Source organism: Rhea pennata, chromosome 4 (genome assembly GCF_028389875.1).
Source record: "Rhea pennata isolate bPtePen1 chromosome 4, bPtePen1.pri, whole genome shotgun sequence".
Lineage (NCBI taxonomy): Eukaryota > Metazoa > Chordata > Aves > Rheiformes > Rheidae > Rhea > Rhea pennata.
This window is the reverse complement of record NC_084666.1, coordinates 26,304,833-26,376,921: the sequence shown is the minus strand read 5'-3', so window position 1 is coordinate 26,376,921 and position 72,089 is coordinate 26,304,833. Positions and strand designations below refer to the sequence as shown.

The following is a 72,089-nucleotide window of genomic DNA, read 5'->3' as shown; positions in this document are numbered from 1 at the left end:
TCATGACATCACTGGAGGGATGGTTTCACAGGAAAAATGGGTTCTGAGCTTGCAGGTGCTACCAAGGTACAAAAAATTTGCCCTTCCGTAATCCACTGTTTGCAGAAATTGTGTTGTTCCCTACAAAACCAGCACCAAACAGTTTAATAAGCTGAGGGATGAGAAAGTAGTTTTATTTCTGCACCAATTCTAAGAAAACACATGTAGTTTCCGGGGGCTCTCAACAGCATAGCCTACCTTCTAGGGGAATAATCTTTCTTTACCAGACTGTGAGTAAGTACCCAAAGAGTTAAATCAGCATTTGACTTCAGAAGAATCCCAGCTGGGAAGTAACTGGCTGCAGCTGAACATATTTAAGCTCAAAATCTTTTTAAATAATAGCTTGGGATACCTATTCAAAAGAAAAAGAAAAGAAGAGGGGAGGAAAATGGATTAGAGCATCAGATAGGATCTGTTAGGGCACAGGAGCAATTTATTGTGCTTTTGGCTCTGTAGATGAGCTATTTTTCAATGGTGTTCAAGCTATATGTAGATTACCATGGTCTGACTGGTTTTCTCATGTTTTTGCCCATCTATTTAAGTAGAATCAGCTTTTAGTCAGGTAAAAATAAACCTGTCCAAGCAGAGTGGTCTAGCTGTTTTGTAGTTTACCCTGAGCTTTTTTTTATGCTTCTCTGTTTCAGATATTTATCACCTAATCACTGCCTAGCGTTTGTTTAGTCTTTATGCTCTTGAAGGCTTTTATGTAATCAGTAGACCTTCTGCAGTAACAATATCCAAACATGTATAAACATATATGTATAGCCTATTAAGAAAGGACAGACAAGCCCTAGTTTGTGGCAGTAGGGACAGATAGTATCTCTCTGCTTTCCAAAGCTGACAAAAATTATGACTAAGAGGAAAAAGTAAGAATTCTGCAGGGGAAGAAATGGAGACTTTTTTTCCAAGAAAGTTGCTAAATATATATATATATATATGAGTCTGTTCCAATAATTACATTTTCAGTACAGGAATTTTACTAATCTAGCAAATGCACATGGACAGGTGGAATAAAAATGCAATCAATGTAGCTTATGAGCAATCAATTTTATGTGACTGAATAAGCAAAGCTAAAGATCTCAAGGAGAAAATCTATCCCTATCCCTAAGTGAACCAAGAAATATAAGAAAAGATTTAAAACTATGCTAGGAATAAAAGAAATTCTAGAACAATAGTTCATAAACTAGTGAAAAAAAGAATACAGCCAATCAGCATGTAGAAAGTGCAACATGTTCAGAGAAACTCCTTTCTGTGTCTTTAATTTTTAATATTTTTTCCAAGATAGTATTTTGTGCATCACAGAGTACTCCTTTGTCTGTTAGCAATTAGAGACAGTGTTAAAAATATTAGTCCACAGTGAATATAATAGAATAGATCAGGACAGGGACAGAAAGAGTTGAATAGTTTAGTAAGATGAGTTCACACAAATAAAACATCTTACCGTAAACATAAGCAAGGCTATAACATTACAGGCCAAGAATACGGGGCTTAAAGGGATAAAGGACTAGGGATCATATTCACAATAAAAAGCAATTCCACATGAGCTCCCATATGATGCAGCAGCAAAGAGAGCTAACAGTGAAAAGATGTTTAAAGTAATAATTTGGATATGGGAAATTAATTTACTTGTAGCTATGCCAAAACTGACATTAAAGTTATGAAACCTTACGTAGTTTAAATCTCTACATATCAAAATGGTAGCCAGGAATTCTCTAGATGAGAGCCACATACGCAGTGTGTTCAACACAAAAAGATGGGCTCAAGAGGTGATTGAATCAATGCTTGCAAGTGACTTCACAACAATAAACGGGATGTTTAATATAATAGAGTCATAATAATAACATATGGACAGAAAGTAATGCCAGACATTTCTGGCACATTTTTCCAACAAAACTGATTAATCATTATGAGGAACTCCTGGTGGAAATGGTGAATTTGTAGTTGTTTTGTGTCCTTATACCAAGATTAGATGTCTCTCTTGGAGTTACACGTTTGTAAAGTGCAACCTGTTTGGCATTAATTAGATAAAATAAAATGATTCCAGATCCCTTAATGTCCATAAATCCCGCAGACCTCTACAGCAGGACAAGACCTGTGCAATGTTTCTCATGTATAGAAGAGTCCTTCATGCATAAGAAGTCATTGTTTTCTCCTCTGACCTATTAACCTAAGTGGGAGTGCTCATACACTCTTACTTCTTTGAGGATTACTGGAAACACCTGCCAGTGCTAACATTTCACATAACTAGACAATACCAAGGTCAGAATTAATTTTAGAATGAAGCTCCTTCTTCCATTCGTAAGCCATCAACTCTAACTGCTTATCATAATAGAATATTTTTATAAGTTAATATATAACAAACTTTCAATTTGGAGTTTTAGTAAGCCTTGAATCTTGACAGATAGACATGGATCATAAAAATGAAACATCCTCCTTAGGGTTTATCTGAATTTTTACAGAGAGTTAGCAAAGTTGACTCAACCATTGGCTTTTATTATTATGTGTAAAAGTTTCTTGTCTGTGTATTAACTTTTGTTTCACAATGGAGCTTTGTTCTAGGATTGCTGGAAGACCCATAATCATTCTGCCCTCTTGAGACCTCCAGCGTTTGTTCTGCAAAGGGTTAGGCTGAAAATTGGCAATAAGAGGAAGAATCTAAATCTACCATCAATCTAGTCCTTCAATATGCACACATTTCTATCAAAGCGGAAGAAGTAGGCCTGCCTAGGGCAGAGCACTTCTGGTGCCTTCATAGAACCCTCTTAAGAATTAAAAGGATGTTGTGTATGTGGAGATGACTGTAGTACAGTTGGTTTTGGCAGATTTGAGAGGAATAGGGGAATCCAAGGCAGAAAAGTAAACAGAATCACCTAGATGAGAGGTCTAAGGTCCTGAAATGAGAGGTCATAGAGCTGTATAGCTAAAGAAATAGTGTGTTGCGGAAATGGCTTGTGGGGCTTGAGTCATGTGATAATAAAGCTATGTACTACCCAGTAAAAGGGAGGAAAAGTCCTGGGTGTGTCATTTTGGAATTAAAGCATCAGAATGCACCAGAGTTGAAACACACTGGGGTGTACAGAATAGCCTCCTTCTAAAGCCTGACTACCAAAAGTGCTCGCGCTCTGATTCGGTTAATTGAGAAAGACAACTTTTTTTTTCCTCTCTTGCATGCAGAAAACAATAAAGTAGTTACCCAAGGGAAAACAAGTGCATTCCTTGTTCTGATTACTGCAAACAAAGCTTAGTTTCTTAATTGGACTTCTGAGAATTTGAAACACATCAGCAGGAAATTACACTGTGACGGTCACGTTGTAGGAGCACAGCCAGAGCTGCAACATCTGTCCTTTCCCCAATTTTGCCAAAGCCAATTAAAATCCCTCAAAACCACCTGTGTCCACACACTGACTCCATCAGCGAACACTAAGCCTTCCCTACTAGAGCAAGGCAGAGCATCGGTTCCTACCTCTCATGCACAACTCGCACATCACAGCCTCAGTCCCCCTCCCAGGGGCTTCCATCACCAAACTGCTGTTGCTTAGAGGTAGGGTCTGAAAGAGGCCAAAGTCCTTCCAGAGTGCCTAAATGTTAGGCTCTAAGTGCTTTCCTCATGTTCAGAGCCTGCAAAGCCTTACTCTCTAACGTAGTCCTTGGTGTACGAACAAATACTCCTGCTGAGCAGAGCAAGGTCGGGAATGCCAGCGCGACCCCCGGCCAAACAACCCATTTCACTGCAGGGCCCTTCCAAGACATTAGTGTAGCTTTCTGCTGCCCTTTGGCTTGCTGTCTTTTAATAGGCACATCAAAATCACTGCAGAAGTGTTGTCCGTCGTTTCATTTCCTAGCAGACGTATTTATTGAGAATAGAGGGCAAAATAATACAGTATCATGCTTCTATTGTCTTTCTGCTCCTACATATTAATCAATTAAGTTCACGCAGTAAAGAAAGTTTTATAGTACAGTAATTTTCGTGAAAGTCATTGTCTTACATTGATGAGGCTGTTGACAGAAAAGTAAATGAGTTATAGCCTGGCAAGGAATGAAGCTATTAAAGGCAAAATGTCCTCCAAGTCATCCCTAAAGGATCAGCAGTTTTATATCTGACAGCTTTTCTTTACTTAATGGTGTTTCAACGGGAATTACAGGAGCACAGTTTGCTTTACTTTTTTTTTTTTTTCTTACATTTGAAATGCTTTGCCTAGTCAGTGCTGGGTTAGAGAATGGAGGGAGGAAAGAAAAGGAACATGAGAAATGAGGTGGTCTTGAAACTGGAGGCTGAAAATGCTTTTTCTTGCAGCCTACTATCTCTACCTACTCTGAGCTGAGCGATTACTATTAAAATGTTTATCCAAATCAAATATATCATCATTTACAAACAAAAATATACTAGTAGGATTTGTTGTTGTAGAGGAAAAATTTAAATTACTGTAAAATATTTTTTGGTTTAATACAAACACATTTTATTTTATCATTTCATCAGCAGTTCACAATATCATCACTGATATCACATATTTTAAGAGCTTCTCCGTGTAACTAGAATTATTTTTGTTTTGTACAGACAGCTGTAACTCACTGACTTCCTAAACGAACTCATCAGCATTTTTATAGTTTGCCACCTCTTCCAGAACACAGAAATGGCCTATAAAGATACTATTTTACTTTGATTCTATTTCAGAGCCAAGTCCAGAGGTAATATAATCTCTTATTAAATCATAATCAGTCTTTTTTCTTAAACACTGAGAGGTGCTAGAAGACTTCAGAAAAATAAAATGTTTGTATAAAAATAGTGTTATTTGTAAATATTCATGTTATTTATTACATTTTAACATAATAAATATATTTCACAGAATGTATAAGGGATGAATCAATGTCCTGCAAATCATGTACTCTAAATACTAGCATGATGCTAGTTGATAAGTTGATGCTAGTTGATAATGCGTATCAAAGAATACACATTATAACAGACTATGTGTATCAAAGAATACACATATTACAGAATATACTCTAAATAGTAGCTAGATGCTAGCTGATAATGCATATCAAAGAATAAAAGAGAGAACATAAATAGGACCACATACTTGTTCATTGTACCAATGTTTTTGGTTTATCTACATGCACACATGTGGGAATATATATATTTTATTATTATAATATAATATAACATAATATAAACATTAATACATATATATACACAATACCTACATTGTGTGTATATATATATAGAATTGTATACATACATACATTCTATAATACAATATATAGTTATATATTATGTTATGTTGTATTAATAAAATATATATATTCCCACATGTGTGCACATATGTACTTATGTGTATGTAAAATTGACATGCCTGTTACCTATCTAAGATATTCTGAGGCATGGTTTCATTCCTGAAGAGTTTATCTGCATGTTTTTACAGTTCTCCAAACAATATGGATTTTTTCCTACCCTCTATATCATTCAAACAACCATAAGCTTCTACTATTTGCATGTATCAATAAAGAAAACGAACGGGTAGTTATAGAAAACTCTGTTGGTTGTTTTCTGTGGGCTGGAAAAAAACTGACTTCCCTGAAGAGGACTTCCTTGAAGATGCTTTTAACATATGCTTAAGAGACCGTAGTGCAACACGAATGGCTCCAGTCCATGTTTGGTCGCAACTGGCCCCTCAAACCGAGGCGTGGGACGCGCTGGTGGCGCAGCACCGACCGCCTCTCTCCTTCCGCCAATTAACACCAACAAGGGCGCCGGTTCCTGCCGGGGCTCACCAGCCCTCTCCTCGTCCCCTGCGAGTACGTGTTGGATTGTCTCTGTGCCACGTGCTTCCTACCGGTAGTAGCAACCACAGGCAATCAGGGTGGGTTTTTTTTTTTTTTTTTTTTTTGACAGCGTAGTTCCATTGCTCCCTCGCTGGAACTTTGTCCTGGATTTTTAACCTTACACCTTTCTGAAGCATTTCAGAAGCTACAGTGATTCTGTTTCTTATCCAAACAGAAATGTTTTCCCTCACGTTACTGAGCCTTGTTCTTATGATCCATTTTTGATCAAAGTAAGACAAGTCTTCTGAGCAGCAGAACAGGGAAAATGGGAATTTTGCTGCCAGCAGATATGTAATTAGGCAAATACACAGACCTTTTCTTCTTATATAGTAGTATATAGTGTCAGCTTTGAGCCCTCAAGGAGCAAAAGCAGCTCTTGGAGGAGCAATGGCACTTTCACCATCGTGACAGCAGAGGTCTACAACAGTAGCTGTATTGCCTAGGGTGTAACAACAGTGACTGCTGAAAACACTCCCAAACAGCCAGGAAGTTCAACCAGCATCTTCAACTGTTTTTAAAATCAAAAAAAGGCTATAACATAACAAAAACATATTTTAACACAGATTAATGGCATGCCCACTGTTTCGTGAGTTGTCTCAGTGTGACTACAAATTTTACCCAACATGTGCACAATATGGCCATTAAGGAACTTTCCAACCACTTTGAATTACTCCTGGTGTCTTGTAAAACTGCTGACAATAACATGGTTCCAGTACAAAAATTTACTGCTAATATGCAGCATACCCCACATGGATTTCTCTCTATTCTGCCAGGTATGTTTACAACGATATCAGGAAGAACATTTTTCTCTATTTTGCTCTAGATGCTGTTCCTGTGTTTTCATCAACATTTTCTACTACTATTTTCTAGTATTCCACTCTGTTTGGTGGTATTTCTTCTAATCTTTAGAGTTCATTGCCAAAACTGCAAATAAGGTATTTCATACTTCCAGAAATAGCTGTCATCTTGATGTGAAATTCCAGAGCTCAGATAATATATAGTAAGTTTTGGTTGGAATTCCATATACTATTTTCTCAATCAGAAAACGCCACACATTTAGTCACTCATAAGGAATAGCTCAGATGTTAAGGAGACATCATGGTCGATTCTGCCAGACTGGTTCTGTCACATTTTTTCCAACTTAATCAGGTTTCAGTATAGTGCTAGGGAAAAAAAAGGAAAGCATTTGAGTTCACTTACTTCCTCCCTTAGGACCTTTTCTGGGAGCATCTGACCCCTCTCAGTTTTTGAGAGGTGCTCAAGCAAAAGGCACTCAGCAGCTTTGACTGCAAGCCCCCAATTTGTCAGATAAAACCAGAGAAATGAGAAGGAAATAGCAGTCTGACACTCTTAGCACATTTAGCCCGGGGGAAGTTGGGATTTCTTAGGTAGATTTGTTTTTCACTTTCTTCAAGCTTGTTATCTTATACAAAAGATCATTTTTAATTCCAAAATGAAATTTGGCCTTTTACAATTAGTGGTGGAACAGCTATGCCCTCCTTCCTATGGAGCAAACTTGAAATTCATTTCACAATACCGGGGCAGGACCGCTCTTCTTTTTCAGTCAGAGTGCTGATCCTGCTAAAATACTTGGTTTGCTTGGTGTTGGACTAAAATACTTTTATAATATGAAAAGATTCAAAGTTCACGACAATTTTGGTATAAATCTGAGTGTTTGTTCTGTTCTTGTGAGACATGGATTAGTTTCTAAAACGATAATCTGACTTCCTAAAAGGTAATGAGTACCACATACCCCAAAAAAATTTTTTTTAATGAATTAAACATCTCCCATCCAGACCTGACAAGCAAAAGCCTAACCTGGACAATCCAGCTCACGGCCGGGCATGCAAACTGCTGCAGGAGCCTGAGCACGAGCACTCTTTCATGCCACCTCAGTTGCAGAGGGGTGATCTTCCTCAATGGCAGATAGGCAGGAAATTGTAAGATCCAAAGGCTGTCTGCCAGATCTTCATTAGATCACCTGGATTTTTGTTTCCCCTTGAATTCTGCTGCTGCAGGTTAATTCTCCATATTAATTCTGTTCTTCTGCATTTTGCTGGCATCTGCCTGTGTGTGGAGTGGAAAGTGCTAGTGAATCCTCAGAAAATCTGAAATATTATGAATTCTGAACAATTATTAATGTTCTTCTACTTCTAAACCATAAACTGTATTAAAGCCAATGAATTTGAGTTGTGATTTCTCCAGAGATAAATATTGTCAGCTCAGTACATGAAAGAAAGAGAACTGTGGAAGAGAAAACTTCCAGTCTGAGAACCGGAATGAGATGGCTGCCATTTTATTTTGTTTTTGTTTTTTTAAGGATCTTTGTTTGCAACAGCTGAAAGATTTGGTAAGTTTTTGCAGAGACTATTTTATAAGCGGAGGATACTATGTGGAAGAAAGAGAAAGAACACTTTCATACAGCACAGAGTAGCATCAGGCATATTTTATTTCTATCTAAGAAAGAAGTGTTTGTGATCTTGATCTTGCACCTGTGAAAAAGTATCAGAATGGCTACTCTCATTAAGAGAGTAAGAGGGTAATATTTAGCTTACCCAGGATTTAGCTGGTGATTAAATGATGGCCTTCCAAGCTTTTAGATAAATCCTGCTTCAGGTATGGATAAGCCAACAAGGATCTTAGCATTATGGAGCGGAAAATTTGTGAAAGCTTCTAGTTTATGAATAGACTCTTAAGCAAAATCTCCCTGAAACTCATCAGGGAGAAAACCACTGCAAAGTGCATATAAGCATCAGTACAGCACCTCAGTGGCCAGACAGTACTGGTGTCATGTCAGAGCTCTTATCCTGTCTCTGGGATGGAGGTGGGATACCTCTATACTACCTTCAGTATGACGCCTGGAGGCAGCTCTTTTCCTCACCTGACCTAAGACTGTAGGAAGATTTTAAAGAAAGAACCAACCTTTTGTACTGCCCTGCTAATAAAACCCCACCTGTTTGTTATCCTTCTTCAGACCTAGAAGGGAAGAAGTGGACTTTATCTTTACTTTGAAAGCCTACTTTTACAATTTTTAAAGGCTGTATCAACAGACAAATAAATTAGCTCCATCGCCTGATTGTTACCACGTTATCTCTGAGGATGGAGAACAAGCCAAGTCTCCAATATATTCTAAAATGTCCTTGCTCACTTCCACCTCTGTAATAAACGGGTGCCAAAGTTTTCAAGGTAACTTCCAAGCAATTTGAGACAAGTACCAGCATTTTTTTTGACAGTCATTATTTTATTTACTTTCCACAGATACCTTGAGTTGCTGAGCTAATGGTTCCAATGTATGCCGTATTGCAGAGGGTACATAGTTCCCTTGTGTCAAATTTCAGATTGATGCACTGGGTAACGTAATAGCCCAGAGCCTGTTGTCAGTGTGATACTGTGTCTGCAGTGTGACACTATGATATTCGGTGTGAAAGATACCAGAAGACAGTATTTTCTTCCAAGAATCAGATATGGACTTAGGGCCAAATGATGTTAACTAATATTTGTGTAACTTTAGGATCTGCACTATTGCACTGGGATCACCAGCAATCTTCACAAAGGTGATTTCCTCCATCACACCATTAAAATCTAGCCAACTCAACTAACTGATATGTGATATGCACTGAAGTCATGGGCTTAGAGCAGCGTAAAGTTAAAGAGAGCAAAGGCCCCAGAGTGAGAAGGACATTAACAACCGCCATGAAGTTTTTGGCAGGAACTTAACATCCACAGGAAGTCAATGTCTCTTTCAGAACAATAAAGGTTTCACCGCCTGTTCACCATAGTTCTTGTTTACACATTACTTAGATCATGAATTAAATGAACTTGCATCGGATGAATCATTACACAGTGATGCAGATTACACAGAGAAGCAGTGATATTTCTTGGCTTGCCTTGTGTCTCAAAAGCTATCTATCTACCTTCCTTAGAATTAAATAACACTTCTGCCACTCTACTAGCAATTTCTTTAAGATTGTTTCAAAAGTCTTTTGCTGTTCCATAATTTCTGTTGCATTCGGTCAGGAAGACATGTTCCCTTTGCATGATCAGTTTGGGCAGTCTGCTGTCTTCCAGCAATAGTTTTCAGGATTCCCTGACCTTTCCCAGTGAAGTAAAAATAGAACCACAGGTGACTCTCTCAGGATCAAATAACTTTAAACATATCAAGGCAACATTTCTGCCCAACCTCTATCTTATCCGCAAGTACTGCTGCGTGCAGTGGCAAAACCTTCTTTTCTTAAAGAAATCAGAACTGCCAGAAATCTAAATGCTAAAAAATGCATTTAAGAGTTTAATTACTGTAGAAAATATCTCTCTGTAATTCAAAGAAGAGTTTCAGCATAAGGCACAGTGCTAAAAATCCTAAACTTGCTAGAAGGTCCTTATAAGGCCATGTGGTATAAATAAAATAACTACTAGTATTATGCATCACTATTTTTTCCCCTACAGTTTTCATAGTCTACTCTGCCAAGCGGACTGCTTCAACGAGATGAGTCAGGGCTATTCTCCTGCTCGGAGACTCTTGCTCCCCAGAAATGAAATTCTTGACTAAATTATTTGATATTGAGGAGAAAGAACATGGCTTTCAGTCTAGCTATTATGAATTTCTTTGTACCGGATGGTCATTTGTTCCAATATCATAGGATATTAAAAAATTAAGAAAACAAGAACATAATTTCAGAGCAAGGACATTTGCACTTAATGGTAAAAATCCAAGTCAACTCATTCTTTCTTTATTACAGGAAATATGAGATCATGGTATCATCCTAGATCTGACTTCTTTAGTGAAGCTACACATCAGCACTAGTTAAATATCATTTTTAATATTGCTATTAGTTTCGATATGCCTTTTATAAGGTGATTGGCAAATTTCCATTTGTTGTAAGACTCTGATAGGTTTAATCAGGTTAATTTTCCCTATTAAAAAACAATTAATTCTGTAAGAAATAGAAAAGTTCCCTTCTCACTTACACTAGAATACTCTGATTCTAGTAACTCTTTGTACCAAAATATCTTTTTCACTACTCTAATCATTAGGAGATTTATAACTTTTATACAGGACACACTTTTTTTTTTTAATTGATCACAGGTGCATTTCTGACACAGTAAAAATTGGAGAGGAATTAATCATTCATAGAATTAACTGGACAAGAAGTCAAAGGATAAGATTTAATTCAAATAACATACACCAAAGGAAAATTGTTTGTGATAGCAAGAGGAATAGTTGCTTGTCCAGTGAACAACAAATTTGACATGATTTCAAAACTTAAGATTTTATATTGAAGAGTAACATCTGTGTGAAGATAGTCTCTCCTGGCTCAAACTAGGAATGTAGCTCTCTCTTATTTTATTGTGATGTGAGAAAAGACCAGATCTCTTTTGCTGGTATTTCATAGAATCATAAACTCGAGGTTTTTTGCTATACTAGAATGCAAATGACTGGAGAGTTTCTCTAGTAGAGATAAAATCTGAAAAGTTAGAAGCTACAGCAAAACGTAGAGAAGAGACAAAGATCTTGCCTTTCCGAGCTGCACAGAGAAACCTGTGGGGTCTGTGTGGGATGCTCTTATATTACGGTTCTAAGAATACACCAGTGGAGAAAAGAATTTGCAGATTCCCACTGCCTCTGGGAAGAGATAAATATAGGCAGCAGAGAAGAAAACTGGTGAAGAGTCTGTTCTGCACCCAGTAGGCTGGAATGAATCCAGCTAAATGTATTGGAAGCATTTTAAACGGCATGATTTGGGACAATAATTTATGGGTTCTCAAACTTATTCTGTCTGTAGCCAAAAACATTAAAATTAAATGATTGAGGCTAAACTATAATACTGTTGTGAAGTGATTTACTTGTAGTTATTTTAAAGACATTCTGTTTGTTATGGGCAAGCACTGGTTCCTGTTAAAAATTTACTTAACGTACTAAATTTCTCTAATCTCTGTGCTGAATAGATATTGTTTTTTCTTCACTGCAAGAGCTGGCATTAGGGTAGTTATTAGGCAGGGAGCTGTTAGAGAGCACCACGGGTGAGTAGATGGCTGAATGCTGGTCCACATGAGAAGGATTGTCCTGCAGCCTCTATGAATGTGAGCTCCAGGATAAATCACCCTGACCACGCTTGCTGAATGCAAGCATGAGTTTTCCAGGCCACCTCACTGCTCTTAAAGACAAAATGAGAAGCTAATCAATTCAGTTTCAGTGGAGACTGAATTGTATCCTGATCCATAAGAAAAATCTGTAAAACACCTTACAAAGATGAATTTATAATCTAATGTCCATAACACTACTGAGTGACAAAAACTGTCTTGTCAAAAGAGATACTGTTTTTATGGCACACTATATTACCTCTTACTCTACCTCCCCATGCCCACAGCAGACTACTACTTGTCTCTACCCCCTAAGGATATTCCAAGTCCTTCTCCTCCAGTATACCCTCCTCTCCTGAGAAACTAGGTATCTTCTCTTTCAGAGATAGTCTAACTGATATATCTAACTAAGCCTGGATCATTTGGTTTCAACTCATATTTAGCTCTGAAACCTGTTGCTTTCCTTTCAGACCTAAAGAAGGCATCACATGTTGAAAACCTGCTTCTTCTTAAATGATAAAAGTTAGTCTGCCAAAAGGTATCAGCTCTTCCTACAGTCTAATCTAGTGTCCTTAGACCATTTGGCAAAATACCACTACCTACATTCATTACACCAAGGGCAAACCAACAACAAGCTTATGCTACAGAGCGGTCTCCACTCCTGTGCCGTAGAGATATGAATACTGTATACTATATATTATACTATATGGCATAAGTTAATAGAATTTATACACATCTGCTATTGTTCATTTATGTATTAGAACATACTGTGTTTGCTTTAGCTTTTATATTTCACACTAAAACATGCCAGCAGAGTACCCTTTTCTCTCCAGCATATGATTTCATTTTTAGATCTCTCAATTACAAAATATATGTACTGATGCTGATTAAAAGTAAATGTTAAATAGACAACAATATATTTGGTTATTTTTTCTGAAACGTAGGTGTTGTTATAAAGTGTAACTGAAGATACTGTAAACAGAATCCCTTAGATGATAGCTTTTAAATTTCCTTTATGTCTTTAAGTAAAATAAAAATGTTCATACCCCATCTAAAATATCTCATATTAACAATAGGTCCAAACACATTCACAATTAAGGATTCTTAAGCTTAAAACAGATCATAAGAAGTAATATGCTAGAAGAAGTTACTTCACACAAATCATTGTTATCACATTTGGGTTTCCTAACACAAAAGATGATTACATTCATTTTATGAAATACAGAAATGTTATCTAAAATCTGACATATTTTTGTTAGTTATGATATAGATTTTTGTCTATTCATGAAGGAACATTACAAGTGGCAGTAATAGATGCTGTCAAATTCAATATTCCATGTCATTAGGCAAGCAGGCTGAAGACAACATGTTGTCTGTGTAACATAATGCGATACCCACAGCCTCTACTGAAGCTCTGCAGTCTTTCATTGTGCCTCATGCAGGACTGAAAGTGCTAATGAATAAAGTTAGCAGATGTCTGGTAAAAATTAGAGAAAGTCATTTAAGGATTGTACTACAAAATGGGTCTTCAAAATACGACTTCAGACCTGTCTCTGAGCATTTTGCAGTTAAAAAGAACGCCACCTGCACAATGAGATCAGCAATGCAAACTCCTAAGGTCACCGGAATACAGGTTTGCATTATTTGCTTCAGAAACAATGAAAGGAAATGGGGGCTTTATTATTCTGAGCTTCATTTTTTAGTGACGGTTTTCTTCAGTCAATCAATGATGTCACTTATGGTAAATGACTCTTCTATTTTAAATAGTCTTCTTTCAAATGAAAGAAAACATTTGGGACAGATTGCATGCATATCGAGTGCTGGAACAAAAGTGCATAAGAGTAGGAAGACAAGTTAAATCTAGTCAATAATCTTAATTTGGTTGATTTAATTTAACATCTAACTGTACAAACTATTTCATACACGAAGGGTGGTTGTTATTTTTTTCTTCAGCCATCTGAAGAATCCAGCTAGTGCATGTGTCATCACCAAGCTCTTTCTCTTCCAATTAAGGTAACAGTTGTCCCTCATGGATAAGACATTTTCCAGTATTTTATCAATAGCAATAGTACTTACTAATTCTTATATCTCTGTAGTGAAATGACAAACTATTTGCACCTAGTTTTGATTGCAGCTTGCAGAAAAAGCGTCACTAAACACATACTCTGAAATGAAAAAATAATACAGGATTTTCAAAGCTTGTGGTGATTTCTCTTATTATCAATCATGAATCCTTGCTTCTGCAGAGATGCTATTACATGCAAGAACCTCAGAGTTTAATGACCGCTGAAAATATAAATAGAAAAGATAAAGATAAGAAAAAGATAAGAAAATATAACCAGACTAGCTACCGTTGAGGACTAATGACACTGATAACATGATGAATCTCCCACTCAGTGTTAGAGAGCAAGCTTACAAAACAAAATTTGTATTTTCTATTTATTTTACAATACATTTCATTTTTATACATGACTAGATTTTAAAAGTTGGAACAGCCTTGCTACAGGTATATGGAACAATTTAGTTACTTCCAGGCATCTAGTAGCATCAACTGAGGAAGAAAGAAAGATCAGAAACTGCTTGTCTCTCAGATATAAGGTTCTTGAAAAACTTTATGCTTAAAAAAGCGTAAAGAACTTCGAAGTTTTGTTGGGCAGAATACTCAGTGAGTTCCTCCTCTGCCTTGAAACTTCTCTGTGAACCTGGAATTCAGCAAAGAAAAAATTCTGTCTGGAGATTCAGGTTAATTTTCATTCCCTCACTGCCTCAGTCTTTAAAACAGAGATATCAAATCTGATTTACCATTTAGACTGCTGTGACAATCTTCACTGTTTATGAAACACTTTGAAATTCACAGCCAAGAAATACTTTATTCATTTGTAATTATTACTATTATTATCAATATGAAATGACATGTTGGGAAAAGAGTACTTCAGAGATTTAGTAAAACTCTTGAAATCAAAGCTCACTATGAAGTTAAGGCAAAAAAGGTTAGTACCACCACTCAAGGTGGTAAGCATAAAGTGAGATGTGGACAGATTTTATGTTGTCGGGAACAGGGGAAGACAGAGGCTGACCCCAGCTGAGCATTTAGTAGAACAGAGTGGAATATATCTCTATTAAACAGAAAGGATAAACTCTCTGAGGGAGAGAAGACGAAAAAAGTGATTCTGTGATGAAATTCTAAAACTGTTATTGTTTAGCAGAGCATTCCAGACCATAATTTCAGTAAGGACAGATGGTAGGAAAGCTCCAAGACAAAAAAAATAGGATTGGTGGTAGGCCCCGAGGCTGTAAATCACAGAATGAGTACATATACCAAGCTGGCCAAAGGTAAGTGTAAACTGCGACGTGACATATTTGGCAGTATTGAGCGTTAGATGCGCTGCAAGAGGTATTGGCTGCAATAGGAAAGATTTATTACCATCATAGACCAGATAAAGCAGTGGATAGTAAGTGTGCAAAAATATAGGGTTTTTCAACACATACTGCTCATGAAATGTGTGCTGGAAGAGCGGATAGCGTGCCTTTAAAAGAAGTAAGGATTTTATTGTTAACTTCGACATTTGGTTGTGAAAGTGAGAAGAGACTGACAAATATGCGATGATTAGGTCCCGAATTGAAAAAGAACATGAGACATGAAGAAAGGAAACTTAACATCAGCTGTCTGTGCATACAGGAAACTCAGGTGGAATAGCACAAGAGGACTTCATCAAATAGTAAAGAGCCCTATTATGAAAAAGTCTTAATGGGTATATCCAAACCACTGAGTAATAAGACTACAGTCTAAACTTTTTGTTCTATTTCTCTGTGTTAATCTTGCTTTCCCCCCCCCCCCTTTTTTTTTTTTTTTTTTTTGCTTTCATTTATTTTTGTGCCTCCTCAGATCTCAACTGATGGATGGAATAATAACAGTCTACTTTTAAATACAGTCCTATCATTTAACAATATCCTAGTAAATTTTACTTTGTGATTACAATGAAAGGTAAAATTGCGCAAAATTACCATCGAGCTGTAATGAGAGGCAATGATTATAATATCTCAAATATATGAATAATGATGATGACAGTTTAGTTTTTTTATGCTTTTATTTGATACAAAAACAAGAATGACAGTTTCTACTGAGTCCTTTAATTATGCAGGCTGAGCTATTGATCTTGCGTCCTCGCTACCTGGTTAGACATAACTACCACGTTCCAGGGTTCTGGAGGCTTTCTGTTGTTGGAGCACAACATCTCCATGCTACTGTTATGCTGCTCTCACTTGGAATGGGAATATATTTATGCATAACTGAACTGTGAGGGTAAGACAGAGCCCAGCCTTTCTTCGGCATGCTGGATTTTGGCCCAAGCCAGGGACAGTACCCCAAAGAGGAATAGCAATATAAAGAGAGTACCGGGAATTAGAACACTGAATACTCAAATTTAGTGATGCCTGGAAAGTGTGTCATGCTCACTCATTTATAATTTAACTAACTTAAAAATCAGAAGGAAATTTCTCCTGCATCTGGCAGACAAGGGAGCGCCCAGATTCAATACTGTAAACCAAAAAAACCAACTTTTAAATGATCATTTTATGAATGTTCACAATTAAATAATGACTTCTGACAATTTTCTATGGATCATTATTTGTCTATTATGAGCAGATCATGCATGATCAATAATAAAAACAACAACTGCAGCCAACCCTTCTGCCTGCGCATACCACCTTTCCCTCTTTTGAGAAGTTATAGGAGGTTTTTTTATCCAGACCAAAATATAACTGTCAGCTGCCAGAGAGCATTACTTTGCAGTATATTTCTTTGATATGCTTTCAAATTTCATGTCAATAAAATACAATGATTTTTCATATATGTAATACTTAATCACCTTTTTTTAAAAAAAAATAAATCTTTATTTTCAACAAGGCCTTCCATTAAAGGAAAATAAATATGAGACCTCAAAGAGAGGAACAAGGCAGGCAGTATACATCTCACTGAAGTGTAGCTTTCCTTGAGCAGAGAACTTATTGGATTTCATGATTCTTTTAATTTATTCAAAAGCAATTTTCAAAGTAGCACTCATAAGCCAGAAGAAGCTTAAACTGTAGGTTTTGTTCAGAGCCCTTTCCTTCTAAGGCAATTATTTTGTGATTCATCACCCTAAGTAAATTAGTGTAATAAGAGATTAAACAAAAAGATTTATTTCTAATACTTTTTACTTTTCAAATTTTTGTTATATTACAATACCCTTTACTATCAATTCTAAATTATTTAAAGCAAGCTGAGCAATCTAAATTATTCTACTTCCTAAATTATTTAGGACTTAAATGTTTCCCATTGAATGCTTTTGTGGTCAAATTATGTATTTCAGTCTAAGTGAATAAAGTTAACTTTAATGCTATAATGCAAATGCAATAGCTAGAAAAAAAAAATATCTGTAGTGCCTGACATTATATTTTTTCCTCATGAAAAATTCAATAACAAAATTCATTTCATTTTTGTTAATAAAATTCAAAACTCTCATGAATTGATTGTTATTTTTTCCACATGAAATCAAAAATAGTAAGTTTTCTTCCAATGTACATTTACTTACAGCAGAGCCACACGTGATTCAAAACATGTCAGATTCGCTTCCTCCATAATAATGGCTAATTTTCAATCACAAGTGACTCTGTGGCTAGCTGCTGTCCTTATTGCTGTTGACAAGTCTCGAGTGCTGTTAGAGCAGATCTTGGCACCAGCACATTGGTGGAGGCCCCCCAGGCCACGAGGACCTCGTTCCATGCCAAGAGGGAAGAGCAACGTCGCATCAACACCATGTGGCATCGGAGGTCAGGCCCATTTCACACGAAGCTGCGTGCAAGGGGAGTACCCACTGCTCCACACCACCACATCCATGCACATCAGCAGCCTGGGAAACTGCATCTCCTTTTATTCCTACCCCACCTGGAACACGTTGCAGGCTGTGACCCCTCCGTCTCGGTTTAATGTGGAGCCTCTGTGCATCAAGGACAGCACAAATGTTCCCCAGGTGTGAACGCACCCTCTCTCAATACCTGTGATTATGAGTTCCTGGGTGGGAGAAACGTGCTCATAAACTCACCAAACATCTTGGAGGGATTAAAAGCATGAAACATTCTTATTTGCAAAAGGCATTTATAGCATACATTAGAGGATAGAGTTAATTGGGCAGCTCCACATTTCACAGTGCTTTAGAATTACTTTGGACTTTAGAATTAGGAACTGGAGGTCAGTAAGCTTTACATCTGTTATCTTTATAGGGATGTATTAAAAAGCCAAGCTTGTCTATGCAAGACTGTCTGCAGAGACTCTCCTCATTCCAAATAAATATAAAATATTTTATTATTGTAGGCTGCTGACAGGTAAGACATTCTATCTGTTTTTATATATCTTCAGAAATAATACACCAAGGAAATAACCCGAAACTGAATGGAAATCCGCTCCCAGAGGCACTATTTCTTATTAAAAAAAAGGCTGGATTTCACCTACAGCAAAAGAATACCCACTGGTATGTTAAAGAAGCAAGCTACTCCCCAAGATAGTGAAACCAAAAAAGTTCGTTAAATAATACAATCAGAACTTGTGGAGGAAAACCTGCTACGGCAGCCTTGAGGACAAACCTCAGGCCAATAGGGAGAAAAGAAAGCTCAAAAGTTGTTCCTAATCATCTTCCAGGCACTGAACATTTGCATGCGCGACTTTGTAGACTACACGTTTATCTCAGACGAGTCTGTTCTCACTGGAGTGAGTGTGTGTAGATGGTGAACAGGCAAAGGACTTCCACAGAGATTTCATACCTGGAATGAATTCAGTTGTTAGTTCTCACAATATTAGTGTTTGATTTTGCTTTATAAAATAGTCTTTGTATACTTCTTTCTTTGCCATACAGTTGGGCAGTTTTTCCCTTTGTGGAAATTAGTCAGCAGAGGTTATCCATACCATACAGCATCCAGTATTTTCTGTTTTCTTCTCTTTTTACCTCCCCTCTCTGTTCTAAACAACCTTTTTATTTCTCTCTTGATTTTGTTAGTCAGGCAGAGTTAGTTCATGAGCTTTTTTCCTTTCAAAGGTGTCAGGAAGTCAGTAAAGAATGTGTATTCTGCATGTCAGTTATATACTGCAGCATCATGTCTGTCTGTAATATATATAGACTGTAGAGCAGTTGTCACTGGGTCTTCATTGCTTATACCTGAAATTATAGTTTTAATTGTGAGTGAGTGAGGGTCTTTGCCACAGGGTGCCTGATTTTACCTATGAAGTTCCAAATTGTATTAGCGTGTTTGAGTGTGCTAAACCTCTCACAGACTCGATGTGGAAGCCAAAGTTCGCTACATTTTTCAGGTCCTGCTTTTTTGTTCTTCTTTATGCAAATAACCACTAGGGAAAAAAAAAAAAAAAAAAAAAAAAGACAACTAGGGAGTTGCTGCCTCATCCCCTTGTAGGAGGCAAGTGCCTCCATTAGAAGGATAGTGCTGAGGTTAGGATGGTCATCTAGGTTTTCTGAATGGTCACTAGGGATTATTCAGGGAAGCAACTTTACTTAAGGTCTCTGTATCATTCTAAGGGGAAGCCTATTTTTCCTCATCAACCTTATAACAACCTTCCAACCTAAAACTTCTTAGATTTGTAAACTAATTGTTCAACGTTAGCCTCTGTGAATATTCTGTTTAGTGAAAATCGACCGATGGACAACAAAAAACCGAAAGGGTGTTAGTGAGCTGCACGATGGGCACAGTTCGGCAGAAATGAGAGAGGAGATAACTAGGTAGATTGCCTGGGGTGTCGGAAAAACAGCTTCAAATACTTGATCTATGAGGGCTTTCAGTTTCTCTGAGAGAGTTTAATATATTTTGGGTGGTTTTAATAATTTGGCCACATGGTGCTTCTGTACAAGAATGGTGATAATGACCATATCATCATGCAAAATGTCTTCTCAGGGATGAAGACTGTGGGACTGCAGTAGCATAGATAAATTAGCATTTTCTTCAATAGTAATTTCCCTTAAGGGTGAGTTTGTTTAGGCAACATTACATGGACCATTCACTACTGTGAAAGTGCTCACACCTGGATCCATTGCTTATTAAGAACTCAAAAAAAGTAAGTTTTCATGCATTAGAGACACTCAGTTTCTAAGCATCAGTATTTTCCTTTAGGCTACATTTCATTCCCTGTCACATCAATCTGGATATAAATATTGGCCAGTAATGGAGGTTATGTCTCCGTGGTGGTGTTAAATATAGGAAGGGTACTGTATTTTCTTTTGCTTGTTTAGTAAAATATTAAGCACATACGCAATTCACAGTATAGTAGCCGGGGTGCGACTAAGCGTTGCAGCTAGCCTCTGTAGAAAATGTGCCCTCTCTTGTTATGTGAAAAGCCCAAGCGCTCCCTCTGAGCCTCAAGCGCTGTAGGAGCTGTAGGAGCTTACAGCACATCCCAGGCTGTCAGACCCCCCAGGTAACTCATTGAATATGCATGAATCCTTTAGATTCAAATGTTCAAAAGGATCGGTGAGCCCAATTTCTCCAATCCTTCAGCACCAGCTAGCACTTCTGTATACAACAAGTGGAGTATGGGGGGGGGGGGGGAAGGTTGTTTTATTTTGCTTTATATTGATTCAAGAGAAGAAATAAAGCATTAAGAGATATAAATGTTATTGGAAAGGGCTTCTTTTCCAAGCATACTTTGTGCATCTGTATATATTCTTTATACCACAGCTACACTATGCCCAAAACATTGCTGAGGAATGTTGAGTTTCTCATTTCAGACAAATCAGGCAAGCTGGGATGGGGAAGAGGGAAGGGAAATGAGGTCTCCCACCAGAGTAAATATCCTCTAATACTGCAGACCACCCTAATCCAACCCCCAACAGCACAGCTTTATAGCAAGTTAAACAGGAGATGAGGCAAAGAGCAAGAAGTGACATGGCTTAAGGTTTGCTAAACTAGTTCAAGCTGAATGAAAAGCCTACCATGAAAGCCTTTTCTAGCCAACACTAATTACAACACAGTGCTAGACCACTGTATTGATTGTGCCAGGACAGACAGAAAGCAGCAGAAGGAACAAGACAAAGAAATGCAGTGCTAATGTAAGAAGATGGCAAGTAGCACCCCGTTAAAACGGTACTCTGTGGAAGTGCGTGCACTTCCAAACTAGAATGTATCCCACATGGAGAGCCCAAACCAGTGGGGTTTCAGACTAACCACGGGCTAGACTAACTGCCTCTTCTTATGTTGGTGAGACCCACCAAAAATTACTAATTGTTGGAGATGGGCATAGACCAGCAGCTTCCTGGAAAGAACAAGTTCTCTGAAACACTTGTGCCAGGCTAGCCCTTGAACCACTAGAGTTACTAAACTGAAAAAGCTGAACGACTTTCTCTGCAACTTATAAACCTATCTTGTGATCTCACCTGATCATTGTAGTATGCAGTGTAATATGTAGGAACATACAGCTCTGTATGTATTGTTCATAACAATGATTATGAACATCTACAATGTTAAATATTCATGTAATTTTGCCTAATGACATTTAGTATGGAAAGCAAAGCAGTAGTGAAAGTGAAAGCTGATTCATGAGGTTTTTTAGAAATATTTCTGTTCATCTGTTGCCACTTAAAATTCAGGCCATGGTAGTTATGATCATAGTTTAGCTTTCAGAGGCTTTTCAGTCAAAGGCTAAATGGAATGGCTTTAGGCTAGCCCATACCATAAAATTTTTATTCTCACTGGTCTGGCAACCAATAACTACTCAATAGACCTGAAGATTTGGCTTCATTCTGCTGTAATCTTGAGGGCATGACTCAGGACTCTGGGAGCAGAAACACATACTATTGCTGATGATCCTCTGTAGAAAAAAGGAAGACTTCACATACAAAGAACTAATAAAGGTTACCCCTATAAACAACAAATCTTCTTTATAAAGAACGTAGAAACATATTTTTCAGAGTTCATAACATGGTCAGTGGTCTAAGTTTAAATGTCTCCAATGATCAAACCAGTAGAAGTTTACTATAAACGGATTTTTATTGATTGAACTGGATAAACAGATTAATTTTTAAAAAATCGTATTACAAACTGCTGCAGTACCATAAAATGAGGCTGCACATGTGGACACACCGTTCTTAGCCTGCACAGCTCCTGCAGCGCTGTAAGCCGTTCTCATTGCAAGCGGTACACTTGAGAGCCTTGAATGAGTCTGTAAAACAGTTCCGAAACACGGACATCTTGCTCCCATGGCACACTGAGCACGGAAGGAAACCAAAGCCCCCACAAGAGGGGCACTCGTGGGGATGCTGGACTTTCTGCTCGAAAAAGAAAGTGAGAAAAACAAATATGTTACTTCATCAACTACCATAAGCTCCAGGAGAATGAGGGCTCCAGGACAACTGAGCAGACACATTCTGGTACCCTTTTTGAGAAATATCCACCACCTCTTCCCAAGGTCTAGCACCATGCAACACCAATAAATTTGCCTTTTCAGACACATATGTAGTGGTCAGATAGGCTTATTGCTGGTTCATTCATCTAGCACAATATATCTTAGTAGCCTGAGTTCACACTTTCCAAAATAACTATCTAAGTAATAGCCTGTGTACATTACTCTAATGTCATGTTAGGTCTAGATCAACTCGATCAGGTATTTTTAATCAGTTCTAAACTCCAGGCAGTTTATGTTGACATTATATTGTATCTCGTATATGTTGAAATATAATGGCTTTTATAATTTGCATGCTTATGCTGAATTACTATTATTCCTATTAGAGCTGATCAAAAGAGCGATTCATAGCTTCTGACAAGGGGTGCTTGAGGAAAAAAGGGTGTATTCAAATTTGTGCATGTAGAACAGTTAAGCTTTAAACTATAAAAGAGAAAGATCATCATTCTCAACCATTATTCTAGGAGAAAAATGCTGCAAGTAAGGTTTGGGCTTCTTTAATTGTCCTAATTTCTGAGTAAAACAATAATTTTAATTTATTTTGTATTAGATTATAATAATGGAGAATAAAGGAAGAGATTTCAAAGACATTTTAATTTTTTCCCACTGAAAATGTTGCTAGTTTATTTAATGATTGCCTTAAAGTTCTGTATCAGAGAAATTAAAGATACAACATATTGGGTACTTACCACAGCACAGATATGTGGCTTTATTGTTGAGTAAAGACTTAGATTTATTTAAAAAGGAAGAAAAGTAATTCATACAATCCCTGCTAGTGTTTTTTTGAGGAATTATGCATCATTAAAAAATTATTTGTAAAGTATTACTACTAGATAATACTAAAACATGTTCAGAAAACATAGCCTTTTCTGTAGCTTTATCAGAAAAATTGAAAAGAGTGTGACAAAACTGCTAAAAACTGTTAAACTATTAACAACTCAGATCAATATGCAAACCTACTAAAAAAAAGACATGGTAGAATATGAGGAAGGGAAGATTCTTAGCTGAAGTCAGGCACTTTGGCTTCCTGGAGGTCCATATCAGCTTGATATAGTAGAAAATCTGTCTCATGGAGCTTTAATCTACAAATATTTATTTTCAAATGTGTGTGACATATAGTACAATGCAGATTTCTCCAAAATATAAAGTGTGCTCCAGAAGGACTAGTGAGTTGTTGCAGTGCCCAGTAGGGACAGTCCAGGGCATCGTTACGAGTGCTGATGAACGGGAAAAAGGCTGAAGCACCTCTTGTGTTAGGCGATGCAGGAGTCTTATTGCTGCTGCCATCCTGGAGAATCCTTCTGCTCTGAATCTTTGCTGTCTAGTAGAAGTATCTTCCTACTGTTTCACTTGTCTGTACTACTCATACAGCATTATTTGGGCTGATGCACAGCAGTAGCAATATGAATTTCTCTAAGATGGCAAATTTTGGTCTTATTAACTCTGTGAAACATTTGCACAAACTTTTCTGCCATCAGATACAAAGGATCTGCTTTGTATTTGATGGGTCCATTAGTTTATCCTTATGCATAAGCATAAAAGATAGTATGACTAATAAACCATTCAATATATACCTTTATCAAAAAAAATCAAAATCATGTGGGAATCCTTTTATGTGGGACAAGCAAGCTAGAAATGCAGTAGCATGTTAGTATCAGAAAATCCTTTTTCTTTTGTAATTAATCTCAAAATGTTAAGAGAATAATATTTTTAATTATTAAATTCATTATTGCTTAGGTTTGTAAATAACTACCTCTACGTGCAGTTAAAAGAGCTAACAAAAAACAAATACAAAGTTATTTTAGCTTAGTTCCTTGAAAAATGACTATTTCCTTCTTGAAGAAATGACATTTTGTGTAACCATGCTCTATCTTCAATGATGAAGAAACATGGCTGTCCCTTGCAGCTGTAGTAAAGGCATTTTTTAATAAAAAAACAACAAGCAATAACATGTGTTTGAAGTAGTGATGGTAGTCAGTTAGCAGTTATCATAGTCTGCTGTAGCCTGGCCTTGTCTGTTTTTTAGAAGTATTTTCTGTCCCAAGATTAGGACAGACATTGGGCTAAGTACTGGCATTATAGGACTCCTCAAAGTTAGAATTTGGGGATAATTCATTCCAAAGCAATGAAAAATATTAAGGAAGTTTATTACCCATCCTGTCTGGTCTCAGTCAGGCAACAATAATGCTGCATACATTAATCTTATGTATAAGTTTGTTTAACTGTGTCTGGTTATACATTAAATGGAAGACTCAGCATGTTTTTCTGTAATTATACAGAAATATATGCACTGAGACAAAGGAGAATTTGCTGAGTTAAGGAACATAAGGGACAAATGCAGAAGGTAGAACCTGTTCTGCAAGGGACATTTATATCTCCAAAAAAGATGATGCAGTCCATAGTTTACTGTGTGGTGTTAAACCTACCTGCTGAATAAGACAGAGGTGAATAACCCTTGGCCTCAAGCCGACTGGAACTTTAGGAGCTCTCCAGGAAAGAGAATGGCTATAAGAAACCAATACGCTTCACAGAAAGAGTGAATCTTTGATGGATGTGATGTAAAATGTATGGTATACAAAGGGTTACTGAAAGCATCTTACGAAAACATCTGCTGCAGGCTGGCTAAATGCAGGGAAAGAAAGCTTTTATATTTAATCTTAGGGCTAAATTGACTAGATGTAGCTTTCTTTTACTCCTTCATCACTGTCTTTCACAAATATCATCTCCATGTTATCTATTTTTAATGTTGAAGTTACATACTTCTTATGTTTGTATGCTATCTTAATTTGGTTAGGGATGATTTCAAGATAAACAGATAATAGCACAACACTCCTTTTCTAAGGACACAGCTATCCACGTAACACAGATGTTATGATGCACATCCTCCCAAAATGTTCTTTGTTGCAGGATATCCAAAGGAAAACACAAAATGCTTTGGGCAGCCAATATCACAAGATCAGCGGAAAAATGATGACCAGTAAGCTTATGGCAAAGGATAGTAAACCTGCACTTAGGTGTCCCCAGGAAGAGTGCATCAACTGTTCATAACAAAAGATAAACCTGCCTCAGAAAATTTGAAATGGTAAGATGAACTATGAGTCAGAGAAAGGCATAATTTGCACCCTGTGATTTGAAATTTGTGTAATTTGACACTTTTAGCATCTGCTTATATTTTCTAGGTGTCAGGCTTTAGGTCTAGCCAGAATATAGGAGATTAGCAAGTTCCAGGCACAGTCACTGCAGTACACAGAGTAGTGGTGGAGCATCCACAGAGCAGGCCTGACTTTTCCACAGCATAGTGAGGAATAAATCCTAAAGATGAAGTCAAAAATTATGAAAAAGAGAAAACTACTTGCCTTTCCTACTGTGGCAAAATCAAGAGAAAACAGAGACGCATGTTTGGTTTTGATGTTATGGCCACCCACGTCTCCTAAAACTTAATGGGCTGTGATAGTATCTTATCACTCATTCAAAGAGCAAAACCAAAATGGCATTTCAGATCATCAGTTTGCATCAGAGGGAAAGAAACTGGTTAAAATAAAGTTCTCCATTGCACATATTCAAAATATTTTCCTTATGTTTGCAGAAATACAATTACCTCAATTTTGGTTAAGAGATCCTGCAGTTCCCCAGATTCATTCATTAGCAAAATTTTCTCAGCACCCTATTAGTAAGAAGAAGAAAAAGGTCAACCAGCTTAGCATGAAAAAACAGAGATGATTAGAAGATTTGGTCTGAAAATCTAAGCAGTCTGAGACAAATTTGATTCAAATTAAGTATTTTGCAATTAGGTCAACCTTAGGAAAGCTAGAAGGGGAGAAGAATCTAAACCTAGTTCTGACAGAATTGTCCAAGGTTAGTTATCGAGAGTCATATTGCATTTGTAACAGGTGACAGCTTAGGAATTGTGATTTCATTCATTTTATTTTACAGGGTACGTTTTCTGACAAAATAAAAAATATGTTTAGTTACCATGTAAAACGTTACTATTATATAAATATACAACACATCAGAGAATGCAGCAAAATGAGAGGAGGAAATTGTATTTCAAATATTCTGACAATTCAGGATAGAATTAAGATATGATATGCCTAATGTATAAGAGAAAGAGAATAAGGGCAATGAAAATGCTGTAACAACATTAAAGTCAGACACAACAGTGAATAATAATAATTTAGTCTGAGTACATTAGGCCTCTGAGGGGTTCTGTGATCTGAACCAAGACAGTTTTGAAGTAGTTTTTCTTTTCTTCCTTCTGAAAGTAAACGTTCAGAGATTATTGCAGACAAAATGAAATTGTCAAAGATGATATAAAACTTTTTTTCTCTTTTCTTCTAATTGCTGAGGGCCAATCTTATGCTTCAGTTATGTAACCATATGTATCAAATACAAAATATTACTTACAAGCACTTTTGATCAGTGGATCTCAAGAAACCTGCAGCAGGCAAGGAGACTGAGGTGCGCGCAGGGCGAGAGCACTGCTCTCCCCGTTAACATGAGGTCCAGGCCGCTGAGGAGCATGTGGATCACACACAGCTCAGCAGTGCTTATTACTTGTGTTGGACTGTTCATGGTGCCTTGCTGGCTGCAGCGTGGTTCCCAGCCTGAGCCATTGTGCCTCCAATTTTCCTTTTCGAGTTTGGAAAGCCACGGCCACAAAAGCAGTCCCACTTCTTTGCTGAGAAGGAAATGAGGCCACAAGCAGGCAAAGAGCTGCAAGAGCAGGCAAAGAGCAGGCAAAGAGCTGCAAGCAGGCAAGCTGCACACACCACTGACTAGTTATTAGGAGGCTGCTGAGTGAGGCCCAGAGCAGGCGCAGTGGCTATACCAAAGCATGAACACAGTGTGCCCAAGAGCCACTCCTGTGTCTAGCCTGAAAGTTGACAAAGAGCAGCAGAAGCACTGCAAAGGATTTCATGTGACACTCTAGCAAGATTAGTTTCCCTGCACAAAGTCTTTTTACTCTGGCTTTGTACAAAGAAAAGCGCTTTTGACTCAGTGTTCAAAGATACACTAAATAGCTCCTTTGCTGACTGCTTTACCATGTTCATTGTCTCTTATTCACAGGCAGTTTATAATTACAGTATTACATCTCATTTAAAAAGTAAAGTATTAATATTTCAGGGGATGTGAGTGGCACTTTTGCAGTGACTGCTACTCTATTATGTCACATTCAAAGAGATTTAAAAAGAGAAGAATCTACAAAATAATTAGTAGTGGTTAATTAGTCACAGAAGAAGATGAGAGACTTAGATCTGCTAGCCTTGCTTGTGCTGAGTCCTCCTCTATCAAAGGCTATTATAGAGGGCAGACACAGAACATACCAGCTTCTACATATGCATTATGGCCCTCTGTGCCCCAGCAGAGTAGTATTTAGCAGTCTAGCAGTCTCTTCACGCTTGCCCTCTAATCCCTCTTTGCTTTCACTCAGAACGGGCAAGAGGAGTGATTGGCACAATAAAGGAAGGGTTGGCCAAAAAGGACCACAGAGCATTAGCTCAGGGCTTGTATGCACTACAGTGGCTTGAGACAAAGCTTGCCCTGCTCGTGCAATGCAGAGACGTTAAGGATTTGCAGCTTCACTGATGTAATTATAGCACTGCAAATTCCCTAATCTAGACAAGCCCTGATTTGCCCTCATTTAGGAAAGGATCTGCTCTCTGTGGTAACAGTTGGCAAGAAAATTGTTCCTATGACTTCTGTTCCTTGTTACAAGGATACTGTGTTATAAAGCTGAATGGCTTTTACAGCACTATAATTAAAAGTTTCACAGGTTTTCCATTATAGATCCATATTTTGAAGGATTTATATTTCAAATGACATTCAGTTAGCATTATCATCTAGCTGTGCTATTTCCGAAATGGAAAGTCTCATTACTATGGCTTTAAAATAAAAAAACAAACTTCTAAATGGCTAGCAACATTTTTAAGTGTTTCAATATGTCTTTTTACAAATAGTGTCTGCCTCAGGTGAAATTTTAATGAGAAGTATTTTACAGAGGCTAACCCACCCTTTGGGTCTGCTAGTCTTAATACGCAGCGTGTGTAATTCATAATGCTATTACAGAAAGCAGCTGTTACTTCAGTCTGATAGCTGCTTTCTGACCAGAAAATGATGCCTTTCTTTTTATTCTTAGATTGTGTTCAGTCCAACAGGATGAAAAACACTTAGAGAATCCATCCTTCCTAAGACTAGTATAAGGAACACTACTGGGAGTAGTACCGCCGTAATGTTTGCAGAAGCAACAGAGATAGCGCCCTAGATACATATGTCCAGGAGTAAGTGGAGTGAGGTTTCAGCTTCATATTAAGCAGGTAGATTCCAGACACCAGCTTTTAAGCATTGATCTTTTAATTTAAGTAGTTTTCTACTGTTGTGGAGGAACCCAGGGGCTGTAATCAGGTCTTAGACCTTCTTTTTGACAAACAAAATCCAAGGTCCACTAAGTTCCCAATTGCCCAGCTCTGTCACAGCATTAAACCAGTTTGTTGATCACCCATTGTGGATGTAAGCAGTTACCATTTTCATGATGTAATTCCTCATCAAGGAATATTCCTAGATATATGCCCTAGTGCTTTGCTGTATTAGAAAGCCTGTTGATTTCAGGAAGCTGTCCCTCTTCTATGTCCTTCCTTATATACAGGCAAAGCTGAATATAAGATGCAACCTTGAATGAGGATGGGAGGTGAAGCAACTGCGACCACTGTGCAAGAGAAGTGGGTTTATGAAAGTAGGGAACATATGAAAGTAGGGAATACATGAACCCAAACAGACACATTTGCTGTGCAGGTAACTTCCCTTATCTCATTAAAAACAAACTTTTGCTAAATTAATGACAGAGGCTCTAGCATCTTGCTAAAGCAAAAGCATGCAACCACATCTTACCGTTACTATACATGCCATTTTTTTCACTGTGGTTTACCAAGAAAACAGACAGCGTATAGTTCTGTCCTTGCCCACAGCTCACATACTCCTCAGCCTACAATGCTACACCTCTCACAGGGACATCACTCCTGGCAGCAGACAGGCACGAAATTTGATTAAATAACTGTAAATCTTCCCATAAACCAAGAAAGCTGTAAATATGTTATAGTACAAAGACCAGAAATGTCAGATTTCTAAAACACCAGATTTCTTTGTAAGAGAACATACCATTAAACCTTGCTCTCCCAGAGATGCTAAACTCAAACAAGTGGAAAAATAGGAAGTGACCTGCATGCAGTAATTGCACAATTTTGTTGTCCATAGAGCCATTCATATCCACCCTGTTAAATGAAAGCCAGGAGAACATGCTCACTCTAACAAAGTACAGAGATATTTGAGGGAAACTAATCTCATGTGGCCACTGGAAAGAAGCAACAGAAGAAACTATTACAATTTCTATAGCAGAATAATATGTTACAAGAATATTTTCTAAAAATCAATTACAAAAATAGCCTCATCATTCTCAGGAAGTAATCATAACCAATGAGTCAAATAAAATATTTTACTGCAAATCTCATGCTACTGTAGATTCATTAGAGCTGGGAAAATTAAGTAGGAAATTGTTTCTTCAGGAAAAAGAAATAAAAATTATTGAATATATGTATTTGAATATGATTCAATTAGTTTTTAACAGCAGATGAATACTGGAATTCAATCACATATTGAAAATGAAAAAATAAAGCAAAACAAATGTATTTTTAAGTTATTATTTAGTGAGTTAAATCTGAATACCAAGGATGACTCTATTTTGAATTTTTATGTGCATTGCTTTCCCCATCTCCCAGCAGAGTGGGAGTCGGTATAACATAAGTCTCTAATCATCATGAGTACCTTTGTAAAAGAGTAAATGAATGCTTCATTTCTTTTCTGTATTGCTTTCTTTTCTCTGGAAATCATTTTTTATTCTGCTTCAGTGTCCCAGCAGATGGCATAATTCCATTTCAGATGAGACGGCCTCAGGTGAAAAGGGAGGATTAGATCAGCTGGTAAAGAGCATGTAGCAGAAAGAACCTAGAATTTCCTAACAGATTTTTCTAGACAGCGTATGTCAAGAAATACAATGATTTGACCCTGAAAAAAAAAAAATAGATTAAAAACCCCGCTATACTGCAGTATGCAGCACTTGACTTCACAGGGAGTAACTATGATTTTTCTGTCGCTTCTGCTCAAGTAGCCAGTTCACTTCATTTCCCCTATGTAGGCAATGATAAATTCCATAGCATTGTGAAGATTTATCCACACAGCTTACACCAACCTACCAATCTTGCCAGCACTTCTGAATGGCTCAGATAGTGTACTCTGTCACACGCCATGTTCTGGTGCTTTATTGCTACATTTATCTCATTAAAAATAATCTTGTCCCCCTTCAAAACTGTTCATATTTTAATTGTTTTTTTTTCCCTCCCTTTCGCTCATTAAAAGGTGCTTGGCTCAAAATAGATTCTTCTTTGTATTGTTACATGAAATCTCCATTAGGGAGGGATTTGCCGGAAAATAAATATTTGAAACAGAAAAAAAAAAGAGAGAATATTGTGTGGTTAATTTACTGACACTCCAGGCTTCTGGATTCCTGTGTTGCATTTGCAATCAGAAGACAGTCCTCTAAAAGGTAGTATAGAAATGTCCACTGCTACGGAAACAGAATTCTGTAATTAGAACCCAAAGAAACACACTCTAATGGTACACAAACCCACGCAGGACCCAGCCAACCTAATACATTTGAGGTTACTGAAGCACTGCCTTTTTAAGGTGCCACATCCATGATGCACTGGAATATCTGGAGAGGGATTGCTTCATTGTCACATCATGGAAGGGTAGTTAAACATTTGTGACCTTCTTGATATGCCAAGTGTCCCCCACCGATTTGTTTCACTTTCTAAACGATCAAATGTTAGTCTCTATTATGAAGTCATGTTAGAGCAATAAAATAAAAACTGCAGTAAAATACCACTTTTTGCCTCACTTAAGAGTGCCTGTGGACACATGCCCCTTGCCAGTGCAATGCAAAGTTCACCATCAGCCTCTGCCTTCCCCTTCCCTCTGGAGAGCCTCAGCGTTCCCTGTGTTCAGCCCCAGTGGACCTCCTGGGGTTACCTCTGCTCACATAAAACTCCATTCTCCCATTCTGGTTCATCCCAACTAAAGCCCATTATCAAGTGATCGAATGAGTAGCCACAGCAAAGAGGTAAAGCAGATGTGACACTCCCCCCCCCCCCCCCATATGGCGATAATTAGCAGAAAGCCACACAGGGCAGAAACCGTGCTGTGATCACAGGCAAGGGCACCCACAGCTGCAGAGCGAAGAGGTGCCACCATCCTTGCCATCCACGATGTTCCCTGTGAGGCAGAGCAGGCTTCTCCTGAACTCCTTGCCCACAAAGCAGTTTCTCTATAAATAATAATGCTGTTGCATGGAATAACTTTAATTCCCCCACCCCCCCGCCCGGGCTAAAGTTTCCTCCATTTACCCACATTGTGCTTCATCAATTTAATCAAAACAAATATCTTCCACCTCCCTCCCTCCACTGCCAAGTTTGATATTGTCCTGCTTCTTACCAGACAAAAACTTTTCGTGTTGAATAATATGAATAGAATTGCCATGCTGTAATAAATGTCTATAAACCAGAATATTCCATCACAACACCAAATTCTTTCTTCATTTTTTTACCTACTGGGGTCAGCAGGTAGTTTGACATCCAGATTTGTCGCTCCAACAGACAACTGGCTTCCTAATTCATCTCCTTTCTTTCATTTTCTATGCCTCTCCAAAATATCTTATACAATACCGAAATGGCTTTAATAAGTCTTTATTGCTTGTTACATTATTGCTCCTCTGTCAAGAAACAAGTTTCACATGGTCTTCTAAAACAGAGAAGTGGTGAATTAATGGGCTATCCATCATACCAAAATGACTATGCAAATAATATATTCAAAACATTTCAGTATTTAACTGATTTCCTCTGACAAACTGATCATACAAAGACTGATGTTTTCTTGAACTTGGTCATAACTCACTTTTTCTTTACTTTTACCATCACAATTAGGAGAGCAACTCTTAGTCTGAAACAAGTTGAATTTTAAGCTGCTTTCAAATGAAGTATATTTCTGCTCCTGACTGGCTAGATAACTCTCTGACTCAGATCACAGAGTAACAGGACAGAATATAAAAATATTCTTTAGTATGAATTAAACGCATTATCTGCTAATATTCTAAACGTAACTGCTTTTGCAGCTGTTGCAACTCTGGTGAGCATACGTGCCAGGAAGCCCATTTGTTAAACTGCTCAGAGGAACCAGCCTCAGACAGTGCACAGCCAGATTAAAAAGTGTGCTAGGAAGGGAAAAGGAAGGAAAGGCAGAAAGGTTCAGTGTTTGTGCAGGACCAATATTAATTATGTGCTTTTGTTGATTATATCCCATTTAATTGTTTAAATCTATAATAAAGATGAAAATGTTAAGCAACACAAATAAAACAACCCCGCTGTGTTTAAATATAGCTTGCCTTCAAAAATCACAGTCTTGCTGTTGGTGCTAATTACAAGTTCTTTACCAATTGAGATATATAACAAATACCTTTTCTGAGCTCTCAAGCTGTTCTGTTTGTGTCATTTTCAGATTTTTTTTTTCTAACTCTGATTTTTGAGTTTCTGAGAAACACGTTCCTACAGCGCAGGCTGGTCATAATGAAAAGGTGGTCTCAAGTATCAGTTGGCTTTTAACTCCAGAGTACTGGAATCCAAATGTGGATTATAATTTTCTGTTTGGAGTTTATGTTTCACAACAGAGCACAGTTATACTGTTTTTCTCTCTTTTAGGAGCAGTTTTTTCTAAAACCAAGTATTAACCGTTTCTGTACCCAAAACAATGTTCAGCTGATTACTTATGACTGGTAAAGACTACATCATTTAAAATTCCGTGCATGCTCAAAGTCTCAAGACTCAGCTATTAGACACTTTCATATTCAAACACAGATACTATTTAATAACAGTTTTACACTAACTGTATTTAGCTTCCTGAGTCATAGGTTCTCACGAATATGAAGAAAAAATCCATTTATCTAGATTTTCATGGCTTAAACTATAAACTATTTTTTAAGAGACAGAGGATAGCTCAGCCTGTATTGCCACTTCTTATCTACCTCCCAATAGCCTTTTTCCAGGCTGTGTGTTGCATTCACCTGTTGTGTCCTTGGATCAAGCATATCAGCATAGATTTGGGCACAAGGGCATCTCTGTCTTTGATTGTTCTCATCATTCCATCACTGCCAACAATTTTCTTAAAAACTTGCTTCTCATTCATATAGATTTTCATCTGATCTTACCACCTATAGAATAAAATATATGCTTGTTCTTTACTTACCCCAAGATAATGGCCATCGATAAACACTACCGGGAGGGAGGGAACTTCACATACCCTCCTGCATCTTTCGTCTAGTTCTTTCCCATAATCGCTGTTCAGAGCAATATTTTTTTCTTCAAATTTAACTCTATGATTTTGAAAGATCTTTCTAACCAGTTCACATCTTTCAAAAGTGTTTCTCACCACACGAAGGCTGGTAGTATAAATTACTATGCGACCACATTCTGGCACTGTTGATACCTGGAAAATAAAATCATTTTAGTTTCCATTGCAGTATACAAAGTGTTAACAGTTCATCTATTTTCATAGCAGCCTTAATAGTGTTCAAGTATTAAACGATTACATTTAAAATTTTATTTAAGCAAGAAAATGCATCTTGAAAACATAACACAAAATTGTACTTTTCTCAAATGTAAACATGCAAGGGAAGTTCTTCTAATCACCAACTTAAGGCAAATTAAGCCGTTTATCTGAGTAAGGTGCACCTTTACATTTTTTGGGGGAACCTTTGAAGATGCTGAATCAAGCCCAACATTTTCAAGTAATGAATATTTTAGATCATTTTGGATTTTGGAATGCGGATAAGTCATCACCCTTTAGCCAAGCTATCGGAAGTACCTGTACACAGATTCACCCTTCTTTCCCCAAACTGTGAGATATAATGCTTTGGCTTCATCCCCTGACAAAAACATAAACTCTTAAAAACTGCAAAAGTCATTTCAACATAGGACTCTGATTCTGTAGTAATAGTGATCTGTGTTTGTTTCCTCAACATAATAAAGAACTGATTCCTACATCCTGCGACATTTTGAGTTCACATGACTTATCAAAACTGCAGCTAACTCTACCACGGTCCCTCATAAAAAGGACTTGCTTTGAATAGGAACTAGGAGCTCCAAGGGACAAAGAGATGCTTTATGTGCTAGAACCTGCATTTCTTGACGGATGAACAATAATTCCTAGTGAATCAGAGTAGTACAAATATACCCAGACTAAGTTTAAACTTGCTAGCTCAGGTGCTATTAGCAGCCCCCTTGAAGCAAGGGAAGACTGCCCATACTAAGCCCCTTTATACTGACAAACCAACACTAACTTAGAATATTTTAGGTCTCTCCACGCTGAATTAGATTCTGATTACAGAGTGGACAGACATATCCTTAATCTTCAGCAGGGTTCCAAGTCAAATCATTCTAACATCCACCTAAACATTTTTAAAGTACGTTTTGTGTGTGTTAAATACCTGATTCAAAGCCCATTGCAGTTACTGGAGGTGTGTGTTACTGGAGCTCCATCAGCTGTAATAAGTTTCATGCTACAATTCAGATTTGAATTTTTACCCCTGTTCTTCACAGGTGAACATTTATACCTCATCTTTCCTCTCTGGGATAAAAACAATTAGGGAGTAGCAAACCAACAGGGATTAGTTTTTCCGAGAGAGAGGGGTACTTTTTTAAAAAGCCTGAGAATCATTGTTCTAACCAAAGATATTATGTTGAGATAAATAGCTAAAATTCTAGCTTTTTTTTTAAGGGTAGTAAGACATTTCCAAGGCTTTTGAATTATCCATTACATTCAACAAATGGAATTTCATTATCTCAGCAATATTCCAGGAATAAAACAATAAGGTAGAAACTAATATACTTATAAGATACCTATAATACACTGTAACAATATGTGGAAATTGAATCTTAATGTGTGAATAAATAATTTTTGATCTATGTCATGTAATAATTGTAAAGACAAAATTGTAAAATTGGATACACATCACTGCATATTTTTCTAAATAATGAAGTCACAATTTATCTAAGTAAATGCAACAAAAAAAAATGCAGAAAAAAGTATTTTACCGAAAAAGATTCTTAGAAATAAAGGAAGAGAGACATTTGAGTTTTATAGATCACTGAAAGTGTAATTGCTAACATATCAGTTTTCCACCTCCAATGCTGGGAAGAAAGCATGTTGCAAGGGGTCAGTATTTATTTCTCTTTGAACAGATTCCAGGGCTTCTTTTTAGGAAAAAAATGTTATAAAAAGCAAGCTATTTTTCTGTAACTCATTTTCTAGACTTAAAAGCTGTTACACCTCTGCAGCAGCAATTCACTCTTCTGCAGCATATTATTCACACATTTCAAATGAGAGGATCATTTACTTAAAAGACAAATACTCTACATAAATACTGAAAATATTATAGTAACCATGCATGGTTTGCTAAGAGGAAGAGAAATTCATCCTTTTCAGAAGAACCTAAAAGGAATTCTCAAAAAAATATTCATGCAGAGACAATTTCACATATCCGTTGTTTTCTCCTCTTTGGAGTGAAATTACATTTTGAAGCAATAAACTACAACAAGTTGGAAATTCTTGTTCCTTCATAGTTCTAATCTCTAATGCTATTTGTCCCCAGACACCAGGGGCTGGCTGGACAGATACAGACCGTCATTATCTCAGGAAGCATCAGGACTGCAGTGTCTCTACAGCATACAAATAAGCAGTTGAAGACATGGAAAAATGGAAAGTTGTAAAGTGATCTGGAAAGCTATCAAGTGGTAGGCATGTACACAGAGTCCCTTTTAAGTTTATTCCTTTATTTTTTTCTTAATGCGACAATGAAAAAGAAAAGCCTTACTTGCCCTGCAAAGAAGTATCAAGGGCATTGGCTAAGTATTTGTTTTAATGAAATTTTACTAAAAATCTATTTTTCTGTGCTACAAACATGAACAACTTGTCTTCGGCAGGACTTTATCATACCAGGGAAAATCCATTCTGTTATCTGTCCTGAATCATCCTGGTAATTAAAAACAGAAGTGAACATAAGTAGAGAGGTTTACATTCTTTTTCCTGATGAAAATCTATGCTAATTCCTATTTCGCTACCCATTTCAGTGGCTTTTCATATTTAGTAACTAGATTATACTCTCAAAGCAAATGAGCAGAATTATGTTATAGCACATCTCACCATACTTTTTATTTCCAGGTTGGAACTGTACCAAAATTATAATAAAATACAAGCAGTGTAAAGAAATTAATGGAAGGTATTTTAGAAGATGAACTTTCATAGTTCAGTGTTACAAACTTTAAATTAGAATCATCTTTATATGACTCATAAACGCACATAAAATTTGAACTGTTAGAAAGTAATTTGTGGGTCAATAGGCACAACAAAATTTTGCTCAGCTTTTGAAGTTAGATAGATCAACAAACTGAAAGATTTAGAGCAATGTATATTGACAACTTTCTCAGACTTCCTATAAGCTCACTTCTTAATGAAACTTGAAGCTAATCAAAAATCATTTGATTTGAGGTGGTAACTTTGGGGTCACATTCAATAAATCCTATGTACATGGGCCATGAGTATGTGTCAAGGAAGGGTGTTATGATTTCAGAGAGAAATAAAGTTACTTTAGTAACAATCCTCTATATCATTTACAGCTCCGACTTTTCACTGACTTCCTTAGCAGGTAGGTCAGGGCTTCTGCAAAGAAGGAACAGTCACCCTTTGGGAGCAGAGACATGGTTGGCAGAGCGACGCCAGGGTGCTGGGGGGCAATGAGGGAATCCTGTCCCTCTGCCATCCCACCTGCATCCACCTGCGACACAGATGCAACTACGTGCATCAACTGAGCAAGTTTTTGCAAACAGCATCATCTTATCAGGCTGGATATATGAGTTTAGCATGAAGAACAGAGGAAGCAATTGGTGACGAAAATGAAGTATATGAAGAGCTTTCTTTTTAAATGAAAATAAGTAGATGACAGGAAAAAGGAGAGTTGCAGAGGACTGAGAAAGGGGTGAATGGAGAGAAATAACTGAAAAGAGAATAAACTTAAAAGTGTCAGGATACAGACAAAGGAAGAACAGTACAAATTAAGTAATATTTAAAAAGTGAAAAATTCGACATAAAAAGACAAACAGCAAAACAAAGTCACTGAAATTTGACCTTCTGAACCTTTTTTTTTTTTCTTACAGTAAAGTCTAGTAGCCAGGGTAAATGTATAACATAAAATACATTATGAAATACATGAATCCTCATATCATTTCAATATTTTGGAGTAAATATTTTGAAAATAATATGTGCTGGTGGAGCTATGCAAATATCATGAAATATTTTAGAATCACACTGCTAAAACATGCATTTAAGAATTTATCTCTTCTCTGTAACAGCTGTCATGACACTAATAATGAGTTTCTGAGTATCTTTGAAAATGATGTATAACATTCTCATATGCTTATGGAAAAATTCAGATGTTTCCATAGTACTTCTAAAGGCCATTAAAATATGGCCTTTAAAATAAATATTAAAATATATATCCTGTAAAACTACCATGGAAGTCTCTGGGTTCAGACTTTCTCTACAATGTCTTGATCTCTGCCTTCTAGATCCAGTAACAACTGAAGTAGCAACAAAAAGAACCCATGTTTCTCTGCTAGTCACGTGGTTATCCCTGGCCTTTTCCTTCTGCTTCAGCGGATGTCACCTAGACTTCTATCTGAGAAGGGAATTTATAAAATGAATTATTAATATTATTATATTGTATTACTTCTTCAGTGTATCTGTCATGAATTGCTTTCCCAAGGCTATAGATTTTATCTAATATCTTTCATATTTTCATGCCTGCCCTGCTGACATGAGTTTTCAGCCTAACTTTTATTTGGTTGCAAATGAAAGCTATCATAGCAACACTACAAAAGCAGTCTAGGGATTTTTTTTTAATCCTTCCTCAGGAGAGCAGGTGTGGATATTCTTTGTTTTAACCTCACTGGTGTGAAAAGAATATCTATTTACATTTATATTCATGTATAATTTATATCATGGTGGTATCATCTGCAAATTTAAGCTTGGTTCTTTTAAAGTACTCATCATTTTCCTGCGCTTGTATCCAATAACAAATGCAACAAAAATCAGCTTTGTACTTTGCATTATATGAACAACTGTACTCTAGCAAAGATGGGGTATTTTTTCTGCTTATTTTAATGTGCTGATATAATACTTTGGCAAAAGCTAAAATCTTAATGCCAACCTTTAGCAAACACAAGATTTTTAGAGTTTTTTACTATATGAAGGGTGAACATTCAACTAATGCTATCTATGTGGTAGTGAATTGCTTCTTTGACCTAAATCAATGGCCGATATGCCCTTCTCTGTCTCAGAATATCATCTTTCACCATCTCAGTGTTCTACTGAAATAAGCACCCCTTGACTTTGTAATTAGATACTTCTGCCAGTCTGAGAGTATCTACTATCCACCGAATCAGCTGAGGAAGGAATTTACAGTGCAGTACAAATCCTGCACAAAAGATGCTTCAGAGAGTAAGCACAGCACTCCCGACCTAAAGAAAATGTTGAGCAAGAAAAAAATGTGTACATAAATACATGTGTGTGCATATATATATATATATATATATATATATATATATACATACACACACACACATACACCTATCTATTTCTACAAATGTTTGCAAACTTTGTATCACGCTAATGGAGTTATCAGCTTGTCCCTTCTGTCTGTCATTGTTGGTTGCCTATTTGAAATTAAAGATTCAATGGCATTTTCAGAAGGAACAGATTCCTTGCCAGGAGACCTCTTCCAACAAACAGATCTTATCTGCCTAGTTAACTAATTTTTCTTTGGCAGGTAGAATCTGTTTACTCACACTGAAGGAATTGCGAGCAGTAGTTAGCCACAGTGTGCGCTCCCAGTACAAAATCACGTTCTGTGCCATTTCATTATTTGTAGTCTAAACCCTTCATAGGCTCTCTCTCATCAAGACACAGTGGGCATTTCATTTTAAATTTAAGCACTCTCTTAAGTGCTTTACTATGTTAAGGCTATAGTCCTATCTGTATTATCTTCAAGGTCGGATGATATATCAGCATTTGGGAAAATTCAGAACTAGAACTTTATTAAGTTCTATGCTCTCTAATAGACCGCAGCAGAATGAAGACTAAATTCCCACAATAATGCAAGTCATATCTTCAGGTGAAAGCATGTGATGACCTTATCCGAAATACCTCACTTTGAAAATACAGCACTTTTTCTTATCCTGTTTTGATACTTATAGGGACCATAAGTCTAGAACCTTATATCATTAGTGACAGTGCAATGATATTACCAGTTACCATCCTCATAACCATCAGCAAATGGGGAAATTCTATCGATTCCCTTTTACAAACAGGAAATGTGGGCACCAAGAAGCCAAGACCTAAGTCCTGAAAGAGATTCATGTAATTTCAGTGGATGCTGCACAGCCACACAAGGTAGCCAGAGACTCTGGGACAGTCCAAAATATAGATCTTGGCTTTGCTGATTCCAAGAAAGTGGTCAGGTCACTGTTTTCCTTAGATTTTAAAATAGCAGACATACTTGTCTTCCTTTTGTCTGCTTTCTCGCCTACCCTCACAAATGGCAGCTCTGGAAGAATATCCATTTCCAAAAGCAGTAGAGGAGACCAGGCCCCTTTGCTTGATTTTATGTCTCAACACAGAGGATGAAACATCTCATTTTATTTCTTTTTAGTCTGACAAACCTAGATAACTTTGAGGAGCTGCTCACAGCTCCCATGAATCTTGAGATCTCTGACTCCTAGACGACTGTTATCTCTCATGTATACACGAACCACATACTGCTGCTTGTAATATAGCACAGTTTTACCTGTATAAGGTTGACATCTTCAAAATTGTTCATCATCTGCAGTGCAAAATAGGTATAAGACTTCACTCTATCTAAGTCACAGATATAGTTTACTTACGTATATCTGTAATTTATTTTTACTTCTAAGACTATTTATCAGTTTTAGGAATGCCAGATGAAAACAGCAAATGTAATAATAGTATTATATGTGAAATCTATATTGTTTCTTTCATCCTAATGAATCTCATGCCTTTTTATGAAAAAATATATTTTGATAACATTATCATCAGTATTCAAGTCATTTGACTGAATACACAGAATATAAGGGAATATAAGGGCTTGTCAGACCTCTAACCCCATGTGCATTGCAATCCCTTCTGTTTCTCAGATAACACAGATATGACATAGTGTCTTTCTTCTGCCACTGCAGATTTTCTCACATACCTTGTAGCACAGACTGCTGTTCAGGAGAAGTCAAAGAGTTTTTATTTCAAAACAGAAAAGATAATTACAATACCATGGCAGGACAGGATGGGGCATGACCCTGCATCTCTCTGCTTTTTGTAACAGTTTGGTTATCAGCAGGTTCAGAAAGTACAAAGACTACAACTGAGCTCACCTCCTAATGTCCTTATTACCGTTCATCCTGCTTACCCTCATAAAGCCAGGCTACAGTCTCTTTTCAAGTAGGTGAGTTCAGATCAGAGCATAGGTTATATCTCCCTACGGTTCATGGTCTCTGCTAGACTTTATAAAATCAAACTGCCTGCCAGCAGTGTCACACTGACATTGGGGGGGAAAAAAAAGCAGTTCCTGTTTAACAAAGCACAGCAATCCTTAAGGGTATCTAAAATGTCAAACACTACATCTAATTGAAAGGGAGAGAATGGGACTAAGGCAGGTAGAATGTATGTACCCAGGCTGGAATTTAGCAAGGGCATAATTTATTATGATGATCAAATTATTAGAAAAAGATCAGTATCTGTCTATGAACAGTTGGGTTTTATTTATCAAGCTTTGAAGGACTTTCAGTATTTTATTATTAGTGTACTATTTCTTTTCTGCATATGATAGGGACAAATGAAATCTTTGAAAATCAGAAGCAAAAGATATTCATGTGTCTAGTTCTTACCTAGTGTGTAATTTTCCCAGGAAGAAACAACAAGGTGACATAATGCTTGTTTCTCCCTTTGGCTTGCTTGTTCATTATTTCTTCCTCTTCATACATGCCTATTTGACATTTCCAAGAAGTTAGTACCAGAGAGAAAGAGAAGAGGTTTCTGGGAAGACTCTCTTGAAATGTTAAATAGTTTTCTAACAAAAAAGTAACATTTCTTTGTTGCACACCAACACCTCCCACAAAGACAGAAGATGAAGAACCAAGAACAATTGAAAATGATTCTGTGCTCAGCGATTTATAGGAGGTACTAGAAGTTATTTGAAAAAGTCGTTTGAAAGTTGTTCATTCTTCACTAACTGTATACAACAATCTCATCTAATATGATGCAATGCTTTGAACTATTCCTCCATTCAGTAGAAGAGATCTGAAGCTAGACAGGCTGTATCTGGACTGGTCTGTAACACGGTCTGTAACATGTCCAGTTTTGTTTTTTATCTGTTAGTTTGTTAACTATAATATCTCCTTTGAAATGAATTGATCAGGGAAGAGGAGGGTAAAGGAAAATAAAAATTGCTCTGATACTGCTCATAGAATTGTCTGTTCATCTATTTTAAACCTCCATTACCCTCCCTTTGCCTGATCAAATAATTTCAGAGCAACAAAACTTCTGCTTTCCTGTACAGGAGGTATGGTGCTGGGATTCTTTTATTTATACACACTACACACTGTATTATGAAAAATCTCTTTTGAGTTAATGGAAAACATTAAACTATAAGAGCTTTTCTTTCCAGCAAAACAAATAGGAAACAATAGTTTTTTATGAGGAAAATTTCTGTTGTTTCTGATACATAATTTTTACTATCTGTAACAGTTTTATAGTATATTTAATACTAATATGTGTAATACCTGTCTTATCTTGTACAGAGCACTTCATGCAAACTTGAGTACCTGTCTTAACAATGACTTCCTTGGCATTGAGGAATTCAATATTTTCTTTGTATATCTATTCTATGTTGAAAGTCTCATAGTAGTATTCCATATCCCTAGCATACAACCAGGGAAACCACTGTTTTCTATAGATACAGTGATAGCAGGAGAGTTGTAAGTTAATTTTACTATCATTTGATTATCTGCTATGTTTGATAAATGGCTTAGAGCTGAACAATCTGAGTGGCATTATAAACAACAACTTTTTTTTTTTTTTTGATGTAATCGTTGAATCAGGAAATTGAAAACCTATCCCTCTGCAAAATTGTGTTATAGAGTTATAGTAGGTACAAGCTCTCTGACTACCTTCCCATGTCTGTGACTGCATATTACAAATGCTACTTAGAACTGCTTATAAAATGTGAATAGAACTTCTTGAGAAGTAGCCTGTACCAACCAGATACAAATGAAGAGATAAAAGAATTTCAGAAAAATTCAAAGGCAAAAACTACCCCTTTGTTTTCAGGTCTGAAATTCTAGTGGAAAATTATTTGTTCTTCTGGCTATATCAAAGTCAGGAAGAAGTATTTACCACAGAAGTGGCTAAAATAGAGATATTTTTAAGTTAAATGGTAATCTAAAGAATAAACAAAAGGTTTATTCTTAATGTTAGTCATCAACCAGTGTTGTTGTAACAGAGTGTAAAGAATAACTTATTTCCTCCCATTCAACTGGCACTGCTATACCTTCTGAATGTAACCTGTAATGAAAAGCTCATGTTTACCTATCCTCTGCCTTTCTGTTTATCTGAGAGAACTGATCAGACTGCAGTCTAAGCTTCCCTTTCCCTCCAGCAAACCCAGCTGTTCTTCATCTTTCTTCCAGGTCAAATGTGTCTTTCAGGACTTTAACACTTAGTTTTCATCAGGCATCCAGCAGAGTTTTGTTCTTCCTCCAGGACTGCCAGCATACAGAAACCTGCCCTCTGCTCATCCCTCTCTCCTTTCTGGTTTATTTTCTTAAGCCAGAGCACTCCACAACCACACATGCCATGTTTGGTAGCTACTGTGGGACTGATTTATGTGCAACCCTTATCTTCATGTAAGATTTATGTAAGGTCAAAGCTGCAAGCCTCTGCTGCAGGCAGGTTGCAAGAATGGCTGCAATTTCATGGAGCTAGAGGCCTCCATGGTGCCAGCCACTCTGGTTCAGAAGTGGCCTGTGTCTCTGCTACCTTTTAGTTGGGCTGAGCATACAATGAATCCACCAAAATGCAACAGAGGCTCACAAGAGAACTCAGATCACTGAGCAGACAAATCTCCCAAAATCTAAGCTAGGAACAATCGCAGCAAACAGAGTTTCCAGGTTTCTGCATGTAAGCCTTTTACTCATTAAGTATCAGACATATATGATTCTTTCATACAAAGATCAATACCCTGCATTGCCATGGAACACATTCATATTTACCTTCCTAAAACCAAAAACGTAGTGGTTATTTTAGAAAGTAAACTAGAATATAGATAGTTTAAGATAATAAACAACCTACATGTATTTCTCTCTTATTTAAGACCTGCTGTGCTGGTAGTTAATTTTTAAACATCCCAGAAAGAGTCCTTTCCTCCCTTAGGCAGAAGTCTTTCCAATTGTAACAGTTCAGCTGCAGATGTCCAGGACTGCCATAAGCAGCCAGGAAGAGACTGAGACAAACCTTCAAAGCCTTACACATGGTTACAGTGCACTGCTGAAATGTGACAAATTCAAAGCATCGCTTCCCCCTCTGCAGAGTTATTGATGAATTCTTTGAATCCAAACCAATATGTTTACTTAATCATCTTACCAAGCATGTAGTCAATACAGGATATTTAAAACTATTGCACAGCACCTCCACAGTCATTAAACCAGCTTTGCAGGCTCCCAACCTTCCGACAGCCACAGCTGTTACATCTTCCTCCTAGACATATCTGTCAATTAGGACAGCAGGTAGCTTTCTACAGGATCCCTTGGATAAATTTAGCTTTTCCCCACAAGCTCTTAATTTATCTTCTGAATTATCTTACAATTTCAATGTTGCTACTTTCTTCATCTTCAGCCTCTCCATTATGTTCAGCCACAGACTGCATAACTATCACCTGAGCTTTTCTGCAACCTAATTACTTTGTCTCACTATCTACCACCTGGCCAGTCTCTCATTTGCATACCATGATCTTGGTTTTCACTTTAGTTCCTGCAGCTCTCAGTTAGCTTCATATTTTCAGAAATCTCTATAGAACAACTTCCCAAGCATGTTGCATAATTTCATCCTACCGACTTTATCCAGAGAATTTTTATCTAAAGACTCTCCAGTTACCTTTACCATCTCCTTAGAGAAGAGAAGGACCTTTGCTTCTCTCACCAACCACCTCTTGAGTTATACTCATCTTTCATCTTCTCCTAGTGTCCACTCACTATAGTTTTCTGTCTCACCTCCAGCATTGCTTGATATAAGGTGACTCCCTTTTAAAGTCATCATATATAAATTATTTTGCAAAGTAATGATGTAATTTGAATATGTGTAAATAATTTACATAAAATTTCACAACCAGCCAACAGAAAACAGTATCTATGAAGCACTGTAACACAGCAGTGGTCAAACTGAAACTTCCCACTTCTGTAAGCTGAATATTATTTGTGGTAGACATAGCTTGTATTGTGGCAGGCCTGGGTACAGGTCTGATGTATATAAAAAGGTGTAACATTCTTTTGCTGTTGCACTAATTGTGTGACCATTAGAAGGCATTTTAATTTAGTTCTAAATTTTAGCCTGAATTTTCATTGTATTTTAAATTCATCTGGCTATAGATCTATGCAAAACTAAAGTGACACAGCTTTCAAGTGATCTCAGTAGGCGTTTATGATTATATTGCATTAATGTGAAAGGAAAAGAGCAGAATTTCTACTTTTGTTGCTTCATCTGTTTACCTGGAGACAGTTTTCTGAAGATTCTGCTTTCAGAACAGCAGCATAATGATTTATGCAGTGTGCTTTTGACACAACAAAGATATAGACATTTTTAAATTTCTGGAAAATTGGTAAGCTGAACAAAATATGAAAATAGAAATGGTAAATTCACATTTTATTATTTCTATCAATTTTCTGCCTCTGACTACTAGCAGAGAACACGAAGTTTGAGAACTGGCAAATGGGAAGGTCACGTTTACTTCTCCAAAGCACCTTGCAAATAGTAACTAATTAATGGAAGAGAGAAAAAGTCTACTATATGTCACTTAAAGAAATGTTGCCCTCAGGAAATTAAAAATGTATGGCTTGGGCCGCATAGCAGCTGCCTACCTAAAGCTAGATCTGTAAATAGTGTGGAAGACCAGAGTACTGAAACAAAGGATCACAGATGGATCGTGACAAGAATGTTAATATTAATTATACAATTCTAAACAATATACAAAATAAGTCTTTATTCTTAGTAGATTTATCCTAAATTACATCATTTAATTTCCTATTACTTAATGGTTATGAGTTATTACTTGGTGATAAAAGTTACATGTAGCAGTATGCAAAAGGATTATTATTCACCCTTTCTTCAATGTTTATTTCACCATTATCTCTTTATTGTTAGCAACAGGAAGAAATAAACTGGGTAAAATAAGAATGTTGCTTTGATAAAATGGAACTTTAAAAAAGTTTAACTTTTTATACTTCTATTTAAGTTAACTTGAGAAAACACATTTCATCTTTTTTAAGCTCCATTTTTACAGTTATTCTGGGCCTTTCTATTTTTTGGGCTCTAGTCAAAACAAGAAGAAGAAGGGTTGGAAATAAAAGAACATACTTTTTACTGATTTTCCAGGTCAGCTTGAAAGAGTTCTGACTAGCACTTAGGATCTAGTCATTTATCCAAACTGAACATATCTAGACTTGCCTATGCTTGGTTGTATGTATGAAACACTACAATAAATTACTAATATTTTTATTTCATGGTACATAAGTGTAAATTCCCATTTGAAGATATTCCTGGGCTTATATGAAATGCACTTATTTGCTGCAAGTGGGAATGTTTTGTCCTGATACTTACTCAGACTGTAGTGGTATTTCTGCTTTTTACCTACCATTTCCCATGATGTCACCCTGAATTATTTTTTAAAAACAATAAATTTACAGCACCTTTAGGTTTAGGGCCCAGTTCCTCTCTTCTCTTGTCATAAAACAGCTTTTCCTTTTGCTTGTTTATTTATTAAAGAGTGGTTCAATGAGTTTGTATCTTAAGCTGTCCATCGAGGTAGGATCATCGGGCAGCCTATGTCTCATTTGAGAAGATTCTGTATTTTAGGGTGGCTTTAGCCAGAAGTGGAGCAGGGTTTGCTGAGGGTAGATGGATAAAGATGAAACTGCTTGATTTCTCAAATCACATGGAAAAATTAGGAAACAGCACGACTGTGAATGTGTCCTGGTCTGAGTACACTGGTCCCATCTGTCTGTAATCACTGCTGACTGTTCCACTCAATAGAGCATTTCATACTGTAGAGAGACAGAGTTGTATGGATCAGGGGCAAATAGCTGTCATGAAAACTACTATATCTACACTGTCCCATTTCTTTTCAGCTGGGCAGCAGCTTTGGAAAAAAAATGTTTATTGTCCCCTGGCAGGCAGCTCTAGTTAAAAAAAAGGTTGCAAGCTCTTCCTATTTTAGAAGATTGATTTTTGCTTCAAGTCTTTCTCTTTTCTCCTTTTACCAGTCCCTCACTTATCCTCTCTAAAACATTCCCTTCTAGCAGTGTATCCCTACACTGCTAGAAGATATATAGATGCTAATAATAACATAATAATACTATATGGACCTCTGATTCAATCATTTTATATTTAAGCATAGCCAAATGCAGCTTACTGAGCGATCCCCTTTATAGTTCCCAAATGTCAATTACAATTCATTTAATTAAAAGGCATTACTGGTCTATGAAAATGAGCTCCAATTTGGTGAGCTTCCAACAAATGTGACTCACCACATTGCAGAGGGGAGAATAAAATGGTTAGCTGGTGAGATCTAGCTCATGATATAACAGAGCTCTTTCTTCTTCAATACGCTATGCTTTGTATGCTGAATGGATCTCTTTTCCTAAGATTTACCCTTTGATACCCCAGAAGAACATAAGGAATAGTACAGTAATCCATGACTTCAGTCTTATTTGCCAGATATTTGAAGCAGCTCTCAGCAGTTAGACTTAGCTCAGTTGAGAATTTACTGCATTTTCTTTGGCAGCTGTTTCAGCCTTTCATCACGTATTAATAACACCCTTGTGTCAGTCCATCTTGCACAACAGAACTACTTCTGCTTGTTTAGAGAACCAACAAAGAATTCAGAGGCTTTAATGGAATAAGGTGCCATTCTGAATACAACCAGTAACAGATAAACTTAAATATTACAAACCAGTCTTCACAAGTTACTTTGCTAAGCAATAAAATCAGAGGAAAGAGTTAACTGAAGTCTGGCTTTGACTCGGGATGGACCCTGGAGCTTGTATGTTTGGCAGATATTGAACTTTCTATCAAAAATCATTTCCTGTTTTAGAGTACTCCTGTGAGTAGAAACTAGAAAGAGGTGTGCAGAGATCCTGCAACTCACAAGAAGTGTTGAACAAAATTGGAAAACCAACACCACACCAGTATGCTTAGTTTTCATTTCTAAGAATCTGGCATTTACATGTGCTTTCTCTTTTCCCATACTCTATACAATTTAAAATTTTCCTTGAAAATGTTACTCAGATGGGCCAAGTTAAGCTATTTTGTAAAAGCTGAAGTTGTAATTTATACTGCACAGTTAAGGGAAATGTAAACCATTTTTCATGTGCACATAAAGCATTCTGTAGCATAGGATCACAAAGCACTCTGCAACCAGGAATAGCTTTTGCAGAAGTCTTTGAATGAGACAAAGAGCAAAGCTGAGCTATGCTTAGACTGACAAAGTGCTGATGAAGTGCTGACTTAGTCCTTACCCTGCAATGACACTGCTGTGCTTTACCACTCAACATACGGAAGCGATGAAAAGGAATCTCTCCAAATTATAGCTGCATTATTAGTACTAAATGAAAAAGGACCTTCTTTTCCTGCTAATTTACTTAACATTATTTGAACTATGCTGTCAGCTATCTCCTCATTACTTAATATTATCTAGATCTTGGGAATTGCCTTTCATTTTCAAACTTTGAGTAGTTAATTACAACTCATTATAGTGATATGCTCAATCTTCATTTTTTTAAACTAAAGATCCATCTATGTTGCACAAATACCGTGTTTCACTCCTTTTCTCATACAATAGATATCAAAACTAAAAGCAGAAAGCTTGAGGTTTTTTACAGACATAAAGAATGCAACTCCTAGACAGCAAACATAATCTGGCTTTGCTCCAAAATAGCGTATACTTTGGCTGTTAGCCTTAATGTACAAACGGGGACAGATGACTCATCCACCATTTCCATGTGAGCAAAATAGAATCCATCTCAGCATAGCAGGGTTATAAACCATGTTGCTGGAAATAAATCTAAGGTGCAGGGTTGTTTGGGCTTTTATAACCAAATAGATACAAATTTGAAAATCAGTGTGGCAGATTGTGTATGTTCTACCAACTCCCAGACAAGTTAGTCAGAATAGTATCCCATGTAGTTAACCTGCATAGATCATATCTGCAGTTAGAGTAATTTTTTAAAAATGTCAGTATGAGCAGCTTTATGTTCTATTCTGATCCAGGTTTTGGCCCAGAGATCTCTATCTTTAAATTAAACAAAAATTGTTATCCTTACAATCATACTTTTCATATATAATAGCGCTAGAACATATATCATGTCACAGAGTTAAACATGTTTTGGTGGCTGAAGAATATGACTGCAAATGCATATACTGAAATGATTCAAATTGGCTATCCATTTTTCTTCTCGGAACAACATTTCCACATCTCCTTTGCATAGCTATGATTCAATCCCCCTGCAGAAAAAAAAGTCAATAATAAAGATTATTCTAATATCATATTGTGTCTTCAAACAACTCTGAAATTGCTCCATTATATATACTGATTGTATTTCTGCTGGTTGCATAACCTTTTACCAAAATGAGAATTGAGACAGGATGAAACATTGGTCAGAAAGTTCACTAGACATCTTTCCTTTTATGAAAATTCTTGCTTTTTTCTTTTCTCTCTTCAGAAGAGAATTGCTAGAGCAGCCAATGATAAAACTACCTCTTCAAGGTTGCTCCCAGATAGTAGCAGCAGCTGAAAGATTGTACAAGTGCAGGTGGAGTAACTGTATTCAGTTGCAAATATTGACCTGTAGAAGTGCCCTTCTACCTTACAGTCTCTCATGTGAAGATCCATGTGAACATCAAGCAGACAGGTTTTCAAAAGGGCTGACCATTTAGCAGACCCAAAACCCATAGCTGCCGTGGTAAAACTCTGCAAGTAGATATAAACGAACAGAACCTATTTCCTGAGGAAGTCATTTAGAAACTGCCTTCTCTTTTAAATTCTCATTAAATCTTGGGTTTGAAGCTGAAGGGAATGAGTAGGTAGTTCCTTTTTTGAATCATGGTGTGAATTGTAAGAACAATTGGACTTCTCTATTACATGTTTGGGAATTTGATTGAAAGCATCAACCAACACCTGGAAAGGGAAGTTCTTAAGATACAGATTAAGACCTGCAATAGGTGGAGGGAACTCTAGCAATAATGTTTAAAGCTCTAATTTCTCATCGGTTCTGTCTGGTCTGCCTCCTGTGAAATTCTCCACTTGAATGGCAGTGAAATACTTCACAGCAGCCTAAGGAAAGTCCTTTGCATTTAAAGATACAGTACTGAGATGTAGCTCTGTAGTACTGTAGTATAGAAAGATGTAGTACTGAGATCAAGAGCAGCTGGTTAGGAAAAGAACATGTTTTCTTTTAAAGGCTGTAATTTCACCTGCAGTTTTAGAAACTGAATGCTTCCTATGCCACAGAAGTTGTACGGGAAAATAACTTTTTGTAAAATAATACTGTTTGACTGTTGTCAATTCTTATTATTTTTAAAACCTGTTCACCTATTGTTAATCAATAGTGTTCCAAACAAGGTTACCAAGGATCGATCTTGAAGAAAAACTTCTTTGTTCAGCATTTGTTAATGCAGGACATAACACTGCATGTTGTTACAAACTTGTGCAAATATTGGCCCATAACTTTTCCCATATTTCTTCATGAGGAGAGAAGAACGAGGGAGGTAGCCTTCCTGTAAGATGGAAGACATAGTCCCATGACATTATTGATGGATGGTAAATATAGTTACAAAGCGAGGTTCTACTAAGGCTGTTCAATTCATATTAGCTATACAGACGGCTAGATGGCTTTTCTGTAATCTTTCTGATCATGTGTGAAATGAATCTACACCTCACTGACTCCAGCTGCTCTTGTGTGACCATTTCTGTTGAGTTGGATAAGAGAGGCTGTAGAGTTGTGCTGTGGCTCCTGCGTCTAGCAAGAAACCTGGGACTGCCTCTGGATGGGAAGCTATATTTCTCCCACTGCAGTTTTAAAATCAACAAGCTGCAGATGTGATCTTAATTACTATTTATGTTGCACGTTTGGGTAAAATACCCAAAAGTGAGATTTGACTTGCATATTCTGTATTACTTAGCACTGGATGTTGCAAGCATGAGGAAGGTTTTCATGCATAAAAGTCATACTCTTATTTTTCTGGCTGCAAATTACACTCTAAGGCATATTTTACCTCCCTTAAGTTACAAACCTATGATCCTGCAGGAAATTGTAATCACAGGTTAAAGCTCCAGCCAAAAAAGAATCATATCTTTGACCATTTCTCACTGTCAAGTGTTAATCATGCACTTTGTGATGCTGTAGTGTGTAATAAACTGTCAACAGTAGCAGACAAATGTCAGAAGAGGTTGCTGACAGATCAGAACAGTCTAGCAAGTGTTATCTACAAATAAAGTATGCCTTAATTTCTTCTCTTTCAAGGAAGGAAATAGTTCCTAATGATACCTACATACCAATCAAATTGGCCGCAGATGACTCCTGAAAAACATTTTGTGTTCAACTGCTAAAATGCAATTTTGGGGGGTCATTGTAACACAGTACTTGTATGGCATGAGCACATTCTTATTTAGCTAGCTAGTATTTGTAAATCCTACTGCAAGTGCACTGAAACAGTCATGTGATCTGTAAACGAAATTGTAATGTAATTAACTTGCTAACAGGTACTTTTGCTAATGCCTTTTATGGTATGAAATCAAAAGCATTAGTATGTGCCTAGAGAACCGTACTGCCAAGGCAAAGAAAATTCCTCACTCTCTTGCTTTTTTCTAAATAATGCAGCTGTGTTCTGCCTCCATTATTACCACATTTTTACAATTGCACAACTGCACAACTGTGCAGTTAGGTGATAAGTGAGAAGCCCAGTGTAGCCAAACATTTACTTCCATGTTTACAAATGTAGCTAAAAAATACTTATGCCTACGACTCTCAGATGCAATGAAGACCCTTAAATATTTGCTGCACGGTAATTTATTTCCACACATCCAGTAGCTGTGAATAAACACCACCGCCAGTTATTAAGCAGATAGGATATTTCATATTTGTAGGAAGTCATATTTCATTTTTCAGCTTTAAGTGTTGCAAAATCTTTGTGTCAAAGGAATGCAGATACTCAGGAGCAAGGGGCCACAAGAAAGGAGCTAGTAGTCAGTCTGTTGTACCATATAACAGACAGGGGAATAGCTCAACCTTTTTTAATTTCCTAGTTGTAAGAAAATTTCAAAAGACACTTTCTCATAATTGTTCTGCTGAGTTACTTGGTTGAGCTCCACAGCTAGGAAAAAAGTAAAGAAAAGTTATTTTTACAAATTAATGATTAAGTCTAATCTGCTCATCTTTTTCATCTCTGCTGTGAAACTGGTTTCCTACTACCAGGAAATGTAAAAATAAATAAATAAATAAATAAATGCTGTACTAGTGTCCTAAGAATTTTTTACTTTTGACAAGCTAAGTTTTATATAATGTTATTCTTTTTCGGTCATCAATAAAGCCAGTCTGAAGGCAGATGATGAATACATCATCATCTCCATGTTCATTCAAAGGCTGAGCACCTTCCTGAGCAGTTTCACAAGGGGACATTATGTAGGAATATCAGAACAGTGCATAGGCTCAGAGCCAGTGATAGTCTAGTGTCCATGTCACACACCAGACAGCTGCGGTCTATAATATCAACATATATATATTTCCTCCTAATATTCTCTCAGCTTGTGACTATTTTCAGCTGAAAGAATTTCTTGGGGCCAATATAGTTTAGCAATCCTGCTTAGTACTGCCAAGAGGTATCTTTTTCCATTTGGCATTCACATTCATTTGCATGAGAGCAAGCACATCGGTTCTTTCTTTCAAAAAGAAAGCAAACATATTTTAAGATTTAAAGAGATGGGGTGAAACAAGGTGGTGGAACATGGCTTTTTGCAACCACTCAAGTTGTGGCCACTTGGACTCAGTCTCCTCTCTACCTCTTGTCCCAGAAGATGTCTCTAATCAGAAAGACACGGCCTACAAGCTTTTCTGGGATGCGAAACACCTCCATGTTGAAGCAATGCCTTTACACAGTATGCTTAACAAAAAGAGAAAAAGAAATGAAAATAAAGCATGACTCTGAAACATAGCATCTGGGAGGACAAGCTGAAAATCAGCAAGCTTGTGCTCCACTCCTGCTCCAGTAACTTATTCATGTTATCTTATGACTATCTAATTCAAAGTACAACTCCCACCACTGCCTCCTGCAGACACATTTTGTAACAAAGCAGCATCTGCTTATGTACATTTTGTGTAGGATCTGATCCATTAGGCATGCTGAGAGGACACCTACTGCATCAAGCCCTGCAGGTGAGATAGGCAAAGGAACGCCTATTTTGTGGATTCTATAGGAGATGAGTAGGAGGCAACTGTCATGTCCTGTCAATACTAAGATGCTGAGGCACATGGCCAACGTGGATCATGAGCAGATCATTAGTCAAGTTTTCATTAATAAAAGGGGGTTTGTATCTTTGAGACAAGGTAAAAAACCAAAGAGGGATTTCAAAGGTCACAATTTTGGAGCTTAATGACTAAGTTCCTCTTCAGAAGCCTAGATCTAGATCTAATGCCTTAATTCACTTTAATACTAAATATACACATTATGTATATACATACTCACTACAGTACTCATATAGCTTCTTTGTTCTGCACTCTGGTATTAAGGTCAGGGAATGAGGCTTATTAATAAATCACCCTTTTGGGGTCAATAGCCACATGTAGACTTCACAGAGGGAGCATTTAATCATGTCCATCCTTCACAGCCTGGGGCAACAGCTCTGCTCTTTTGACAGGCTGCACAATCTGCTTGGTCACAGGCAGCTAGACCTTAGCAGGGGTGAACCCGAGGCAATTTCTGGTCAGTACTAAGCAGTTGCTAGAAATTGCTTTCCATCAAAGAGGGAAGGTGCAAATTAAGTGCAAAATGATCTTTTCCTCACCACTGCTTCCATCCCGCACCTACCAGAGCATGATTATATTCGAGATTCCAGTGTGTTTCACAGACCCATGGAGGGAGGGGTGTGGGAAATTCAGTCTCTGTCTCAGGGGAGGATGGTGTGCACAGACAAGCCTGCTACGCTTCAGACCTGCACTGTCCACACTGCTAATGCCTGATCTCTCCTGAAAAATCTGTAAAGGCTAGTTCTCAGGTGTCTTGCATTTTATGCAATCATTTCTACCTATGCTAAATGAATAAAGATTCTGCAACTAGCAGCATTAATTAAGTTTCAAACATTTTCACTCATCTGCAGGTGTAGATGTGATTATACAAGATTAAAGAAGGAATCAAAGTGTGTTTTCATTATATCGTCTGAGGCAGAAATATATGTAAACACAGAACAAAATTTATTTATTGTTCTAGGGCTTCCCTCTGCTTTATCCTTATACATTACATCTGAGTTTCTCAAAAATACTGTCCTCCCTTATGGATCCCCTTTTAGGATCAAGACACATCAGAGCAAGGAAATTTAGAGACCTGGTTGGATAAACAGACACATGTTGATCAGATTGTCAGCATAAAAAGCTGAGCAATTTTTTTCTTCAATAATTGATTCAGGCATGAAGCAGTAGTATTGTAACTATGGTTTTGTTGCTGAGTTTCCTAATACTGAGTATTCAAAAAGTCAAGACATTACTTATCTCCATTAAAAAAAAAAAGAGAGATAGCTACGTACATTTGATCTAAAAGCTTATATATATCACTTTGGGCTGTTTAAATCATTTGAAGTCTATTTACTGATCGTTAACATTATGTATCTCAAGTCCAAAAGCACCAAACCCTAAAATACCATGAACAGTGTACAAAACATCATGAACAGTTAATAATAAACTTGTTCTATCTCAGTGCTTTATAGATTATTTCTATAAGAACATGGGAAAACAAATACCAATTTGTTTTTCCTGACCAACCCCAGGCTACAGTTAAAAGCACACAGACATGAACATCTTTCTTTTTGAATCAGTGTGGCAATTCAGCAACCAGCTCTAGAAACTAGTTATTTTATCATTCATTTAATCAACTGGATCAACTGGTTATAGATAGAAACATGGAGGAAGGCACAAACGCAGTGGTGAATGGATATTCTCCACCTGTTGCAGAGATCCAGTTGTCCTTCCAACACTGAACTTTCTGTAGCAAACAGATATCTACTTCTCATAATCTCTTGATCCTGTGTGCCATTACACTTTTTCCTATTCTTCAGTGGATTTCAGTGCTACCCTGTTCAACAATCAGTTTTTCAGATTCGCTAACTCTAGGAATATACACTAGAGCTTTGTCTCTCAAAGATATCTACAACTCACTGGGGTTTATCTCCATTCATATAATGGCATTACTACACCAAATGTTATGGCTTTAGGTTATGAGCAGGTTTCCCTGACATCCCTACTGGTAGGTGCAAGTAGTCCAGCACAACTTTACCTTCTGCAAACTACACCCACTCATGAGTCCTTGTTTGGTGTGTATGGATGAGAATATGAAGGGAAAGCTCAGGAGGCCCCTTTGAACTCAATCCAGTCATAGCAGAGGTCTTTGAATTCCGAGTCCAATGATGCTGGAGTATCAAGAGCACTGTTAGCCCTGAGCATCCAGCAAAAAAAAGATTGAGAATAACATCATGACTTTTCTAACAAAAGTGCAGTACTCTTTCTTTTGTGTTCTCCCCAGAGTTTCAGGGGTTACACATCCTAGAAGTGGTGGGAGCTATATACAACATGCCACCCAACCTGAAAACTTCAATTGCTTGAACCATATCACCATAAACTTTCCTTGTCAGCACTTTACAGTATCTGCCCTCTTGGGAAGACAATTCCCTTTCTCACTCTCTTTACTTTTATTTTCTCTAAGATTTGGTATTAGCCAGCCCTTCTCATTTTGTAGCATCTGCAGATTTGAGTGCCTTGCCATGTATTCACTTTTCCAGGTCATGAACAAGTAAAGAATGATGGCAGTGAAGTTAACCACCCCAGAAGCACTCTTTCTCTTAATAAATTTCCACCTGATTTTTAACTGTTTCCCACCTCTTTCTAAATATTAGTAAGCTAATTCTTTATCTGTCTGGATATTGACTTGTACTTTGCAACCTTAAATGTTAGTTAGCTCTACCTGACCTATTGTGTTGGAAAATTTCATAAAGACCAAATACATTATGTCTGTCTCTTCACCCACATCACTTCCGATGCAATGTTCACAAACACATTAATCAGGTTTGTTAACCATGCCTGCCCTTTTATAACAGGCATCAGCAGGCCTTGCCTGAGAATGAGATCTGTAGTTAATTTAGCAGAAAGTGACCTTTCAGAGCAGGCTGGAAGGCCAACAGAGTGTGTAAAGGAAATCTCTGCTGAAACAGTGGAAATGGGGAGAGACTTGCATAAAACCGGTGGCTAAGCTCCATTACATTGCACTTTGGGATGGAAAACAGATCTGGCATGAAATGAACATTGTACTAATTAGTGCTATACTGAACAATCCAAGGATTTTTGTTCTGTATTGCATGGAAGCCAGCACAGTGATGACCTGTTCACAAAACACAATTATGAGGAGAATTACATTTATTTAAAGGGAACAAGAGTTATTTCACTTCTAATATTTTATGGGAAAATATAGAAAGTATCCCAAACCCATTCACATTTTAACGGTGTTCAGGTCTAAGTAAGTATTGGATACAAATTAATAAATCATGCTCATGTTTCGCTGTCTGTTGGGCCTTGCACTTTGAGCAGCGCAGGAGTGAGCCAGTGCCAGTGCCACGGCTTGTGGCTGCCTCAGAGGCACGCGGTGTGCCCGTGGACCTGCGTGCCCAGCCCCGCGGCCTGGCCTGCTGAGCGCAGCAGAGGGGCTCCGAGGCCTATCCCCACCTCTCCATGTACCCTGCCCACAAGGGAGCCAGGGCGCCCTCCGGGCTAAGCCGAGCTGGCCGCTGGGTGCCCTCCGGGCCGGCTGGGCCTGGCCTGTGCTGCAGCCTGCAGGCCTCAGCTCACCTGGGCAGTGAGTGGCCCGTGTTGCCACAGCAACGCCCTCCCCCACTGAGGTGGTCGCTATGGCAACGCTCCCGCCTGAGGCACAGCAGGCCTGGAGGGAAAGGCTGCGGGGTTGCCATGGAAACCATGTGCTCGGGGGCATAAATAGGGCTGCGCCCACCCCACAGCCATACCACCCCGGGCCCTGCCGCCCTTGCTGCACCGCCCAGGCCTCACCGCCCTCTCTGCACGGCCGTGGTCGTGGTGGGCTGCGGAGGCCTCCAGCGACAGCAGTGATTAACTGCGCAGGGCTGAACTGCTGTGAACTCTCTTATTTTCAGAGCCATAGCGGTTCACAAGACAGCTGTTGGGCAAACCTAGGTGTTGGATCTAGTGTCTCAAGGCAGGGCTGGAGTCGGACGTTACCCGCTATGCTGCTGCGGGAGCTGCTCTACGCGCAACTGGGGATCTCGCTTGACGGTAGATATACCTCCTCCGGCCGGGTTTGCAATACACACATTACAGAAGAAAACCCTTCTTTTCCTCTAGAAAGACTTCCTATATTACATACATTACATTAGTCACATTCAAAAAAAGTCCTGAAGGCATGAGATTGGTCTGAGGAGGTTGATCTGGGAAGGAGCTGTTTGAACCACTTCTGTAGAAAGGCTGTCGCTAGCAAATATAGGAGAATTGTTCAAAAGCCCAAATATTCCACATGGAACATGAAAATGCATAGAAGCTTTTTTAACACAGGTATACTAAAAGTTTTTCTGAATGTAAAACATCAAAGGTCTTGATTGCATAACTTAACAAACTCAGTGAATCCCTGCTTATCTTTAAACTGCCTGATCAAAATGACTAATTTTAAAGGATCTCTCCTCTACCACAGGGAATATTTGGGGATTTTGAATAATAAGGTAGTAAAGGAGATTGCAGATACGGCCATCAGCCTAAAGAAACAGAATATTGCCACTGCCGTAAATCTCAAAAAAAAATCTAGTTTCAGCGTCACAGGATACTCACATATACTCAATATTTCACTTCTCACAGAAATATTCTAGTTAGTAAGTGATCTATTAAATATTAAATAGTAAGTATTCATATTTGATAATTTATCAGTGCTGTGGGTTTAGCACTGAGCCCAGAGTTCACGTGCATACACTGGGATTTCAAACAGCTGGTTTGGGACACGGATTCTGAGGCATGCATAACTGGGACCTAAAGATCATTACTCCCATTGTAGTCAGAAGAGCATGTTTCCCAACAGGATAGAGCAGTTCCCAAATAGTCTCAAAGACAACATTTGTGCATTGCTCTTCTGTGTGTATGCCATATAGCATAGAAATGGGATCACACTATGATATAAAAAATATGCATAAAATCATTCTTCATTGTACTTCATGTCTGGGGAAACAGAAACCTGTTTGCGTAAAAACCTCAAATCATGATGTTCTCTCAATTATTGAATATATCCTTCTGATCTAGTAGATGCTTACAATAAGAGTATACCGTTATTTCTGGAAATCAGTTTTCTAGAAACTGCTTGAGCAGAAGCTGCTCAGTTCCCATAAATTTGCTAAATTTACCAAATTCCTTTTTAAAATGTGTCCATTCTTTTGGCTTTTACAATATCCTGTAGCAGTGAGTTCTTAAATTTAATTGTATTGTATAAAAACTTGGTTATTCTTGTTTTATAAATAGAAGGTCCTTATTGTCTTCTCAAGCTATTCATTGTTTTATAGATTTATAGAATTATAGGTTTCTTTGGGAGATTTTGCTAAAAATCATTTTCTGAAGATATGAGATAGGTATGGCTTCTCTTAAGCCTTCTTTTCTTCCCTCAGAGCACTTCATGGAAACAGTGCTGGTCCTAGGTGTAACTTTGAATAAAAGTAACTTCACTGCAATCAAAGTATGATGATGTCAAAACTACAAGACATTAATTCAGTCCCTGACCCTTTCCTGAAGAGCTTCTAACCTAAAACTGGGATAAGAAACCAAGGATGACTTCAGCAAGATACAGGGCTGCTAATTGAGGTGCATATGTCTTCAGATGGCTCCATTTATTTAGTTGATTCAAATTTCTTGACTTAGTCTTACTAATGAGCCTGGCAAAGGAACAATAGAAGGAATCTAGGTTGGAGGAGAACAAAAATGTGCCTCAGTTGACTCTTCCAGACTCATATCTGATCAGAAAAGTACCTAGGCAGTTAACTAACAACTCTGATCAAAGTGGGAAACTTAAGGAAAAAATCTTCAGAGAGTAATTTGAAATAAAGTGAATGTCTAGCTACCTGAGTGCTATAAGATGCACTGGCTGCAAAGAACAAAGCTCCATTGCAGCAGATGCATGGCCTTTGAATATCCATTTTCCACAGGAATGTCAGTATTGACTAGAAGACTGCTATAATTTAGGTACAGCATTGGGGATAAATTCATATTCAGAAGTTAACCTATATGTTAACCTATAGCCATTTATAAATTTATTTTAAAACTACTTAGCTTCAAAGTAAAAAGAGATCTTTTAGGATGTTTCATTTCAATGCACACTAACAATTGTTTCTAATATTAAATTCCGCTCATTTTAAAACTGTAGAATTTCTTTCAAAACAATGTACTGAAACCATTTATAAAATCATTTAAGTGACCACAGTAACTGTAGCTTGTAACAACCTCTAGAAAGAGTTTGGTAGCGTATCTGTTGCTATCTTGTTTAAATATTAATCATGTAAATATTTAAATAGTATATATAGATAGAATTATGTATATGAAATAATATATTTTTTAGAACTTTTATGTTAATTTTTCAGATAGCTGTGTTTATTTGCCAAAAGGGTCAATGTGGCATATACTGTTTCAAATACAAATATTCAGCTCCTTCTACTAAATGGATGGAAAACAGACATTAATAAAAGAGTTCTCTGACTAAGATTTCATTCTTATGAAACTTTTATGTGGGAAAACTGTCACTGCTGCCATTCTGCATCTAATTTGATCTACCTTGTAGATTAAACACATTGGAATTTACAAGTATACATATTTACATGTAGAGGACAGTAGATAACATCGTCAATTGATTAAAATTGATATAATAGGAGTGGAAAAATGGCTTGCACTCCTATAGTTCCACAATAAAGGTCTCCAATAAAGCAATAATTAATTTCCCAAGTATGTTTCTTTCCTGGTTCTTACATGGGAAGCACATTTCTAATTCACATATATTTCTAGTCAGCAAACTTTAGGTCAATTTTGAAAGAAACAATTCACAGGCAATTTGCAGTGTGGAGCCAGGGTGCATCAGAAAGAGTAATGAGCCTCTCCTATGCAAGAAGAGCAAGCACACAGCAACATAAAAGAAACAAAACTGAATTTGGAGTGAGAACTTCAAAATAAATGAGAGAGTTTTGGACAAAGGAAAAGAATAACACAGGTTAAAAGGAATAGAAAGGGACTTACTACATCACTTACCTGAAATACTTTTGACAAATTGTCAAAAAGGGCTTGGCCAGCACTGACTTTATGCTTGACTCCTCTAACTGTGCCATTTTTGCTGAGAATGTTCACCCGCTTTGTACCAAAACCCCTTTCTTTAGTGGCTCTCGCTAAAATGAGCAAGTCATCCTGGTCATTTTCGTTTTCATCACACTCAGAGCCTACATGTCCATTCTGCTGTCCTTCCACTTCACTTAACCGGCTGGTTTGGTCAGTTTCTGAACTGCTGGCATATTCAGAATCCAGAGAGTCTCCAGCTTCTCCATCCGCGTAAACCTCCTTTAGCACTCGCCCGCTGTGAGAGGAAGCAACTCGGAATCGGACTTTCCTCGACAGCCTCTCACTTTCAGTCTTCATCCCACTTTTAAACATTGTCTCATCCATTGATATAAGTAGTTTGCATTGTTCCAGCGTGGTGCCCATTGTTTTTTGGGCACTGTCGTTTGTCACACTTACAGCAATATCAACTGTTTTCTGTTGACAAGAGTTCTCATATTAAACTAAAGAGGATTCCCAAGAACCTATACTGTAGTTCTGCAGTTAATAATGGATGTGTTTGTGCTATGGTTACCTTTAAACTAAAACCTGTAAAATGATATCATCAATTAAATATTAAAGAGCCTTTATGTAGTCTTTAGCATTAAGGAAGAATGGAAGAAAAGAAATTATATTCATTGATTAAAAACAAAATTCAAACCCACACCTGATAAAAACAATAATAGAAATTAAATGAGTTTGTATGAAGGCAGTTTTGTTTGCTGAGAAAAGCAAAAATAAAGACAGAAATTTCCACAAGATTCAATGTCAAATCTGTACATGAACATTGCATCTGAGGTGAAAATTGTGAGCTCCAGTATGACAGAGGGGTCAATGATGGGTGCATTTTTTTCAGCACACTTCAGGCACCTACTGGTTGGATCTCATTTGTGGGCTTTTGACCAAAGTTTATAAGCTTGTATAAAGCTTACAGAGAGTAGGAGGAGAGCTGTGGCTCAGTACTTTGTGATGCTTGCCTTCCAAGCAGACTGGTAGAGCAGTGGAGAAGCAATTATTCATGATATGTTGCACAGAGTAACACTCTGATATTAAATAAAACTGAGCCATAACTAGTATCATACGGTAACCACGGCCTCTGATCTGTTTTGTTAATTATTCAAGGGACTGGCCCAAGGGAATCTGAACAAAGGAATAAAAGCAAGCTAATTAATTGGGGCGACAAGAGTCAAGCAAAGAAAAATAGTATAAGGTGGATTCAATTGCAGGGGAGGCAATTTCTAATACAACAAATCATAAATAGAAGTGGTATCGTATTAGGCACCCTACTCAAGCTCTAAAATGAACAAACACATATTTGAATTTCTGGATATGTCTACTCAGTAGCATGCAGCAGCACCTTAGACCCTCAAGTTCGTTCCGAATCCCTGTGCTGAGCCTTACTTACAGTGCTATTTCTGCATTTTCTCCATGTGAGGCAAAACATGGAACAATCCTCAGAGCAGTACTGAGAACTCCATCCATCTCCCACTTTCCTGGAAAAAATATTTTCTACAGTTGCATTTAATCTCTGAACTCTTAAATACCGAATTGCTTCCTGAAGCCTATGACACCCAGTGTTATGTATGAAAAGTATCCCTAAATTCTCAGCCACCCCGAAATGGTAATGCCTGGTTTATGGCATTGATACGCCGGTGTACCATGGTAATGGTACATGAGCAACTGCAGAGCTTTAAGCATCTGAAGAGGCTTTCTGGCCAAGATTTTGAAAATGTGAAGTCAAATCCTTCAGCAATTAGGTGAGGGTTATTGTGACTTGTTCTTTTGAACAAGAGGCATGAAAACTCTGCCTATGCTGTTATCTCAATTCTTCTGACTTAACTCTAAAATTACCTATTTTCCATCTAGTAATTGAAAACACAAATAATTAATGGCATTTTGTAACATTAGTGGCTGCCACACTTCTTTCTAAAAGTAGGTGATTCAGTACAAAAGAAGTAAGGCAACAAGCAGGATTGCAACCTTGGACTTCAGGAGAGTGGACTTCGGGCTCTTCAGAGACCTAATTAGTGGAGTCTTATGGGTTAAGGCCCTAGAAGGAAGGGGGATCCAGGAGAGCTGGCTAGTATTCAAACATCACTTCCTCCAAGCTCAAGAGCAGTGCATCCCTACGAGTAAGAAGTGCAGTAAAAGGGGTAGGAGACCTGCTCAGGTGAGCAAGGAGCTCTTGGCCAAATTCAGACAGAAGAAGAAAATATACAGAATGTGGAAGAGGGGCAGGCTACTTGGGAGAATTACAGGAATGCAGCCAGAGTATGTAGAGATGCGGTGAGGAAGGCTAAGGCCTAGCTGGAATTGAGTCTTGCAAGAGATGTCAAGGACAACAGGAAGGGCTTCTTCAAATATATCAGCAGCAAGAGGAGGACTAGGGAAAATGCAGGCCCACTAGTGAATGGGGTGGGGGCCTTGGTGACAAGGGATTCAGAGAAGGCAGAATTACTGAATGCCTTCTTTGCGTCAGTCTTCACTGCTAAGGGCAGCCATCAGGAATCCTGCAGCCTGGATGTGAGGGAGAAAGTCTGGAGAAGGGAAGACTTTCCTTTGGTTGAGGAGGATAGGATTAGAGACCTTCCGGGCAGGCTAGACATCCACAAATCCATGGGCCCGGATGGGATGCACCCACGAGTACCGAGGGAGCTGGCGGATGTTGTTGCCAGGCCGCTCTCCATCATCTTTGAAAAGTCATAGAGAACTGGAGAGGTGCCTGAGGACTGGAAGAAAGCCAGTGTCACTCCAGTCTTCAAGGGCAAGAAGGAGGACCCAGGCAACTATAGGCCAGTCAGCCTCATCTCCATCCCTGGAAAGGTGATGGAACAGCTCATTCTGGATGTCATCTCCAGACATGTGGAGGATGAGAAGGTGATCAGGAGTAGCCAGCATGGATTCACCAAGGGGAAATCCCGCTTAACCAATCTGATAGCCTTCTATGATGGGATGACTGGCTGGGTAGATGAGGGCAGAGCAGTGGGTGTTGTGTACCTTGACTTCAGCAAGGCTTTTGACACTGTCTCCCATGAGTCAGCAATGGGCTCTTGTGGCCAAGAAGGCCAATGATATCCTGGGGTGCATTAGGAAGGGTGTTGCCAGCAGGTCAGGGGAGGTGATCATGCCCCTCTACTCAGCCCTGAGGAGGCCTCATCTCAAGTACTGTGTCCAGTTCTGGGCTCCCCAGTCCAAGAGAGACATGGAGCTACTGGAGAGAGTCCAGCGTAGGGCTACAAAGATGATCAGAGGGCTGGAGCACCTGCCCTATGAGGAATGGCTGCGAGAGCCGGGCCTCTTCAGCCTGGGGAAGAGAAGACTGAGGGGGGATCTTATCAATGTGTATAAGTACCTGAAGGGAGGGTGTCAAGGGGACAGGGACAAACTCTTTTCAGTTGCCCCGTGTGACAGGACAAGAGGCAATGGGCAGAAATTGAAGTACAGGCAGTTCCGCCTGAACCTGAGGAGAAATTTCTTCCGTGTGAGAGTGACGGAGCACTGGACCAGGTTACCCAGAGAGGTTGTGGAGTCTTCTTCTCTGGAGATCTTCAAGGCCCGTCTGGATGCAACCCTGTCTAATATGCTCTAGGTGACCCTACTGAGCAAGGAGGTTGGACTAGCAGATCTCCAGAGGTCCCTTCCAACCTTACTGATTCCATGATTCTGTGATTCTATTACTATTCACACAGTAAAAAATAACTAAAAATAATGTTACAAGAGTTCCAATGCATTACTATTCATGTTTCGGAGAAGAAAAGCCGTTTGTATTAAAGTCTGTACTAATATCAAATACAGCTATCAGACACCTTTAAAAATTCATTTTCTTTACAGGCTGAGTCACACTGATTGTAATATAGCTGCTGCCAATGGGAACTCTGGCAACAGAGTCATTATTACTAAGCATTAACTTAGAATTAAGAACATTTTGTAGCAGAACTAACATTTCAAAATATCTGCCATGGAATTACTCAAACATGGCTGGAAGGAACCTAAGGAAATCACTTAGCCTGTTGCCTACCCATAAGTTAACTCTATCACAGTATTTGAGTGCTCTCCTCTTAGAAACCTGCTGCAATGAACTTCCTTTTAATATTATTTTTTTAATTCAATAATAAAACCAAGTGCTTTGTAGTGAGTTGCCGCAAATTAATAATTTGAGTTTCTATATAATAAATATTTTACCCAAATACTTCAACAATACTTTTACCTCTCTAGTTGATGCCACATATTCTTTAACACAGACATTAGTTTACTACCATTTGCAAGCAGTGGGAAAGATTGCATTTTATGCAGTGCATAGGATTTGCTGCTACATGAGTAATTAAAAGAGTTAATGTAGCATTGATTAAATGCAGAATTAATCATTATAACATTTTAAAAACTCTACAGACACTGTTAACTACTTATTCTCTGTCAGAAAGAGACTAGGCCATCATTTAGTTTCATGATAATGCTATTTTTTGTTAGAAAATATTTTTGGTGAATGCATCTGGTTATGAAAAATGAAAAACTGTAGAGTTAACTTGACTAAGTTTCTCTGTCCATCCTGTAAAATTAAATATGTTCATTCTTGTAGTAAATATTTATTTTAACTCTGCTTACCCAGTTTACCTCTGCACACTGCCGTCTTCCTATTTGTGTTCCTCATTTTCGCACAAAATTCTTTTTATTCAAAGAGTTATTTCTTCTAATGAGTAATAGTCATTAAAATGCTATGACAGAGTTTTGCAGTAATGAGATATTTCTTATCCAGAATTGTGTCTCTTTCTGAATCATTTGGCTACTGCTTGGTTTTGGGTTGGGTTGGGTTGGGTTGATTTTAGTGTTCCACCATTGATTAATTTAGGGGGCAGGTGTAGGCTCCTCTAAGCACCAAGTCCAAGCAAGCAGAGAGGAAAGTGTCACTATAGAGATTTCTCCTGAACAGAGAAAAACCATCTTTGAAAAAATAACTAGAGAGAAAATATTATGCCTATTGCCTCTTCTTTGACTCTACGCTATCTCACAAGAAACTGGACAAGTCCACTTACTTGATGATATTGCTAAATAACATGGTCTCCATTAAAATCTTCACATTTTCTCATGTTCAAATTTATCATAAAGTTGAAAGGAACAAGGAAAGTGATGCTTTTGCTAGTTCTTGACTCTCTCCTTCTTGCCCCCTAAGTCAAGCTAACTATACTAGATGAAGACTATGGGACAGGTGATGTACACTGCAAGCTGAAAGACATACATTTGCTCTGAGTTAGACATCTGAAAATTGTCCATAGTCTTTCCAGAGAGAAAAGTTTCTCCAAAAGTTAATTCAATACATCTTTCTTCCATGCTAGTAAAAAAGTCTAGCTAATTAGCTTAGTCTAAATATTTGCCTTTTAAATGACTGCAATTTGATGAGGTGAGCCAAATTCTTTAATACTTTTATGGTGAAAGCCTTCAACTTGCCAGAAGCTAAAGGAGGAATCAGGTTACATCAAATGATACCATTATAATCATATCAGGAAGGAAAAAAAAGTAGATGAGAATATAAGAAAACTCTAGTCTCGTTTATAACCATGGCACAATATATTAAATATGTTGGTGAGATCTAGCTTTCATAGTTCATCAGAACTGTACACACATCAATTTTAGTAGCTTATACCAGTAGAGAATCTCTCCCAGGCACTTCATCTCTGGAAGTTTAGAGTACTGCCATCTTCACTTTGGCAAAGGACCACAAATCAGTAAGATTGAACTGCGGTAAAATGCTTAAAGAAAATCTAGACAAGCGTATAAAGCAGTTAAGATCTTTTGCACTTTGTTGAAGAAATGTAAACTGTACTATTTGAAACTATTGTAAAAATGGACTTCATAACATTCCCACTGATTGAAGAATAAAAAGCCAAGGTAGTAAAGAACTGCTAGTATGGGTAGTATTAAAATAGCAGTAAAATGAAAATTCAACCATGAAAATGAGACTGCTGGAAGAAAACAGATGTCCAAAAAAGAAATAAACTAGGCAGGAATCAACAAATGCCTTCTTCATTTCTGAATATGTGATAATTTTAGTAGTTTACCATATGACAAAGTGTTATACTGTTTGGATGTACATTGTAAGTGGGGCCATTTTGCCTTATGCATTTAAGGGTTGCTAAGTATATATAGCAAATCTGTAGGCTGATTTGGTATCATTCCCACTGGTGTCATTCATCATTAGACAGATGGCATGAGTTCACAGTGACATATCTTGTGATACTATTTTTTCTTCACACTACATACAAAGTCTGTCTGCAACTGCCTCTAATTTTATTATACTGGTAGTAATCATAAGCATATTGCTATAATCTGCCATTGCAGGTTATATTGCAGTTAATGCAAAACTAGTAGAACTGAGTATCAGGCCCCAGATTTTCAAGAGCCCTAGATTTTGAAACTAGTTAGGAAGCAGATATTCTGATTTGTAAAACCATTGTGGAAATCTGAGCTTGTTTATTCCGTTACAAGTAAGCAAATTGAATAACATAAACAAGAAGGAGTAAACTATGCTTCAGAGACATTAGAGAGGTAGATAATTTGGATGGTGAATGATAAATATGTTTCCAGCTAAGGGAGGGTTAGTGTTTTTCCCACTGGCTCAGACAAGGAATATGCCCATTTGCTAACATGACAAAACATCCATCTACATTCCTGCAGGTCCAGAATAATATTTTCGCTGTAATAAAGTCCAGAAGGACACACACAGCATATTCAGGTATGCTGTCATACCTGACATCTGGTGATTGTTAGGCAGGCCTAGCAGCTTTTAAATAGAAATACTGCAAGTCAGAACAGACTGAGCATACTGTTACTATTATAACGTCTAACTATTAATATGAAGAATATGCTTTGCTCTTCCATTTCATTTTATTTGTAGATTTCATTTAATTTTTGTTAAACAATTGTTAGACAAAATGGCAGGGCTTCTGTGTCTGTATTTTTGCTTGCATTACTGAACTGAATGCTCTTTCTTTGATTCATATAATTAAGGAGTTAACTGAATATGGAAATTAACACATATATCTGTGCCATGCACACAAGCACACAAGCAAGTAAGCAAGCATATGGGACTTTTCTGCTACCCTTTTTGCAGGAAGAGCATCAAAGGCTTTGTTCCCAAACTATTTAAAGAAGAATGCTTACATTGTATTTTCAAAGTTATCCAACAACTATCTTTAACTTGACATCTGCAGCCATTTCAGCCTAGTTCTTTCATTCCTGCTTTTTCCACAGTAGATTTATACAGGAACAGCACTGCTAGGCTAAATTCAGAAGCCGTGGGTCATAAAGAACAATTGCGCCTTATGAGGTAGTTCAGCTTCTACTGAAAACTTACTTTGTTTACTTAGTCTGCAAGGAGTAATTAAAAAGACAATGTCTTTCCTGTGTTCTAGTCAAACAGGTAAAAACACAGATTGCTTGACCTAACACTTCAGAAAAATATTTCCGTTCTAACCATGGGGATAGGGGATGTGTTTCTTGTTCCAGGATGGTGGAGAATATTATAGCAATGATTTTTAGAGGAAAAAACAAATTGTGTTACAGAAAAGATTTTATGCATCAGGAAATAAAATCTCTTTCCAACTCAACAGAGATCAGAAGTATGTCGTAGGATGCAATTGCTCTGCTGGACCACTCTCTGATATAATATATTGGCTAGATATTAAGCTAGATATTAAGCTAGATATTAAGTTTTGTCCACCTAAGTGGCACCAGGGTGAACTTTCCAGTTTGCAGGGCGACATACACATACGCATACACAGTCCAGAGGTGTCCTATGCCACAAAGGAGTATGAACTGAGTGCACATCTATCCTACAGTCCTTCTCCCAAGTAAGTAGGATAAGCAAGCCCCAGGGAAGGAGATTCCACGGCTTTTCATCTCTGATGTTCTGAAAATGGCTTTGCTTGAGCTCATCTCAAATTGTCTTTGCTGCCATTAATATTGCAAACTATCAGTAAAAGCTAAATTTAAAAAGATGCACTAGATATTAGAAGGCATTAATGCTAGAGCAGAATATTTGTACACATATTTTGTGAGTTCTACTCAGGCTTTCTAAGTATGAAAACATGCTCTCATCTTTCTTGTTGTAGTTTATATCTCTGTTTGAAATCTGCTGTAAGATCAGATAGTCCTATTCTATCAAATGTCATATTCCAAATGCTACCAAATTAGTAAGGTTTGGCAGAGGAATCTGCTTCAAGAAGCAGTGATTCACCAGGAAGAATATTCTCTTCTGTGTTCATACTACATTTATCATTGTTTCAATGAAAATGAAACATCCAGGCCTTTTAAAATAGATTTAATCTTCACTTTGAAAGAAAAATGATACTTAGACTCATGATAATGTTTTCAAGGCTAATTTTCAGGGACTGCAAACAGTTCCTCTTCATTGTGAACAACGATGGAAAAAAGCAACATGAAAGCTTCACTGGGGCATTTCCATTCTCAGAGCTCCACATGAAGCAGCCTCAGCAAATTTTCACCAGAAATACCTGAACACTGTCCTTCGATTCCACATACCTCTATTTGTCTTAGTGTCCATTACAGGCATAGATGCTCTTTCTATGTTACTTGAAAACAAAAATAACACAAGTACAGGCATTAAAAGAATCTGGCATTCAGCCCCACTGGAATAAACCAGGTGGAAAAAAAACACCAGCAATCTAATGAAATTCATTTTAGTACTGCTTTTCTGTATGTGATTCATTTGTTAAGTATCCCAAGTATGCTTTCCAGGGTTACAGTGTTCTCAGATAGCATCAGTGACAATAGACATACTTTGTATGGGCTCTGGGTAGTATCAGCTAAATAACATGTAAAACTAATTCTAGAATACCAGCTAAACATATATCTATATATGTATGTTAGATGCAAAGTCCTCATAGCGCTTTCTATAAAACAGTCCTGTTAGTCCTACATGTTGTTTTCAATATTTTGGACAAATTCCAAATGCATTCTGCATTGCCATGTTTTTCTTGCACTCATAATTGGATACGGTGGTCTTCCTCTTGTGTTACTGTTTTCTGTTAAACAGCTGCTGAGTCCTACTGCCAAGCTGTCAACATTTCATTAGTGGGTGACCTTATTTAAATGCATTTCTTAAATGTTCCTTAGAAACAAGAAAGATTTAATTAAATAGTATTATTAGAATTACTCTGAAACTCTTAGAAAGAAATGAAAAGGATTTATAAGTATTGACAGTACACTTGATTTTTTAAAAAAATTGATTTTTAGTTTATGAAAATGTTTTTTATGTCAGTCTGTATCTGACCTGGGGCTTTGGATTAGAAATATTGGTTTGGGGACGTAATATGTAGTGAAGAGTGTGAGAGAGGCATGTAAGGTCTGTGTTTCATGTCAGATACAGGCTTTGGGTGGACATTTGCATGGTCAGCTGCAGAATTTCCATACAGTCTGCAAGCATTAACTTGTACTTGCTTCCAGAGAAAAATAAATCTGGCCAGAAAAGGAGCATTTATATGTTGTTAGCACTGATTCCCCCAGAGCTAATGTCCTAAAACAAATATTACCAATCCAAAACCCTATGCTGGATATAGACAGACTGAATTCTGTGATACATTTTTGAGCCCAAACCATGACTAGTGATTTAGGGTCTTTTCTGCATCTCTATGGCTTTGACAGTAGAAACTCATATTAAGTGTTTTCCTCCTATCACCTTTCTCACCTTAGAAAACCACATTGCTATTGTGATACTTTCTTCATTGTAGGCACTAGATACTACAGAGATAGTAACATATAATAATGCATCTTAGCTTTCATATCTCATGTGGGAATAGGAGTGATGAAAATAAGATAAAGGACTTTCATTTAGTTACATTCTTACTAGCTAATGTTACTGCTAGCACTCTTTCTGTGGGTTCCTTTTATTTAAACTTGATAATTCCTTCTATATTTTGCTCTCCATGTCTCCAGATTATTGCTGAGAAAAGAAAAAATCCAAAACCTTTTGAAGTTGAGGTTTCTTCCAACTGTTTGTGTACACTGCTCTTAATGGATATAATAGCAGACTGACTCCTGTAAAACAAGGATGGTTACCAATCTGCACACACTGTGATTTCCCGTTTGGCTTCTAGCTGATAAGAAACCTCATCCAGTGCCTGGATTGCTGTGGTATTTGCAATTGAAGATACAGCAGTATCTGTCTTCCTGATGAAGGAAATATTTATGTATTAATTTATTAAATATATTAAAAGCAGTAAATTCATTACTGCTTTAGATTACAATCTAGATGGAAAGAAAAGGATGATATGACAAACAGCCTTCACCATAACAGAAACAAATGAGCTTTATCCTGCATGCTCCTGAGGAGATTTTGAATATACACAAATTCCCAAAGTTAGTCCATTATGAGACCTGGAGGCAGAAGAACCATTCATGGGCACAAAGGAGATGAAACTGGTTTGATTTTTCTAAGTGACAGGAACAGGCATCACAGAAGATCAAGGCTCTGAGCTGGCTGCGAGAGAGACAAATCATTAAAACGTACCAGCAGTGTGGGTCTCAGTCCCAGAATTGTGATGGCTGCTGCTACAGGCATTTTTCATTTCATTGTTTGATTTAGGCAAACCCTTAGTATGAACAGAGAAATAACATCTGCAAAAGCTTATATGGACTGCCTGATGAAACCATGCTCATGCTGAATGACTCCTGGCCTTCTACTGACATAAGTTCAGAGCAGAGTCAGTGTAGGTGAGATACTGGGTGGTGACTCCGAGGTTAATGTAGATGTTTCGGAAAGGTGCTGGCCCCAGTTTCTGTGTAAGGCTGGCACAGGACACTTCGCAGGCAGATATAGAGGGGGCCAGACAGAGGCCACCACGAACAGAAGCAAAGCTTCCCTTTGCTGTTTGCTAACGAAAAAAGCAGGTACTTTTTTATCTATGGAGGAGGGCAAAGCTTGGGAGGGCAGATGACACTTGCTTCATTTAGCACCAATTGCTTTGAAATCATTTGCTAGCAAATGATATTCAGCTCTTTCCCATAAAACAGTGCATTGGTGTTATCATCTAAATCTAATTATTCATGACTCTAATTTGCACTCTCTTCCTTGAGATATTCAGTTACTATTATTAAAAAAAAAAGAAAAAAAAAAGAAAGCAGAGATGCTAGACATTGTGTCCAAAAGGATATGCATATATTGTAGCACTGAAGTAAGTGAAAAAACAAGGTGCCTTCTTCTTTAGCTAACTTTAATCTCTTTAGAACCTGGAAATAGTCATTTGTCAGCTGAAAACCCAACATTTTAATACTTGAACAATGTTTAACATGTTGGTTTGTACATTATAATGTATCATATGTCTTCAGTGCCATATTCTTTTACCATGTTATTCTTTCAGACTTAACTGAATTGATTAGCAAACCAGAGGCACCAAAACAAATATAGTCTCCATACACTTTTCTAATCTTATTTTCTTTTTATTTTAGCTTGAATTTTGAGCACTTAAACTGAACTAATTCAATTTGCAGGCTCATTAACCAGACTGCAAATCAAAAGGGAAGACAGTGTGTCTCCACAGGAATCCTCAATGTCAAAACAGACCTGGGGTTTTAAAACCTCAGCTACTGCTGCAGCATCACTCTGCTTT

At 37.6% G+C, this 72,089-nt stretch overlaps 1 protein-coding gene across 1 annotated transcript; it reads right to left on the bottom strand.

The window, feature by feature from the left end:
* Positions 1-22,058: 22,058 nt before the first annotated feature.
* On the bottom strand, positions 22,059-60,804 carry GRXCR1 (glutaredoxin and cysteine rich domain containing 1). The gene is made up of 6 exons (XM_062574785.1): positions 60,409-60,804; positions 58,962-58,968; positions 36,589-36,600; positions 33,716-33,939; positions 25,971-26,036; positions 22,059-22,238 (listed from the first exon to the last, which is right to left on the bottom strand). Exons 1-6 carry the CDS (start codon positions 60,802-60,804, stop codon positions 22,059-22,061), a joined length of 885 nt encoding a protein of 294 aa, XP_062430769.1.
* Positions 60,805-72,089: the final 11,285 nt, after the last annotated feature.

Coding starts and splice junctions, on each gene's coding strand:
- GRXCR1 (XM_062574785.1), bottom strand. CDS start 60,804: ATGTTTAAAAGTGGGATGAAGACTGAAAGTGAGAGGCTGTCGAGGAAA. Junction 26,037..33,715: donor TCGATGGCCATTATCTTGGG/GTAAGTAAAGAA, acceptor TCTTACTAATAG/GGTGCTGAGAAAATTTTGCT. Junction 22,239..25,970: donor ATCTCTTAACCAAAATTGAG/GTAATTGTATTT, acceptor TTTTTCGAGCAG/AAAGTCCAGCATCCCCACGA.